The 72,089-nt window shown below is 33.7% G+C and overlaps 1 protein-coding gene across 1 annotated transcript; it reads left to right on the top strand.

Annotated features, from left to right (window-relative positions):
* The first annotated feature begins 14,650 nt into the window (after positions 1 to 14,650).
* On the top strand, positions 14,651 to 37,519 carry LOC137401983 (uncharacterized). The gene is made up of 6 exons (XM_068088452.1): positions 14,651 to 14,840; positions 18,603 to 18,705; positions 28,085 to 28,254; positions 33,833 to 34,006; positions 35,464 to 35,557; positions 36,916 to 37,519. The coding sequence occupies exons 2-6, from the start codon at positions 18,645 to 18,647 to the stop codon at positions 37,194 to 37,196; spliced, it is 780 nt and encodes a 259-aa protein (XP_067944553.1). The 5' UTR covers positions 14,651 to 14,840; positions 18,603 to 18,644; the 3' UTR covers positions 37,197 to 37,519.
* Positions 37,520 to 72,089: the final 34,570 nt, after the last annotated feature.

The raw sequence follows: 72,089 nt of genomic DNA, 5'->3' as shown, positions 1-72,089 counted from the left end.
CCCAGATTACCTTTCAGCCGTAGATGATAGCTTATAAACTTGTTTTAGCTTCTTTGCTTGTGCGGCACTGATGAAGAACTTTTGTAATGACAATTGCAGCATCGGGCTTGTGAAGGAAATATTTGACCTGAGATGGCTCCACAGACGTCATGCCTTTGTCCTCATTTTTTGTTGCTGCCAGTAGGTGGTCAAGCCAACCCCTGACCTTTGTGGCGTGGTGTGTCCGGTCCCAATTGATCCAGAAATATGGCCTGATGTAACACACACCAATAAAATTTAGAGAAAACACCATGTCACAACACCGTACAACCAGATCAGCAGTTTTTGCTCTTTCTTAGTTAGTTTACTGTTTGCCTTCATGCAATCAACACATCAATATTTTGCTTCAATCATATTTCATTACTCTATATTCAGCTTATATTCAACCATGTGCCTGACATTGGAGGCAAAAGGTCAGTCAACCGCATATGCATATTTCTATACTTTCTTGAATATTATTGTTATTATTTGGCTTAAATCATACATTCATTCATATGTTTTATTATTGTGCTCATTATATCATGTAATTGTATTTAATTCTATCAAGGTTAGCTTGTAGTTTTATCTTAGTATCGTCTATTACGGACTTCACGGCAGATGCTGATGTTAGATACATATAGTAATAAAGTTACACAACTAAAGCATCACCAGTAGAAGCCTTATTCTTTTCTAGTCAGCACAGTTGTTGTCGCTTTTTATAAGTGAAGTTTTAAGAACTTCACAGGGCTAGTGTACCTTTTGCTCGGGCTATAGATTAGCGTTTCTCAAGAAAATAAGGCTATTTTATTGCTTTATTTATTTATTTTGCTTTATACATATGATATAATATAGTATACATATATATATGCATGTATATGTACATATGTATACAGATATATACATGTATGTACATTCCTTAAAACCTCGATTTGAACGCTATTTAGCACCCTATTTGTCAACCTTTTCCTTATAGTGGTGGTCAAATAGAGGTGGCATTCAAGAAGAGGTGGCATTCAAATAGAAGCTGGCATTGTATTTTTTAAATAGCTCGCTAGAACTTTGGAGAAAATAAATTGATTTTTTTTATGGGCAAACTTCATGTTGCCCACATTTTGCACTCTCATTCAGGCGGAGCGACATTAACCTTTTTGGATGCAATAAATCTGTTAACTTACCTCTAACTTGTCAAAGCTCTCTACAAAAATATGCAATGGAAAACCAAGAAATACATGTATTTTTACTAGTTGATATCTATCGCTTTCAGTTAACTGTGATGATATTACAGCCTGTACCATGCTTTGCAATTTGTTGGAGCTTTCAATATTTTATTTCATTTTAATTTTGAAAGCATATTTTTCATTTTATAGTTATATTTAACAATGTTGCATAAAAGCTTTCCAGTATCTTACATCCTTGACTTTTAAAATAATCTTCAACTGTAAATGCTAATCTTGGACTTTTAGACAAATCTTTTGTGGATTCGTGTCTGAAAGGAGGTGGTGCTAATTTTGATTCAGCAGGCTTATAGCGTGAAGCCTGCTGTTATGGCATGATTTAATTAACTTCTATTGTTTGGACTTCCATCAACAAGCTTATTAGACAGCAGCATTTAAACTCTGGGTTTACATTATAAGTTGCTTTTGTTCAGATAATGACGGCTATAAGTGGCAATCCAGGTTGTCTTAAAACAGGGTTACCAAATATTTACTCGATCGTCGGCTAAGTTTGTGGGCTGTTCACATTCGAGATTTTTGAATGTCTGTTGGGCAACAGACTTTTCAAGTATGTCTTCTTTGTTAAGAACAAAATCTGTCTTCTACTTCTATAATTGTTATATAATAAATGATTGAATATACCAAGAGAAATAAATCATGACTAGTCTATGAGAAATAGACTAGGTCTAAAGGAAAATAAAGGAGCAAAACCATAATCCATCAGAAGCGAGTCTCGGTGATGAGTTTCTTGTTAAAATGCCAAAACTGACATCAAAAACTCCCAATTAACCCTAAATTGCTAAATCGTTTTTATAATTACAAATTCAACTTTGTTGAAGATGAAACTAGTACTCCACATGTAAGAATGCGGATTTGAATTTCTTAAATAAAAGCAATTCAAATTTGAGAAATTTATTTAAGCATTATTGACTCTGCAGCTGCTTCAGATTCTTCACCACTACCTATCTTTCTATCTATGCTTATTTATTGTAAACTAGTATCGTGGAAGATTGATGTGCCCAAGAGATTTCCAGGTGTGTCATAAAAGCACTGGGACTAAATAGGTGCACAATTATTCTGAAAAAGTAGTATGCACAATTTACGCAGACAGCGTATCTGGCTGCCAAGGTGAATCTTGTGAGTATCATGTATGATGTAATTTTTTTTCTATCCTCTAACCATAGCTTCGGAGGAACACGACTCCTATATACTAAACCTCTTTACGGCTATAATGTAGTGACACCTGTGTGCTGGTGTGGGAGCCCTATGCTGGGCAGACAAGAGGATCATGTTTCCTTAAGACGCTATAGTAGAGCGATGGTTGTGCAATGCCTTTTGTCAGGGCACATGTCTGCATATAGAGCAACAGGAAAGCAAGACCTATGTGCGGCGAACAAGTACGACGCCATTGGTCACTCAGGCCATTTTGATGGCACAAAGATGGTGCATCAAAGAGGTGTCGTTTCTGAACCGTGACAGAGAATGATGACAGAATGAAAGTGACACAGCTGTTTCCATTGGGGAAATTGGAGCGTCATACCAATTGTCACAAGTTTCCCATGTACCACTATGCTGCAAGGAAACTTGGACATTACATCAAGGGAGGTCACCCTAAGCCTAATATCTCAAAGTACATATGGGGTCCACTGAGTTTGAAGGCCATTGAGTGCACAGTGACCGAGAATACCCATACAGCACACTACTTTAAAAAGCGAGATGGAAACAGACCAGTTGGGAATATTTAACCTAACTCTTGAGAAATAACTATAGTGTACATACACTTTAAAGCTGCCTGACTTGAGTACAAAAAAATAATTTGTTTTAGTCAAATATTTCTAGAAGAAAGAGCTCAATTAAATTACGATTCAGTGATTTGCCAATACATGTAATATAATGTGAAAAATTTGTATTCCCAAAGCGTTCACTTTTAGCACCTGACATCTCCTACTGCTGCAGCTAAGAGTAAATCTATTGCCTAAACTACATGATATACAAAGATGTTTTAAGATACAAGACATGATAACTGTACTAGACAATAGAATCATAGTGATTGTATATCAGCCATTGGACATAAGATCTGTTGGTACGCCATAAGATTGACTTATGCAGTGCGTCTTGTTTACCTGAATTCATAAGCGTTCAGTTTGTTGTCATACTTTAAACATTAAAGAAGATGATACATAAAAATTTAATAGATTTTTTAAAAACTATCGTTATTTTTCTAAGATTTGAAATTGTTTTTTATGCTTGCGAGGATCTGACTGATAGGATGCTTTAACCCTTTGACCCGGTATAAGCCCCCCCAAAAACAACCGAGACTCGTGTAATTTATTTTCGAAAATTCAAAAAAATCGATATTTTATGAACATGCATAGCTCAAATCTTAAATTTAGTTCAATGAACAAAATCTTTTGTACATATACATTCATTCACATATCTACTACTCAAAAAAAATTACAACCATGTGCAATTGTCCCTGTATGAAATGCTTGGAAGCATCTTTTTCGGTAGAGTCAAACGCTATAACGTAGCCGTGCGAGCCACCATAACGATCGTTTTCTCTGAATATTCCAAGTATATTAAAAGTCCAAAAAAGTTTACATCACTTTTATCATTTGAATTAATTTTATTCTGATCAGACAAAAAATCACTAACGATCGCAGGATAAAATAATCTTTTATTTTACCGTTTTGAAAGTCGAGCCGATGTTGACTGGTTTTTCCAACTTTTAATCTTTTCCAAGGAATCGCGATTTGTTTAGCTTTTAGCACAAAGCAACGCCTCTCAGATAATCGTTTCATATTGTAAATCATCGACTGATATCTTGTTGATGATATTTAAAACTTACTAGTGTTCATATCCTTTGTTTAACGTTACTAGACGACAGCTTTATAAACGTCTACCGAAATAGACATAAATGTCGTTTCCCCACGCAACCGGTAAACGACATTCTGGTCGTTTCCCCTGTCAAAGGGTTAAGATTAAAATTGACAAAAATTATGCTACTTTCTATGGAAAGTTATAATCGATGTCCTCAATGCTGATGAGCTATGTTAATTGATATTTGTTGTCTAAAACACTCAAATCGCATTTTTAATCAGCTCGACCATCCATTAAATTTCCGTACTTTCCTAAAAAAACTGTAACACCGGATACCGGATACCAACATCTTGCACATCCAGGTCATAGAGCAGCGTTATGCAAAAAGAGCTTTTCCTCCACACCCAAAACTTAATGATTTTTTTTGTGTTATTGTCTAATTGGTTTTGGACGGATGAGAGAAAAAATTTCAAAAACCCTGCCTGTTGATAAGGCATTGCAGAGCTTTGCTGAAAATATGGCTGCTTACATATGACTAATACTCTGTTAGTCTAATGTGCGGTAGACAACCGTAAGGTATAATAACAGTAGTCAATTGTTCTGGGATACTAATGATTGGTTAGTAGGAGAGGGTGGTAGCCTACCAGTCGGTCTTACTGAAATTTACGTGTTCGAACCCTCCCAGATGCAATTTTTTTTCAACCTCCTTCCTTAGGAGAGAAATTCAAAAGGAAGTATGAAGTTCTTTTACTGTGGTAAAGATTATCAGTTGATATGCATTGATCTCCGCATATATATTTGTTTACTAAAGGTGATAATAAAATTTGTATCTGATTATCTATCTGACACAAAATCAAAAAAAGCTCAATCAGTTGCACAAACTTCTATCTATGTCAGTTATTATGCAATATGCCAAGTCAGTGACGTTGCGTGTCATCACGCTTCAGTCAGCACGGCTACCCATGAGATGATGAGTTAAGAGTCTGCCTCACAGATGAATTTCTCAACTGTAAACAACTTTGCTCATTCTACCACAGGTGCATAGATCATATTTCATTATCCTCAGGAGATCCATTGTTTTGAAAGAATACACTTCAATACGTTCAAAATGACGTTTGGTCGCTATCAAATTCACGCTATTTCAAGGTTGAGAGTGTCACATAATTGGGAAACAGATTCGAAAATGAAGAATAACATATGTTAGTTAAACGTTTAAACATTTGCGTACACACTTATGAAGCTTGAGGTCAAGAGGTCAACGAATCTAGAGGTAACTTGGAAGTATTCGCTTAATCATTTAGATTTTGAAATTACCTAAAGCCTTATAAATTAATATCTATTAGTTATGACCCTGTGATATAAGAAGTTATAATTCTACATGTATATTGGGTGTAAGGGTGGCCTAGTGGGTAGTGTCTTTGACATTCAGCTTTGTGGTTGGTAGTTCGAGTACTGCTTAATGCAGATCTTACCAAAAGCTCTCAGCAAGCTTTCTAACCTCAGTTGTCTTTCGAATCTAGACCATAACTTGGAGGTCCGGTGTACCACACTGACAATGTGGGCACGCTAAAGATCCACCTCTTTCTTTTTCACATTAGACAAGGGAAATGGCCACATGGCTCTGTCAGACTTGACGTATTGCAAAATGCATCCATTTGGGTTAATCTGACAGTTCCAGAAGAAGCTCTTAATAAGTCTTAAGACCACCGAAGGTAGCTTATAGGAAAACTAGTCCTGGCAGTGTGTTTCTTTACTAGAGAATGTGACAACACTACCAAGCATTGTCACTACATGACAGAAGCATGCCATTACTTATTAGTTCTATATTGAAAATTATAATTTATTTTATTTTTTATTTATTTTTACTAAATTATATTTTAGTATTAAGCAATTTGTAATCAATGAACTAATGCGTCTTGACATGAATTTGTAAATAAAATCATTTTGGAACATTCTACTGTTTAAAACTAGTGCAAACCCATAGGAGCAATTGTGGCATAGTGGTTAGCACACTGATCTGTAAACCGGCAAATCAGTTGTTCAAGTTCTGCCACAGGATGTGAAAAGGTTATCAGCAACAACCCATAATGGAAATCAAGGAAACCATGTCATTACTGTTTCAATGGAACTCAAATCTTATAAGCAAAAGCTATAAAGAATCTGTATATTCATAACCTTATCAATTGTGTAAAATATGATTGATAAGCATTATGTTATTTATGTATGTCAATAACAATTAATTCTTCAGTTTTTTCCCTTCATGTAGAAGTCTGTATTCTAACTTCCAAGCTTTTCAGCTCTTTTGCTAAAGCTTTGAAAGTAGCACCATAAAAATAGTTATTAACTGTATCAGGCTAATAGTAGTTTTTCGTTTGACAGGGTGTTGATACTTCAAAGTATGTGACAAATGGTTTACATGAATGATGGTCTATGAACGACTAGTTTTAGGCTGATAGTGATTCTTAGCGCACATCCAGCTAAAGGTTTATCACTGTTTGTACAAAAAGCAACACGTAAAAGTTATGCTCTGCTAGAAAAAATTATTTGGGCAGCAATATTGACTAGTTCAGCAGTGCAGAGGAGAAACTGAGGTTGGAACACATTGTAGAAGATATTGGACAACCAGAAAATGTTAGTTACATCAAAAGCACAATCACACCGCAAATGGGCTGAGAAAATGATGCAAATATTTTTGTTTTAAAAAATGTTAATTTTTGTTTTTGCATGTATTATAAGTATAGTTCATTTACGTCACTTGTTTTTGAATATATATTCATAGAATTTGATAAATTATTAATAAATAACTTATAAATCTTCCGATTTATAGTATATTACTTGATAGCACCCTTATGCTTATCTTAACTCGTCTTACAATGAATCGACAATCATAACTTCTTTTCAATTGCACATGAAAAGCAAGTTTTGGCTGCAAACTATAGCAAACATATCAATGAATGCAAATGGGCCTCGTTAGATAAAATTGAAATATGGTTTTCTATGATACTTAAATCACAAAAGAAGTTGACAAGAACTACCTAATGAGCCTGGCCTCAGGAATTTTGTTACAGCATATATCTCTGAGCTCCCGAATCACTTTATTTAGTACTAGCTGTGCCACCCGGCGTTGCCCGTGTAATAGAAGAGTCTTTGGACAGAAAATTGATTTTTATTTAACATATAACAACATTTGCCAGTATAACTTTCAAAGTACATATCATGAGAGAAGTGTGTCGTGTAGTTGAAATAAACTAAGAGAAAAATAAAAACAGCTGTAAAAGTTTTACAACTTTGTCAAACAACTGTACCTTTCAAGCTAGTAGCCTGGCATATTGTCAATGGAAAACTCCACTAAGCTAGTTAATAAAATTAGGCTTCTAATGACGGTACATCATGACTTTGAGTCTATATTGTTGTCTACCTCAGCTATTCTAATAATAGCTATAGCCGGATTTCCAACAGACGGAATTCCAGCACACGGACTTTGAGAAATATATATATAGATTGTTTAGACCTAACATGTAAACATTGAAATGGCAATAATCAAAACAGAAACTATTTACAACAAGTGACTCCAATCGCAAAAACAATTCCAACAATCTTTGAATTAATTAATATAATGAATTTAGTATTGTAGCAAATCTCCACTAGTCCATAGTTTCAGACAGTGAAATGTGATGATGAGATCAAGCTGTGCAAGCATTTCATGGAAGAATCATCTTTGTAGCATCAAAACTCTTAACATCAGAGTGAGGTATTCAAACAGAGAAGCAAAAGCTCAAACTGAATCCTTGAAATGCTAAAACTCAAGCAAAATTAAAAAGTAAAAAAAATGGCAAGTTTGGAGCATACCCAAAGTCAAATCACATTTTTTAAAAGACTCATTAAAACTCAGAGATGAGAGATTCGCAGTTTATATTTTGTTGACAGCGTTTATAATTTCTCCTTTTTTTGAAAAATACTAGTATCCTTATTCTAAGCCAAGTTTTTTTATGCTAGCTTTCCTAATTAAACTCTTTTTCATTTATGTTTCCATCATTTATAGCAATCCAAAATCTTGAAAGTATAGAGTTCTATATGGAGCCAAGTCCAACAGCGATAAAGAGCATTTTGATCATGTTTTCTGTAAGATGAAACGAGTATATCTTCACGGGTCACCAGGTATTCTAAAGATTTAGACATTGTATTTCTTAAAACTGTAATCTTTAATTATGTGCATATCTATCCCTTCAAGGCCCGTGCAGACTATCGCTCAAATCAATGTTTAATTGTGCGATGAACTGCAACAACTAGCTAGTTTTACGTCATCACCAATGCTAAGGTGTACACACTATGAGCGATTAGCGGTAGGTGATCGCTAATCAACAACCAATTAAAAATTTCAAAAATGCATCGGTGATATCGGTCCTTTTGTTATCTTTTAATTATCTGATTATGCAATTCATCATGAGTGTAGTTTTTCACCATTTTTGCGAATATGAATTGACACCAATCATCGCGATTGCTGAAATTGGGCTCAATGCGATCAACAAACAGCCAATCAAGATGCTAACAGTTGCGACCATTAGTGTCAAAGTTCAACACGTTGAAAGTCCATTGTATCGATGCTAGCAACGATTACGTTGTCTGTTCATCGCAAACTGACGCCATTGCAGCCCATCACTGCTGGCAATCGCACAGCTAATCGTCGATGTCAGCGATAGAGTGCACGCGCCTAAATGCTTTTTGATACCTTGGCCCTCAAACCTCGCTCTTGTTAATTTTGATCTTAAAACTATCAACTCAAAAGTTGGTTTACTATTTCCCTCATCCTCTAGTGAACCTTTCCCTTTTCAGGTGTTTAAGGAGGGAAACGGCAATTTTAGAACAGACCAATGGGCAATAATATTGACAGCATTGACCAATAGTATTGAGTGTGACTGCTCAGGTAATTGCTAGTAACATTGTAAAGTCTAGTTCATGAACAGTCTTCAGTTTCTACACATAATACAAATCTATCAGTGCACAACAGGCTCGCCTGTGTATGTTGCTTTCGACATTTGCTGTAAAATAAGCACAATCTGCTTATTTTACATTTGTTTTTTATTTTTGACATTTGTTGCAAAATTTTTAGAATGTTCAAGGGTGCTTAGTCAATGCCCACAGGGTCGTTTGATACTATACCATACTTGCTGAGTAGTTTAGGCTCTTTGTTTGTTTGTTTATTTTCATTTATAATATAACTACAAAAAATAATATGAAGGGTGTTTCTTACAGTATCAAAGAACAAGAGAAGTATAAAAAAAAGAAATGTTACTCCAGGGAAGGTGATGATGAAATCCCTGTGCGCAATAGCATAATCAAAGCGCGGAACCTGCAAGTAGAGTCAGCAGAAATCTGTTTAGTTAGTTTGATGGATCAAAGGCTCTAGATGATAATCTTTTATGAAACTTTTTAAAGTACTTGAAGCAATGGGTGTAAATCCTCTTTATTTTTTTCTTCATGTTTATTTTATTCTTATTTTCATTTTTATGTTCATAAGTTTCCAACTTTAACTCTATTTTTTTAAATATTTGAATAGATTTGCTAAATACCAAATTGTTCATCAATTTAATATAGTCTTTTTAAAATCTAAACTGACTCTTTTCTAAGTTGTGATATATGCCGCCGTCTATACCAATTCTTTCAACTTTAGTATTTTGTTTATTTTTGGCTACTTTTGGAACACAACAGTTAATATCAGCTATATCAATGGTTTCAATTAGTGACGTCATTTCAAACATATTTCTCTTTTGAGCATTTTAGCCGTGATCAAGTTTTTTCGATTTTGATCTAAGCACATTTTGGCCATCAGAATACTTCAAACATTCCAAAAAATGTAAATGATAGAAAATATTGTAACTTTCAAATAAAAACTACTTAAAGTCTTGTGCAAGTTCATATTTAACCCATAAGAACTTTTTACTTTTTTAATTTTTTAGTGAAAAAGTCTATAAAATTCAGTTACCTAAATTTTATTGGGATTTAGGAGGGTTTTTTGCAAAATTTTTTTGTATGATCACATTTTTGTCCAATTTTTTGCCTTCTTTCAAGATTCTTGGAATTAAACGCAAATCACTCTTTTGCCTCAGGATGTATTCATTATTTATGCAAACAAGTAGGAGTGCTTACTTAAAATGGGAGTGGCTATAGGTAAACTCAATAGATGGTGTGTGTGGTAAGGCTTTTGTCTATAAATTTCTGATTTGACACGAAAGGTATTAAATATTTTATGACTAGGGACATAAATGGACCACCAAGTGATGATCAACTTTAATTTAGGATGATGCTGATACAATAAAGGAACAAAAGAACGGATATACCATCAATAAAGTTAATGGTGTTGAATGTCAAGTGCATTGTAGCTGTTTGACCGCATTGTGTTATATGGTTACTCAACAGTCAACTAGAGGCTAGTTGAGACTATACATGTATATACTTCGGTGATTATCGATGATAACAATGTTCACACTATCACAAATCCGTATGGGTTTGCATCAGGAAATACTCCTGGACGTAGTTTTCCCATTTCTATTTTTAAATTTTTGCGAAGAAACCTCTTTGTTTTCGCGGACTGGAATTAAATACTAGTCCCGCAGCAACTAGCATAAGTGGATATGAATGAATCACGCTATCCCCAACCGCAAATCACCATCGACGAAATGGTTCATATTTAAAAGGCGGTGCTCAGTCGGTTCGAAAGGTCGGTGCTTGGAGAAATATCGAGAAAGTCTGACAGCTGCAAACTTTTTCGAAGTGTCTGCGTTGCTTCATTTATGCCATCGGTTTGCGGTTCACATAATCGAAAAGAAAACGCTGACAAACAGTGATGTAGCGTGAACCAGCCTTTGGGCACCTGCCCCACAAGTCACTAGTTGTACCTACGAAAGCATTGATATTGTCAACACTTGCTTTCAATAGTCTTAATTTAACTCTTCGTCGCACTACAATCTGCGTAGTGTGGCTTGACACAGTATTTGCGTATGGCCAGGAGTGGGGTGGTGTGACTTTAGTAAGCTTTGTATACAACGTTTCTGATTAGTGAGTACTTAATTAATTAGCCTATTGTGTCAATTCTTAAACAAAATGAAATAATCACCCGTCTGCAGTGAACTAATAAAAGCTGTTTACAGCCCATCCTGAGCTTAGTTTAGCGTTGCAAAAAACTTTCCGAACTTTGTTTTTAGCAATGACCAGTCATGCCAAACGCGTTACAGCTACGCAGCTTTCACTAATTGTACATCTATAGACTGGATGATTATCTATGAAACACTTGTACTACTGAGAGTGATTAATTTACTTTTAGCTGTAATAATAATGTTGCAAGCTGTAATAATAGTAATATTTGGTCCCACTCGAAAACATGTTGACAGTAGTAGCAAAAAGGGCCAAACATTTTTTCAAGTTTATTCTGTAACAAATTTATTGCGTTTTAAGGCATCAGCTGGTGTAAAATCCTTTACTGATTCCTTTGGTATCAAAATCATTATTATGGGTGGTTCAAAAGTTATGACACTTTATATATGCCCTTGTTAAGTATTAGGTGCTACCGGTACCAAATATCTTATGATTTTCTGGTAAAACATTAATTTGGACACAAAAGAGTCAAAGCATAAAACGTTAATTTTCATTTGGTTAGTTTTTGCATTGATCCCATCGCTGTTAACAAAAAATTTACACTTCAATTTTTTGAAAAACAGAAACCATTAACCAATATTTTTGTAGCTTTGAAAGCTGTATTTTATTGGCTGACACGCAGGCAGTGAAAGAACCATTAGAAATAGCTAGTTTACATAAGGCATGCCAGAAAATATCATCATGCATATTTTCTATTAATAAATCGACTGGCATGATATAAAATTTTGAACGTTCAACAATTAAAGTGCAGGTCTTCAAGAATTGGTGACCTACACTGGTGGTATATAATTGGTGACCTACATAGTTGTAGAAGAGGCATTCAATGAATGTCGTAAAATAGCATGCAAAGATCTATAATGGATTGAAATAAGTTAATGGACTACAGAGAAATGAACCAACCAGCTTCTTTTAGTAGAAGGTTCCACTATACTAACATAAAGAGGTGAGGCCTTCAAAGAACAAATTCAAAAATTAGAAAATACATATAGAAATCTCTTTTATTATTTGAGATTTAGTTTGTTGTTTGATTGAAATGATTGCCGGAATGCGTCAAGAATAAAATCAGTTAAACTTGATAATAGCTAAAAAGCTCAGAAAAGGACTTCTCAAGAATAATGCCACTAGTCGAGCTTCTTGTTTGTCCCTCTTGTTATGACCCTGGCTATTGCATTCAAATTACAGTATTACATCTTTCTATAGACCTGTATCTTAATTTGTATATACTCACGATTGTTAGAATACAACTTCAAGGAATGCCTCAGATACATTGTTATTGACATTTCAAATGATTTTAAGATCAGTTGATAAAAATTTGTCCTATTATTTTCCTTTAAACGCTGTGTAAACATGTGATGTTGACAAAACTGAACATTTATCCATTCTAGACGCTATGCACGATGATAGAAATTTATTTTGGGTAAGTCCAAGCACACCTTTTTTGTCGGAAAGCTTCAACAGCTATCGAGTTTTGTTGATTTTAATCTTGAAACATTCTGGAAGTCAGCAAACAAGCAATAAGCAACAAACAAAATCTCAAATAGGGTAGTATAAAAATATGTACACTTCCTGATAACATCTTTTAACATTTGAGGTGAGGGGCTCGTTAAATCTCATTCCATGTTAATGAGCACTATATAATAGTCTGCCCAATTACACTGACACAGAAGTAAAACTGTCCAACCGAAAAAACTGATTCAAATGAGATAATTCTATTGATTTTATGTTCTCAAATATTTTATCATAATCAATTTCAGGCATCAAATTTTCATAACGAAGGTATGAAGCCATGTTTTTATATTCTTAAATATAAAGTTCAATCGCATTCAAAGACAGAGAGTCAACCAAAAACTATCGGCTGACTGCAAACTTTATACATCTTTGTAAAGCCACACCAACTGTAATTTACCAAAATTTTTGATGCAATAATGTTTCATGATATTTTACCCATGTTCAGTTGAAAGTTGCTAAGAAATCATGGCATTTGTAAAAAACGCTTTTATGAAATGCCCAAGACAAAAAAATTCAGTACTGAAATTAAAAGATTGCTGAAACATTAAACGAACTTACAAAGTTATTCCAAGAAAAATAGTTTTTTTTTAAAGAGTGTTTATCAACATCAAAAACATTAAAAATATTTTTTGATTTTTTATGTATAGTTGTATGCATCCTTACCGAGTAAGAACTTTTTTGTACTACCTCAAAAATAGGCCTACATCTATTGTATTTCCATGAATTTATTTGACTCATTGTTGCTTTTGCTAAAATAGCTTCCAAGTATCAAAGAATTCGATGAAAAGGAATCATCCTTTGACCAGATCAATCTACTGAAAGTAGTTTTTGCGGTTGGTGAGATTTGGCAGTTGGCCAACTAGATCGGTTGGCCAACTCGCTAATTAGTGGAAGCCAAGGGGCATTTGAATTCCTGAAGCAATGGCAAACTACTGTGTAAACTAAAGCAACCGCAGGAACTATGCAGCTTATTCACACTTAACAACTGTTTCCATTTAAAAGTGCCAAAAGGGCTATTATTCTATTTACCAACCTATTGTTACCGTTGAGTTGTAATGAAAGGCGCTGTTATTTATCCTTGTGTATACCTACTGCCATGGCGATAGACCATTTCCAAGAAACTTTTTGTGTTCCGTTATGTTCATACCTACAACAACAACAAATTTCTGTATCTAGCAACATTTAATCTGGTGTATGATTCATTTGTTTGTGCAGCTCTACCTTTAGCAAACAATAAAGCGTGCAGGTTAAAACTTTACGAACAATCGTGAGAGATGGTTACTTTCTGAGGCGAAGCTCATTTATTAAAAAATTTTAAATTTGAACAAAGTAGTCAAAGCATGCTTTTTCTGTGAAATTCACAGCTCGGCATTACACAGCTCGTAATAGAATATGTGCAGTTGAATAGAATGTAACTGAGTCAAAGACTCAGAACTCAGTCTTCCTAGTGATGAGCAAATAAGGGTTGAGCCAAGAACCTTTCTGTAACCTTTTCACCATCATAACGCTGCATCAAATTTACCACTCTATCTCTAGCACAAAAACAGGAAGTTACGCTATGAATCCATGTAAAGTTGTGTAACATATTGTGAGTATATGTAGCTCTAATATGAAAATAATTAATTCGATTTTCAACATTTCCTTGGCAGCTCTTTTGGAAAAGTATCATCTGTGTCGGCAAAAAGTATTAGATAAAAACTTTGTTAAATAATGGTCATAACTTCCCACATTACAGTTAATGAAAACAAATATTAACAACTATTAAAAAGCATTTTATAGAAGAGTTACAGTATTTTTATGCTACAGTAAGCAGGGCAATGAGCAACTAATTGGATATCTACAGTAGAGTTAGTCGTTAGGCGTTAGGTTACGCTGGTTGACCACGCAGTTTACTAAAGCAGCTACGGGTGTCTATAATACTTGGATCGTACGTGGATATCAGTGAAAATCAGCAATGTTTACTCACCTTGATTGACACAGTTAAAAACGTATAGAAACCGGAGGTAGAAAAGGCTTGAAATCTTATTATCACTAACATTTACTGCTTGGCTTTTCGTGAGAGCAATAGTCATCTCCGTAACACAGCGTTACTTTGGATATAAAAAATTCATTGGCTCATAAAAAGAGGTAAGCCATTGTCTATACTTAGCATATTTATAAACTAACAGAAAGAACTTTTGGCTATGATTTTTTGTTTTCCAAAAAGAATGACACCGCTTGATTTTATCATCAAATTTTGAGCAAGTGTTGTTCAATCAGGCAGTCAAAGAAGACATTAGTTCAGAGAAACGGGAAAATTATTGCATCAGACAGAATCTTGCTAGAAATTTTATAATTTGACAGCCTGATGCATCATGTACTCTTCCTTCAGCTAAATGTAGGTGCTTGTTATCTCAAAGCCGTCCAGCAATATCAATGATTTTGCTGGATAATTAGATTATTTCAAGTAATTATCTTGCCAGTATGACTTTTCCACCTGCCTCGCTAGCTTCTCAACAAGTTGCTTTGTATTTTATTCTTATCCTACAATAATAGTACATTGCCATTTTAGCTAAAAACTAACTGAATCAAAGCATCATTGTAAACATTATATATTTAGTTACAATACCAGATATTATAGACAAACTCCTTTATTGAACTTTCTGAAAGAGGTTGTTATCACAAGCCAAGTAGTCTCTTGGTGGTTTTGGGCTGTCTGGTAGTTTTGAGCTGTCTGTCACATTATAAACAAAATCAGATATGGGTGAAGCAACAAGCCACAAAAAGCAGTCACCCCTAAAGTTTTTTCTCACTCTCACTTGTCTTGGTTGGAATTTGAGTTATCCACGAGTGTATAGCGTTTCATGGGAGAAGACCTTCAGCTGCCATAAATCAACAAGTTTCTTTCAGGTGAATGAACACCAAAGTTTTTGATCCTGACTTATGGGATCAAATCTACAGTTTGATGAATGACCTGCTGAGGTGCAATGTTAGTCAACCAAGGATGGTTGAGTTGACCAATTTAATCTTTCTGCACAGAGTTGCTCGTGATCCTAAAATTCTTTGCTAGTTGTTTAAGGAAGAAACACGTGACTTTGGTAATTTTGTTTTTTCAAACTGTTTTATTATATATTTGATCTCGTTTCTGTTTTTTTTTTCTAGTCGATTTTTCCAAGCTCTTTGTAGCGTCATTGATGCTGGCTTAATGTTTAATTAAGAGGCTGGTTGTAAGGAAGAAAAAGGAGCTTGGATATCAGTTGGTTTGGCTGCTTGGCAGGAGGTGTGGAGCACATGCTTGTGAAATTTAGATATAATCACTCAAAACTATCCTAACAGAGTTTACTCGGACACACAGACACGCATGGACAAGCACAAAAAGAGATATATCAGTATAGCCATTAAGAATTTGTTAGTTGACCTCACTTAAATAGCTGAAGTACTATTAGCTGCTGCTTTGAAAGGCAGCTAAAAATCCCCACAGATGACTAAGTGGAGTTCAAGCGGCTTAACTGCTTAACAGCATTTCCTAGATATATATTGTAGATGTAATGTTACTAAAGCACTTTCTATTTTTATAGATCTGTTATACCTATCTACACAAAAACTATTTATCGACTTTCTTTGCTAGCAAAGCTGAAGGTGACAAACTTATTTAGCATTAATCTATCAAATTTAAACCGATGATATTACACTATTCTAGCAACCTGGCAGTTTGGTATGCCATGAGAGACCGTCATGTGTAGTAGCTATGTGCACAATGATTTACAATTGTGGTTAAGTGGTATAAAACAACTTTGAATCCCTTACAATGCAACCCTTTTCAATCGTGGTTTCATATAGACAGACGCGGCATGCACAAACATGGCTCTTGTTATAGTAAACATTTTCAGCACTGTGTTGATTGTCAAATACATAAACTCATGTCGACCATTTATTCCTGTTAATTGAAATCGGAGCTTTCTTATCAATCAGAATAAAAACGCCAAATATAAAAGACTTCTCTAAGCTATCGTTGCATTCTGGGGCTAAAGGTATTTTTCACTCTTTATCTGCGATCACTGAACTAATGTCATGGCTAACTAAAATGTAATTTTACGCTTGTCTGCCTTTTCCTTTCAAAAGGATAGCCATCCATAATCACTGCATTTAGCAATGAATGTCAGATGGCATCACTATGGTGAACGGAAACTTTAAGCGAAGTAGTTAGTTCATTGAAATGGTCAAGTAATATCAGCTATAGAGTATCTTTCAAAATGAAACTCTTGTTTGCTGTTTGGCCGTCTCTAAGGATAAAGGATGTTTACCAAGAAATACGAATGCATGAATAATATATTCATTTTGCAGCTGGATGATCTAGAGATTTGTCATTTGTTCCCTTGGGTTTTAACTAATCTTTTATTAGATATGCTAGGTTTTTGCTAGATCATATGCTTAAGCTTGCATAACCTTTTACCAAATCAGTAAATGGTCAACAAATTATGTTTTTTTTCATTACTTGCCTGAAACAAAAATTGAGAAAACAAATCAAGAATTATTGAGTGAGTAGAGCAAAAGTGTTTTAAAAGGCGGTAATCTAATAGTATTTTAGAGTGAGGATAGTGAATTGAATGTTGTATTGACAGAAAGTCTATAACCTGAAGCATAAGATGGTGAATGTAGATTGTTGTTGTATATTTTATATGTTGGCCGATACATATAAAATACAATCACATAAAATAAGTGTTACAGAAATACTCTTGCTGTTTGGGAGAATAAGGAGACTTTTAGCAGTTGAGACAACGGGTGTATTTAATGGTTAAAAACTAGAAGATGTATCTCAAAATTAAAAAAATTCAAGTATATTCAATGATCAGCGAAACAAATACATGTATTCTGCTTAGGAAATTTAGCTGCATCTAGTGGTTTGGGAGTGTGATTACATCATGTTGTTGAAAGCATTCAATCCATATCATCACTGCAAAATTAAAAGGTAAAGCTGAAAATTAGCCAAAAATGCATATTTGTCGTTAACTAAGTATAGAATCAATCAAAATAACTGCTTCGAATTAACATAATTTTAGCACAGCTTGCCGAAAGAGTGGGCAGATTTGTTGGGTACACTTACCGCATAGTTTCTGAAAAGGTTTTCTAGAACATTCTTGTTAAATTTTGACACTGCTTCAAGGAAAAAGAGTAATATGCACCTTTGCTTTTGAGAATCTTAAACAGCATCTTTGTTTGTTTGTTTTATTTCATCAAAAATATGAAAACAGAAAAACAGAAAAACAACAAAAGAAATAATGATGAGGCCCAAACTGCGCAGTAGCATTGCTAGTCAAGGCGCTGGGCCACAAGTTAACAGCAAGCAGCCAGAAACTATTTAGTCACCGCTCAACAGGTACAGCTTGAGGGCACGTCTAATAGTGGGCCCACTTACAACCCTACACAGTTCATCAGGCAGAGCGTTCTATTGTGCTGACTGCTGGTATGACATTCTGCGATGACCCGAAGCAGATTTAGAGAGATGTAGCTTTAGATTTAAGGAAGAGCAGCGAGTGGGATATTGACAGCCACTTTTTATCTTTTGCACATCGTTGCCTTTAAAAACAAGAGTTCTGGCTGCTGAAACATACAGTGAAATGAAATTTCTAAAAACAGGTTGAGTAGCATCCACCCTCAAGGTCGTACATTTATAAAAGAAATAGCACTAGGTCACTAGTACAAATCATTCAAAAAATATTTTTACTAGAAGCTCACACATAATTTATAATTCTTATTAGCAGTAGCATTTCCAAATATCTATTACTAAGTCCATGCTCACCTTTCAGCAATAATTTAAATTGCTTTGCTATGTGAGTATCAAATTTTTATCTAATTGCTGTTATGCCAGCATTTTGGTGACCTAATTAATAATCTTTCAATATACTGCAGCCTGATTTGAAGGAAAAGAAACTCATCCTGAAAACTGAAGACATGTTATTGAAGATTGGTTTGATGCTCTCTAGTCTGGTTCTGAGTTTATCAGCACCGATTGGTAAGTCAAATAATATAACATTCATTCTGAAATGCATAAAAGCTTTTTTTGTAAAAAGACCGTATGCCTACTCTCTAGAATAATGATTTTAGCGACTGATATTGTGAGATTTTACAAAAATGTTAGAACTTTATATGAGAAATTTCTAAACTCTGTCTTTGGGCACAACAAAAGTTGACGCACTGACAATTCTCATATGAAAATTACAGCGTACAAATGTCAAAGGTGTTTTTATCTATACAGGAGTTTAAAGTATCTGATCTCTTGCCAAATACGTCTGCTAAAAACCTTTCAGGTTTGAATTCATCTGATTAAGAGCGCCGATATGATAGTGGTCTAGCTTGCCTGAACTGGAAACAACTGGTTAGGGTTCAATTTCCTAAAAAAAACGTTTCTGGCGGCTGCAGGAAGGTCATCCAGCATTAAATTTCTCTTTGCAACTAGACATGTCTCCAGTCGTTGAAGCTCTTTTGCTACTGAGCTCAAACTGGCCCAGCCAAAGTCACAGAACCATTGTTAGTGCAAAAGTGCTTTTGGAAAACACGCACAGCTTTTACGTACAGTAAGCTAAACAAAAATATCAGATTGTGAATTAGTCACACATCTGATGAATTTGTGGCTACCTACACTTCCCAGCTATCAATGGCTGGCCAGTCAGTCTAAAATAGCAACAGCATAAAATAATGGGTGTTGCATAGCTAAGGTGTGACACGCTTTGAGAAGTGTGCACAACAACCCTTTTCAGTTTGCTAACTTCAAAATATGAATAGCGAAAACACTTTCTTTGTAACTTGCACATATATATAGTTGATTAGGAAATTCGAGATACCGACAATGCATGAAATGATTAGGAATAAAAGCCAATTTTTTCTGCTATTCAGAATGCTTTGCTAAAGCACTCTATGATCTGTTTGCTTTCTTTTCTAAAATATCGCACCCCCTCTGACACATTTTCTGTGCCCACCTATGCTTGCGCCTTCACCTCTGTTCGATTTAGTCTATAATTAGACTTACGTGTACAAGCAATTCTCAAACCATTTATGGCACTAGCAATAAGTTATTCAATACCATATTTTATGACTGCGTTGTTAGACTTATGGAGTACATGAGTGTCTTACTGAGATGTCTTAGGACACTTATTTAACGATTTGCAAACTGTAGTAGGCATTATGAGCTTTTTTAATAGGTGCTCAGCCACAGATTCTTGAGTACTTAAACACTTGCAGCAAACTTTGAATCCTAGTTACCAGCGTTGAAGTGCTTATACAAGCTAACTTCCTGGTAGCTCTCACAGCTCAAGGATGCTAACACATGCGCATTTAAACGACAGATTCTGCAATATAGTTGTATTCTATTGTATATGCTTACCAAGACAGTTGTTTACAGTTATTTCAAGCTTTTGGGAGCATTCCAACTTGTTTGGTTAATCAACTTGATAAAAACAGTCAGAGTATGTCCTTCCATTCGTAGTTACGTTTAGAAGTTGGCAAAGCAATGCACTATATAGGATTTGAACCCATGGCTTCAAACTTGACGTACCAAAACTATAACAACTGCACCAACCAATCACCCAGTGGCATTACCAATTGTACAACAATTGTATGAATAACTATTACACCAGATGGCTTTTCACGGCACACCAGACTGCCAAGGTCTTTACTCTAAAAAAGCCACAGCAAAAGATTGGGAAAAAAATATGTTCCACATGAAATTCGAACTTGTGACATTCTGCTTAGCAGTCCCATACTTTACCACCTGGGCTAATCACCTGCTTTACAACATATTGGAATGATTATGCGCATACTTATTCTCTGTGCTTTATCCGCTTTATGTGCCTTATGGTCTCTCACAGAACCCTTAGCCCTAGGCTGTCAGTGTACAGACATAGATAATATTTGAAGCAGTAATTTCCTTCTGAAAAACTCTGAGAGGATCTTTTCCAACATATTCATTACAAAACAAATGTTAGCTAAAGATGTACTATATGGGTTTGGAATCCACATTTCCTTCCATGAATGTTTGAATTAGGTAGATAAAATATGATTTCTGTTTGGTGGTAGAATTTACCATTATAATTTTTTTAAAGTGTTTCAATTTACCATTTGAAGCTTCTTGAGCAGACAGTCGTATTTCTAGAATGGTCTGAGCAGCCGTTGACAGAGCACAATATACAGACAGGGTTTACATGTATGTACTACATACAAAAACCTAAATTTTAATTAGATTTAATGGAACAGTAAAAGTGAACAGGATTTATTTGTACATAACCGGCATGTGGAAGCGTTTCTGCCATTGTTATTGTGATAAAAACAAAATGATTTAGTACAAAAAGTGCAACATGATTCACATGTTCATATTTCCAGATTTTTAGGCGTAAGGTAATATTTCTATTAATGGTATGAGTAGATTATTTCCTCATACAGTAAGTGATCAAAATAGTATTCACTGCTTTCTACTGTTGACATTTTCAACCACTATTGCCGTTAGTTCAGTTGTTCCCTGATTAGATCGAAAAAAAATTATAAGTGTGTTCCTCAGATTCCAACAAGCATTTGGTTGTTATCAGGGATGGAGAAGTTGGTGAAAATTAACAGAAATTGGATTAAGGTTTTTCAAAAAGTTGTTTTTATTGGCACAAACATTGCTATGTTGTCTCCACAAGCGAACAAGATTGACTTTTGTGCCAATGAGCAGGGATAGCCTTCGTATTTGGAGTTGTCTCGTTATGTAAAATTTTATTTATGAAATTAATGAATAGGAGTAAAACTGTTTAGATGAACGTAATTTTTTTAAATCTTTATAAGTCAGAAAAGGCCTTGACCTTATTAGATAAAGTTAAAGAACTTCTAGTGAAATAGTTCAGAAATTCAAATGAGTTTTGAAGTTGTTCGCTACTCTAAGATTTCCTAGCCTTAAAACTGTGCTGGAATACCACGTTATGGCCCATCATAAGCATTGATAAGCATTGTTATACTTAATTCGATAAAAGCTCAACTGTTCATCTCAATACTAAAACTAATAATATACAATATAACAAAATATAATGCAACATTATGAAGTCTTTACTACATGTATAATAAAAGCCGTGTTTGTCTGTTTGCTTGTTTGTCTGTCCTAAAGCATCTTAAAAGTGTTAGGAAAAAAATTGCACTGCACAAACCCAGACACCCAGCTGAGCGGTCCTACGTACACACTAGCCTGTGCACCACTGTGGTCACCTTCCTACATTTCGAATTAACTATGCACCTAGCTATTACACATGATGATCTCTCACAGCGCACTGGACTACCAGCGTAATAGTGATAATAACATAACAAGAATTAGTCCGGCTTTCAACAAACCTTTAACAATTAAGTTTATAGTTGCCATTATTGTCATAAAACAAAGTGCAAAATATTCAATTCTTGAACTTTTTAAATAGTAGATAACTTCCAATAGTTTTTAAGAGAGCTATGTGAGTTAAAAATAATGGCCTTGTTGTTAGAAAACATCAACTACTAGTAGCTAACTAACAGAGTTGTGTGTCCAAGATATCATGCATATGACAGGTGAAAAAGCATGAACACTCATTAAACCACAGACTGAAAAACCATTTAGATAATAATCATGATAATACATGTGTCTGTTTTACTGTCTTTGATTTGAACACAACTCACTGCATGGTCAACCAAGCAAAAAAGATAAAACTGAAGTTCTAGAATAACTGGGCAAAATGTGTTTTCGACATATCTGGAAGCGAGATCATTTTCGTCTGTCGGTAAATAGTAAGAGCTCCTACAATGCAAATAATCGATTCCGTGAACGTTTACATTGTTGGAATTTTACAACTATAACTATACAACAATAATTTTACAACAATAAACGTTAAACACAAATACTTTTTAGAGCTGTGATAGATCACTATTTTTACACTTTTAATATACATGTGATGTAAACAGACTAAAACACTATAATTGTTTTTATTAGAAGTCAAAGGAGACATTTCGCGTTTTGATATTGCAGTTCTGGCCTTTTTTAAAATTATTTTCTTCATGTTTGCAAAGCATTTAGTATTTCAAACGCTTCTAAGCATGGTTTCACTAGCGCTGTATAATTTTCCGTTTGCAATTATGTGGATGATCCTTAAAGGTTGACTTGCAACAAAATTCACATTACACTTATTTGGTATCAAAAGATTCAACATGTCTTACTCTGTTTTGTTGTAAGTGCCAATTATGTGGAAATGTGATTACAAGCTCTTAAAAGCTCAAAAACGAAAGACCGCCGTAGATTGGAATCTCTTTATTTCGATGACGTAACCACGAAATTTGGTTATCGTCTTGTCACGTATGTTCTCACGTGAATTGAAAGGCCAATACAAAGCTCAATATAAAACTTATCGTAGTACTAGTTTATGACAAACACTTCGGGTTTTACCAAAGACCCCGTATCGAATGTAGATGCTCGCTACTTTACAGTTTTGTTTCGGCATTATTCAATTGTCAAGTCGTTCTCTGATCATGTGACCCAATACTTTGAAAATAATTTTTGCAGCACTTTTCGATAATCACAGGTGACCAACAGGCTCGTCATGATTATCAGACAATGATATGTACTCCTTCGAGCTAAGGTTAAAAAGTTTAACTGTTTTTTACGGTAAGTTATAAGATATCAGTGCTAAAAGTGACAGCATTACAATGACGATAAAACAGACGCGTAAGAACAATAGATATAGTTTTATTGATGGCGTGAAGTATATTTGTCAAAATATTTCGACGAATAAGGTTGCAAGAAAATGTAAACAGAAACCGTCTCTCACAACTACATCACATTTGAGCCATTTTGGAAAGGGAATCCAAACTACGGCGGTCTCGTGTGGCTACGATTTTCTGTTCGTTTTTGAGCTTTTAAGGGCTTGTAATCACCTTTCCACATATTTTGCACCTACAACGCAACAGAGTAAGACATGGTGAATCTTTTCATATCAAATAACGGTAATGTGAATTTTGTTGCAAGTCAACCTTTAAAGGTCAGGTGAATGTCAAACAATGTTTTACATTCGCCTTTTCATTTAACAAAATACTTCAATAACACTGCAAAATTGTTCTTTGGTTTCTGCATTATTTTAAACTATATAAGTAGGAACAGTTTTACTATCCAATTAAACTATATTATGGACAAATAAAATTTTAATATTTAAATGTATTCAGATACTTTTTACAATAGAAACATTTGTTTAGAATGATATGCATTAGTAAAGATTTTGATACTAGCATTATATATATTTGCTTTGTAAATCAAAAGCTGTAAACTAAACTGAAGGCAAACAGAAATTGATAACAAAAAAAAATTGATAATCGAATCATGTGAAAAAAACAATCTGTGCTTGCATTTTTCTTATTAATCATAAATATGAAACATCAAATTATATTATTGTTAATTCATTTACTACCGCATTAAATTCTCACTGAATTATTATTCTGATCGAATTAATTCAAACGGATTTAAAAACATTAATATATCGCTAGTATTTATGCAAAATCTCGAGAATCAGGTCAGATATTGTTTTACTGTGGACGCATCTTATTTAAAACAAAACCTTCTACAAGGTAAGAACAAAATTGTTTAGTGATTCCCACTCTCGCAAAATTTCTGGCGCTTCCTTTGCATTGAAAGAACGCGGTGAGTTTATTATTGCTATGACAATATCGATTTGGTTTTCTTGTTTTTAAAAATGATTAGAAATGGAATTGCTTAGTAAAAAATTTTTTTTCGATTGGTTGCACATGATTGGTAACAAGGTCGTTTTGTTGGAGACAAAATTTGATTAATCTAGCTAACGTGTAGGCTTCGTATTGAAAAGAAAAGTGAAACCCTATTGATAGGCCGATACATCGAATTACGGCCTGTACTTTTATTACCACGAAAGCCGATGCATCGGCTTACGGTAGCGAAAGAGTTAAACTGATATAAAACTTTGTCAAAAAATGCTTCTTTGAAAACTGCTCAGCATCAATGATAAAACTGAAACATTTTGTAATTCAATTTATTAATAGACCATCCACTCAAGTGGTTGATTTATGTCCGTCATTTCAGCTACTCATTGAGCTGTCAAGTACTAGTTTATGATCACTGCAAATAGCTTTGTGACATTTGGTTGAAAAGACTGTAGCTGGTGACAGCGCCTGTCTGGTGAGCTGATGCACAAAATATATCAATGCGCCTGTCATTTTGGTCTCAAGATGAAAACATTAGCGATCAGACAGAGACCAAAATAAGCATAATGAAATTGATGTCTCCAAACTCAGTTTATCTGTCTCTGCATCGGCTAAAATTACAAGCTACTGTATCACTCAGATAATTCCCAATTCCTAGTAAAAGCATTTGTATCAACAGGTATACTGTAGTTTAACCTGAATAGCCTAGTAGGCAGTGAATATCATTTGAGCTAATTATTGTGTGAGGAAATAATCTACTCTTATCAATAATAGAAATACATTAACAAATGTGGAAATATGAATAAATGAATCATTTTGCATGAAATCGCTTTGTTTGTGTTTTTATTACAATAACAACAGTTGGAATTTTTCCTATGTCTGTTAAACACAAAATTTTTTCCTGCTTGTTATTGTTTTACTGTGCCATTGATTGTAAATAGAATGTAGCTGATTGTACATAAACCGTATACTGTATGTATGGCTGTGGAACACAACTTGCATCTGTATTATATAACACATGTCTGTGGAAACAAAGGCATAATGTGATCTGTCAACAGCAAATATTCAGCTCAGCAAATCTAGACACAGTTGTAAATTCACTGTTGTTCAGCAAATTTAGCATCATGATATACGCATTATATCTCAAGATGAGCTCGTAAGTTTAGAAAATACAAACAGGCGGTTGTAATTATAGGAACGCTAGAAAATTTCTAGTGTTTCTAGAAATACAACTGCTTGTTTGAGAAGCCTGGATAGTGTGTGAGCAAACCCTTGGAGACTAAGTATTATGTCATAGCTGGAGTTTTTAAGAGTACTCTTGTACAAAAAAACGGCTGAGTGGTTTTGGCTGAACAAATCTATGTCCAGTAGAACCTCAAAAATTGGAGACATACCCAGTTGCAGAGAGCAATTTAAGGTCAGATTTTTAATATTAGAGGACTATAAGGTCCTGTCACTGTCACTAGCTTTGATTAGGACTTGAACCCGGAATCTTTTGCTCACAGATTAGACATTTTAAACCACTAGGTTTAAATATGGAGATATAGGTTATGGAGTTAATATGTTTATATGGAGTGCTCTCCATATAATAGATGCTAAGATAGATGTTCAGATCAGTCAATACATATGCAGAGAGTTTAAATAGCGATTTGCCAAGTGAAATAGTAACCTAGATTAGCCAAATACATTCCATAAATTTGGAAGCAGTTGCTTTCTTCTTTATTATATTTCATTAAATAAATCTGGTCGAAAAGAAATAATCTCTTGTTTCCTTGGGTTTTACTATTAGTTTTGTTATTCTCTTATTGAATATGTTAAATTTTTACTAGAATAATTTTAAAAACCAAAATTTTATTAATATTAAAATAGTCTTTGCTCGAGTGTGTACAACTTTTATCAGATTAGTAAATCATCAACAAAAAAGGATGTTTATGTTGACGAATTACCACATCAATCACCCGTTCTTGCCGTGGTGAATCATCAATAACGGGTTTTGATGATTCACGACATCACTATTTTTACAAAAATAGCCATTCTCCTCTAATGACTCAACACTAAAGATAATGTGTATACTCGGATGATAGCACCTTTTAATTTAGTAGAGTTTTATTGAGATCCTCTAGTACAACTATGGTATCATTGTTTTGAGAAAGTCTGTTTTTGTCTGAGTATTTATATTGCAGTCAAGTTGTCATCAATTTTAATCTTAAAAAATTCTGGCAGCCAGACCATGTAAAATGAAAACCAAATCTCAGATGATAGAAAATTGTTTGTAATCTATGATGAACATTTAGTAGAATATGATGCAATCAAGGCTTCAAGTTCCCATGCTACCTACACCATGCTATCTACACTATTTGTGTGTTATAAGCTGGTAGCGCCATTCTTATCATTAGCCTCAGATGCTGATGATTCACGGCTGTAACTATTTATTGGATTTGATTATCATGTAGATAATGCCTCCTTTGTGCAGCCAGTTGTATATAACGCTTATGAAATATTTAAACTCTACCCTCTCACATTTCTGAATAGTTTTATTCAGTGACTTGACACCTACCCACATAAATATTTCACACACTATCTAAATCTCTTCCTGTGATTTCTCAGACTATTCGCCGGTTTAATAAAACTACTGCTGAAACAACAGGGTTATTGCAAAAGTGCTGAAACATTTTTGTGCAATTGCCACGCTTTCTGAACGCATTGATACTTTTTAGAGCATATTCCTATTGCGTCCCCAAAACATTTGACTGATGAAAGGCACAATGAGTCAGGGTGCTTCCGAATTCTCCACAAGTAGGGAGCAAAGGATTAGCATAGATGTTATTAATCGGGCTCAATAAATGCCTTCAATAGTTGTAGGAGAGTTGTTGTCCTTTTGCCCTAATTGGATACACGAGGACAAGTTGTGTAAGATTGGTTGGCAACGAATAGGTGCATAGGCGGCGAGTGTCTTTAGAAGGTTATTCTCGCGACCCAAATAACTTTTTACTTCAAATATAATTAAGTATTTCGCAACGCCTTTTATTTGATAATGTTGCATATAAGTTCTCATAACTTTTGAAACACAAGGTAGGCCTATATAAAAAAGCTATTAATTTCATGTTGATCAGCATCAGCTTTTACATCTGCTGATGCTACAAAAGCACGTCTGCAAATGCGTTCCAGAAAAAGTTTGGACATTTTTTCCACTATCGTGATTAACAATTAGAGCTTATATGTATAAATATGACTTTTTTTGCATTCAAGACAGTTTTGTGCGTTTCTGGCGCACAAAATGATCTGTGCATTATCATCACTGTGTTTCAAGAACAAAATTGTTAAAGTACATGAATTCACAACTAGTTACATATGTTTTCATAAAGACATAGCTTGCAAACTAGTGTCGCTTCTGCGGTTACCTTTGAGAGACGTTCTCCGAACCCCTGAGACTGGCTCATTGAACCCCTAGGGTTCGATCGAACCTGGGATAAGAAGCACTACTACTAAATGAATGTTTATTGCATACCATATTCCAAGATTGCCATTTTCTTGATTTTTTGTGATGAACATCAGTTTAGAACTTGGGTAGGCATTCCAAAAGCACCCTAAATAGTCATCCATTAAAAAAGATTAATTACTCAAAACTGTCATTATCAGCATATATCCGTCCCATTTCTAAAATAAATGAATTTTTTTTGTAGATAAATGCAAAGATGACTTAGAATGCTTGTATAAGCTTCTGGAAGCAGATGCTGATCATACAAAGCTGCCACCATGCAAAAGAATGTTCAATCGCCACGGGAAAAGAAGTATTGATGACCAAGATTGTAAAGAGGATGATGAAGTGACAACAACTCCCACAGAAGATAAGGTAAGAAAACAACAATACTGTCAGTTTAAAGATTGCCTGCCCGGTTGTTTTTGAAATGCTATAAACAACATGAAAGATTTGGATAGCGCCAAAAAAGATCAGACCCCTTTAAAATTGCTCAGGTAAATGAGTTCCTCCAATTTCTGAGGACATGTGTTAAATAAACTATAATTGTAGTCAGAAGTTTACTAGCAAGAGGCCTCATTAAACTCTTATACAAGATAAAAATGATCAGCTAAGAAAAGCTCTGCGGGTTTAGAGTTTCACCATACTTGTTAAAGTCATACTGATAGTTTGAACCCCCCACATTTTTAAATAGTTTTACTACTTGCGGCAAGCGACATTTTCTGTTTTATGATATATCCAAGAGCTGCATGAGACATTTACGTACACTGTTCCGTGTCATGCACTGCCATTAGGTGGCATTTGCTCTGATGTCAACACACATTGACATTACAGGGATAGATTTAGCTCCATGATTTTAAGAGCAGTTTTTCACACTTCTCACACAGCAGGAGAACAGCGTAGATAATAAATATTCATGGTATTGATTATAAGTGTATCATCACCGCTGTCTTGAGTCAAGTTAAAGTGCCATAAAGGTATCATAGCATGATACTTGTGTTGATGCAGTTTGACACAAGACCTTCCTTTTGAGCCTTTCTGGATAACTCTATAGAAAATTTCTAATTTACTATCAGAGACTTGGTTTTGCAAAATATCTTAAATATATTAGTTTCTTTGACACTTATATCTTCTTAATCAGCACAAAAATGGCATCCTTCAATTACGAGTCACCTTGTGAGCCCTTTTTGGATAACTCTATGGAAAATTCTATCCTTTTCAATAAACTTTTAAAATCATGATTTTACATTGCCAAAAAAAATCTTACAGTTGATCGATAGATTGAAATTTAAAATAAAATAGCATCCTTTCGTTTGAAATTGGCAATTCATAGAATATGACAGTTAGCTTAAAATGGGCTATTTTACTGTATCTAGCTGTTGTAATAGAGTTATCACAATAGACAACTTGCTTAACAAAGTAATAACAACTCTAAACTAGTATAAAAGTAGGGCAACGTTTTAACACAATAATTGTGTTAAAACATATAATTATTATATCCTGTTGCTGATAGTCTTAATAGAGTTATTACTCTATTAACACTCACTCTATTAATATTATTTCAGATATTAAATAACTTTACACGTCTCTTCACACAGCATCTCCAGCATTACTCTTTAACATTTTTTCTAATAAATGCCTACAATTTCTAATTATCGTTCCATATTTATATAAATTGATTACATTTAAAAAACATGTTTAAAAAAACTTACATAAAATTTTAGCAGATTTCATCATAGATTATCGGTATTGTTTCATCATTTGCAATTCTTTTTTATGTTTGAGAAGATTTGACAGTCAAGATGTTTAAAGATTAACATCAAAAAAACTTGGTCAAAGTAAAAGCGCTAAGATTAAGAGAAAGTGTGACTATGATTATGATGTCTATAGTTGCAAAGAAACTAGCAGAGTAGACTACTCTGTAGATTAATCTACAGAGTAGATTAATCTACAGAGTAGATACGCGTAATGCTGCAACTTACACGCAATTGACGATATCAACTACCGCAACTATTGGTCCATTTTCAGCGCATACTTTTCTTCTAAAAATTTGAACCAAGATTAAATTTTATTAAATTTAATCTTGGTTCGAATGATTAAATTTTATTAAATTTAATCTTGGAACATGATGGCAGTCAGATCACGTCAAACATCAAAAACAATCTAAAATGATAGAAAAATACCGATAATTTCTAATAAGTTCTATTAAAATTTTGTGTAAAATCATCTTTAAATATTGAAGATTTACTCAAATATGGATTGTCAAAAAATGAAGGACTACTTTATATGCAAGCGCTTGTGTTTTTACCACATTTACAGCTTAGATAGCCTACAGTTTTAGATATTCACTGGATGAAAAAAAGGCAATGCCATATGTGTTCTCTTATCACGTTGCATAACCCGCCAGTCTCCTGATGAATTAACATATACACTGAGTGTTTTGCAATTTCACTGACAGTCCCTAAAGAGCAATAGGTCAAGAGGTGCGACACTAAGCAATGATCACGCGTCATTACGCTGTTTATTGTGAATCAAGTGCGTCCTCTGCTGGTGACAGCGCCTACGGCTATGAGGTAGACAGATTGCACAAGAAAATTGTGCGTCTTTTAAAGAGTCAAAGCTGTTTTGAAAATGAGCACTTTGCAAGATTAGTAGAGCTTCCCTCTGTTCTGATAGCAATGTTACCTTAGTCAGTGGATAAGGTTGTTTAACACGTTTAAGCCTGAATCGGAGATGATTCAGGGAGTTGTTTTCCCACTGATCCTCCTCTCGAGTAAATTTAGTTTTGTTTTGTTTTTACACTTTCAGTTTATATCAAAGAATGACATTTTGGCTGCTTCTTGCGAAATGAATTTTCAGTGCAATTTTGACATTTCAAGTTGTATAGGCTATCAGTTCTTGAAATGTCACCGTAATAAGGAGCCCACCTCAAGGTGAAAATAAAAAATGGTTGCTGGCAGAACACTACTTACTAATGAAAGCTTCTTCTCCTGGTTAACCAGAGGTTTGAAATAAAACTACAGTGAAACATGGATAACTCAAACTTCACGGGACCGAACGAAAGTGTTTGAGTTATCAGAGCGTTCAAGTTATCAGAGCACAGTCACAAGTGAATGTATTTATCAGTAGATACATATACAAACTACATGTATATATAAAACTAAAGTATAGGTTGTTCGTTGTAAGTTGAAGGGCATCTGATGTAGAGTTTTAAAGTATTTATCAGAAAGTATAGATATTTTTATACACTTGAGATTTGTGTGTTGTTTTAGGTGATGTGACCGCCAGAACTTTTTCAGATTAAATTTGGCAAAACCTAATCGCGGTTAAAACGCTCAGAAGAAATTTTTTCTTCTGAGTGTTTTACTCGAGATCAATTTTGCCAATTTTAATCTTAAAACGTCTTGTCAGTCACATCACCTAAAACTGCAAACAAATCTCAGCCCAATAGAAAAATATCTATTCTTTCTGATAATTTTTAAAACTGGACATAAGTAAACATTTATGACCAATGCAAAAAGCATACTTTACATCTGATCAGTTGTTTCATTTAAAAAACTGATCGAGTGTAGTCTGTGACAAGGTCTTTTTTTAACAAAGATCAACAGTGTGACTTATTGTAGAAATAGATTTTAAACAGTTATTATAGTCCTTAAAACTTGTTAACCTTTTCTAACAAAATTGGCCCATCGATAGGTACGCCTTCACTACGCACTTGTCTAAACCAAGTCAATAATACGCCATCCAAATCATTGTGCGACGTTGAACGATCTCTTAGCCTTGATGAATTTTGGTCACATAACGATCTTATTCTTTCTTTTTGTTTAATTCATGTTGACACTGTACTTTTTGGAAGATTTTCTCTTTTTGATAGTGCTGATAGATTTTGTCCTGCTTCGATTTCCTCGAGTACTTTAAGTTTGTCAGAAGGTTTCCACGCTGTTCTTTGCTTGCGTGATGCCATCGTAAAGCCGATGTCTATTGTAGCGGACACCAAGCCACGAGCCTATTTGTGACATTTTATCTTTATGTATCCACATATAATCACTGTTACAATATGTTTTTTGCATGCTGTGTCTATCTTTATTAAACTTTTATCGCTAATACCTTCTAACGTTTATAGCTTGGCCGTAACTAAGCGAACGTCTTAGCGACCCTATTAATCATTTTTATACGATTTCTTTTTCGGCTCCATTATACGGCACGGGGGAAATTATACGTACACTATACGCGTACTAAAAGCGCTTTTGTTAAGAAAGCAGAGTAGTCTCAGCTCCGCAACTAGTGGAAACTCCTTCGAAATAAATTGAACGGAAACCGTTTGTGAATTCGGCAAAAAACTGTTCGAGTTAATGGTGCCGAGTTCGAGTTATATAAATCCATTTATCATTGCGTGGGAACGGACCAAGCAAATCCATTCGAGTTAACCATGTGTTCGCTATATCCGAGGGCGAGTTATCCATGTTTCACTGTATTTGGTTTTTTACGCATACTAAAAATAAACACTCTATCAGACTCAATGTATTGCAACCATTATATCTTTTCAGTTACCTCTGAAACATATCTTCTTCAAAAGAACCTTGCAGCTCGGCGGATGCGTCAATAATTCTTTCTCAGTCTATGAGTCTATATCCTTAACTCATTTTATATCTTAATTAGGTGGTTGAAGCTACTTGAAGTTTTTAGTACTCTCATATCAGTACAGTTATCTATAGTAAATCCCATAGTCCAACAACGGAAAAGCAATTAGCCAGCTTTCTTCAGTACAGCGTCAAAAAATTTTCGTAAAAATAAAAAGCTTTAATAATTTTGTGCGTAATACGTTTTCAGTACGTTTCTAAAGTTTTAAGTCAGCTAGACTCATAGTTCTTGAAATATTGCAAAAACGGTGCGAACACTTCTACCTGATCAAGAAATGATAAATGGCTGCAGACATAACATATGCTTCTTATGACATCCTGATCAACATTTCTAGTTACAGGTAAAATATTAACAAAAATGCTTCTTCTTTTCGGCAAAAAAATATTTACAATAAAACTATCTGTTTTTCTATTTGTAACAAATATGCAAACTATTTTAGGCTCAGTGTACTATAATCATTATGTTTCTGCAATTACCTCTGAAACATCACCCTTTGAGGAGTGTTAAAATTTACTGTTTACGCAGTTTAACTTCTGTTTTTTTCATTGAGTTTCGAAGGTTTGTAGCTTCAATATAGTATTTAGTTAAAAAAATTGTGCTATGTAAGGTGCTTTCACAGTCAATAGAAAGTTGTTAATACGGTCTAAGATCAGGTAACTTGCTTGTATATACAATACTATGCTTGACAGTGTTAAATAGGTGAAACATTGACCCTTGAATGTCAGTTTAAAAGCATCCAACAAAACAACCATGTATCAATTTTTTTCTCATAATTTTTTTGACTTAATAATTTTTTTCGAAAGTATTTTCGAGTGAATGCAGTTGTATAGCTTTGGTGTCCGATTTGAAAGATGGCCCATTTCCTTACAGCTGCTACTAACACTGAAGCCCATGACATAACATACATCAACTCATGAGCGGGAAACGCTATACATAAATTTATTTTGATTTTATAAGCTAATTCATAGCTTTGCTAGACATTATGGGATGGGTAATACTAGAAAACCCTCATTAGAGGTCGCGAATAAAGGCTAAGTCATCAAGGATTTGAACTTGCGGCTTTCAACGTTTTTTTCCTGTCATTTTACCAACTTCACTAACCTACCCTTACCGCTGTTTCAGAATACTTGTATGTATAGTTATTACACTTGATGTTCTCCCAGTGCGCAAAAGATCATCAGAGTGCTAGTAGTTATCATAGACACAGAAAGCTTATGGGTATTTATACTACATCAGACTTAAATTGCTATGACCGACCCATTTTGCAGGCATGACTAATGTACTTTCAAAACAAGAAAACTTTTTGTTATAGAGAGTTTTCTTAGAAAGACTCATAAAAAGGTTAGAGGCTGGTGAAGATGGTTATCCAAAAGTTGCTTCCTCTCTAACACAAGAAACAAGGAAAGAAAACTCTCAAGATAGCATTAGAACAGATGCTCTCTCATCTCAGCTACAGGTGCTGAGACAAAAAATCAATAGACTAGAGGTAAGTTTGCTGCATTCTTACATAACAATTCTTACATAACAATGGAATAAATAATTAATTCTGTGAAAAAATGATTTGTAATAACTTTTGATATTTACCAAACTGTAAAGAGTGAAAAACTACTAGAACACAAATCTTTTATAACATTCTAATAATTAGTAATAAATCTTTTAGATTTGAAAATTTTAAATATCAGTTTTCACTTCTGGGTTATTGTCAATGACCAAAATTGTGGTAAACAATGTAAAAGCGTACATATTCATTGTGCTTCTCACTCTTGAAACTACTAATGTCCTTGATTACAACTCCACTAAACAATATGTGTCATGCTGACTGAAGGTCGTGCTGCCTGTGAAACGGGCAGCCTAACTTTTTCATTTGTTTTTAAACCTGTTTGTTATATTCATTTATATTTTGAGGTAACTTTTTAACTCTTTCACTTTTAGAAAAGAATATTGTTGAATAGTTTTATCACTTTATGGAAACTATCCCACTAAAGATTAGTTTTCAATGTATTTGTTTCAGAGACATTATGAGAATTTTTCTAAGCCGTTAGTTTTCAATAATCAACAGAATTAAGGCTTAAAAAGTGGAATTAGTAATGATTGTCAAACACGCTGATTTTTCCGAAAGTGAGAGATAAAATATTTTACTGATTCGATAACAAAAGACCATCTACATAAATAGGTTTTTGTGTCCGTAATGCTATGGTATAATTTAGTTGCAGAGGTAGGACCGCATGCAACTTCAATGTTTTTCTGATTCTTTTCTAACAAGATTTTTATACATGATTATAAATTCAATGCAAATTAATACTTATTTCAAGGCTAGCAGAGGTTTTTCTCAGCTGGATGCCAGATTTGTAGAAGCAAATCTTTTGATATAGTAACATAATGATCGACCATAATTTTAATGTATTTATTTTAAAACAATGTAATATAAGATAATACACTGTTAAATAATATAATTTGAATTACTATAATATATTAAGACATGACGTAATGTATTGTGACTGTATTGTGCTTTTTCATCAAGAAGAGCTTTGCCGAATCCAGCTGATATTGAATTGGGTCCAGCAGCAAAAATTGCGTTATGATGTTGAATACTACTCGTGCACCGTATGCCTTTGCACAAATTTAGTGAAGCGAAGTTCTAACAACTAATAATTTACTAATTCTATGATTTAGAGTGAAAGTAAATCCAGACTGATTCAAAGCGTAAAAACACAGTGAATAAAATATAATATAATGTAATGCATTATAACATAAAACATAATTATGCATTAAAATTTTTTTTAAATATAATATTAAGAGTTGCATATATATTATGACATAGTATAAGCTATTAAATTTAATTACATTATAATAAGTGATGATCCAATATAGGAACATTTGAAAAGCATTTTTAATTTTCAAACAAATTACTTGCATATAACCTTCATGTACATAAACTTACAGGGGTTCGAGGATCAGCGCAGAATGACCACTGTGAAACAATTTGAACATATTGAGATTTCTGATGATGTAAGATACAGGCTGACAAAGATACAAGGTAGGTTTTTTCGGTTTAATAACCTTAAGAATACTTCACAGTAGGCTGCATGCACTGGTACTACTTTGTCTATAAAGTATTCAAATACTTACTATAATAAGTTTTGTATCTGCTCATCCAACTGTTCAAAGTCGCGGATGAGGCGTTAGGAAACCTTGCACTATTTGGGAATTGAACTTACATGGTCAGCTTATCAGGCGAGTACATTTCTAACTGCACCACTCAACTTGCCACATATACTAATCTTTAAATAATAATGATAATAATAATAGGAGTAATAACGATAAACGAAGCAACAAATATTAAGCATGATTTTAGGTTAGCATTTTATTATTTAAATATGATGAACAAGCTATGTGAATAATGTAATTAAATACTTAAAACCAACAAAATTGTCTTCACTTGGTACACTGGGCCAAATATCACTAGTGATCAAAGCTTGTGGTTTGAAAATATGATGAAAGAATCTTTGCTTTAAATCAAGCATGCGATGTTTCCACTTTTATTACAGAGAGTTTAAATTCAGTATGATGCAATCTTTTTCCCAACAAACCTTTTTAACCACCGCTTTAGAATAACATATTGGCAGTCCTAAATGCAGTGAGAGATCGTCATGTGTGCCGGTAAAACACATAGATTAAATATGTGCACAATTACTCAACATGATAACTAATTGGTTGCTTTGATGGCACATTGCACAAAGCCTAGTGTCAAGTGTTCGAACCCCACATAATGCATTATTTTTTTCAACTAAACCAAGGCTTTAAACAGATAAATAGATTGTTGATTGTAATAAGTATGTGCACAATTATTCTAAGATATGGCAAGGTGGTTGAGTGAAACATTGATAGAGAGCTTGGCTTTGTATCTGAATATCTGAATTCGATTCTTGCGCAGTGCAATGCTTTTTCCTAATCTCTTAGCGTAGTCTCGGGTAGAGGAGTTGACACTGCTTTTATTATAGTAATGATTGGCAGCTTCCGACATCATCGGATTAATAAAGTCAGCTACGATTTTACGTAGAATCACATAATAAGTTGCCCAAAAACACAAAATCAAAAATAAATTGCTTACAGAACGCAAATAAATCCTTCAAGAACCTATTTTCATCATATTTTCTACAATTTATTTGCATAAGTGTTTGATAGCCCTTTTTGCACGAGAACATGTTGCAGTAATCAGAAGTAAAGCTTCACAAATTAAGTTAATAACTACAACTGTTTATTGAAGAAAAACTTCTTTTTGCAGGCGTATCTGAGATAGTGTTACAGAGGTTGCGACATGAACATTATTCAACTTTCTAGTAAACCTGAAAACGCTCTGCTAGCTTCTACTAATGCATTTTAACACTTTTGTAGAAGATCTCGATGCTCTGCTGCCTTTAATCCCACAAGATGAATCTGTCTCCAATCTCGAAGACCTCGATTCATTATCTCAACAGCTCGCAGTTCATGATAATGAAGACAGTTTGCCTAGAGAATCCTATATAAGCACAACATCGTCATCCAAAATAGCTGAAATTTTGGAGTCAAGACTCGAAAATTTAGAAGAGACTGTTGAAAGGTTAATAGAAGTTGATTTAAAAGCTTACAGAGATTTAGAAAACAAGATAGAATCCCTCAAACCAGATAAAATGTAGCTGAGAGGAAAACTCCAAATTAGAGATTATATAAGTTTTATATATAGCTAACGATTTAGCTTAAAGTATATTTATTTTAAAAAAACATCTGTGTGACATTATTCTACGCATTCAGCACGAATATATTTTTGAGAACACCTTTGTAGTTATTATTTCTGATTTTCGAATCAATGTTATATCCTAGTAACTGTTCATATATGTCACTCCTTGTACTGACGGGCACTAAAATGATATTTCTTCCCTACATAAAGGATCTGATATACATGTATTGTTAAATATAAACCTTGCTATGGCAGGTAAACTGCCCATTTTTTCTATATATACAATGACTTGTGCATAAAAGTTAATTAAATAAATATTATTAGTTTTGGTACTCCTCAATCGACTTAAGATTCATGCTAGTAAAAGCTGCGCATATTAATCACTGCTTCTCTGTGTTTCAACTGGGTTCACAGTTTCAATTGTTTCAACGAATCAGAGTTGTCCTCGTAAACCGTTTCAAAAATGGTGGGGTATCCCTCAAAACAAAATCCGCTAAAACAGACTTGCTTTCGAGTTATTGGAATATTTTAACTCGATTGTTTATTTAAAATATTGATTATTTTGATTATATTATTGATTATATTAAAATATAATCAATATATTTCAATATTGATTATATTTTAATATTGGAATATAATCAACCGCCAACTAGTTTCACTAGTTTTATCACAATGCTGAAATATTTTTACCTCCAAAGAAAAGAGCTTTGCTAAATTTTGCCAATTCAAATCTATCAGCTGTAAGAATTTTATGACGACTCTCATAGTAAATGCTTTCTCACAAACTTCTCCCAAGCGAAATTGCGTCGAATGCGTTTGGATTTTACCGGCTTTATGATTTGGAGTAAAAAGGAATCGAAATAAATTAAAAGCATGAGAATTTAATGAACAAAACTATAAAATTTCGCTACTTTAAAATAAACTTTCCATGAGTCTAATTTGCTTGCAAACACTCTGTTGAAAAAACTAAGAGTTATCTTCTCACAAATTTTGAAAGAACAATTCTACTAGCACACTTGCTGGCATTGTGACTGGCATAAGCTCAGTCACAATTTTATGTACCTCAAACCAGCTCAAACACCATACACACACTCTAATATCATGAAAAACTATTTGTGCAGACTTACTGGAATCAGCCAGAGAGAATGAACATCCAAAGAGTGGACAACTCCATTTATTGGTCAATATGTTTGTAATACCTAATCATTAATGATTACAAACAACTAGTAAGGTAACTTTATAAACAAATGATTATTTATTTATAAGTATGAATAAATAAATATAAAGACCTTATAAATTAAATGACGTTGGAGAATATTTAAAAAATGGTTTATGAAATATATTTTGTTACAGCAAGGTAGTAAAACAAAACATAAGCTGACTGCTGCTGATATCATTACTACAAACCGTAGTGCTGATTGTTTCCTAAACAAACGCTTCATTTTAACTTTTAAATAAAGGTTTTTCTTTCTGCTTGTGTCTGCCCAATGCAGAATTCAAGTATTTAAAAGTTTGAAGCAAATCTGAAACAAATTATTGAAAAACATTTCTTACTTCTTATGCTACACATTCGCTCAAGAACTGAAACAGCCTATAAACAACGACAAGTAATGTAGTTGTCATTGGCTAAATATTGTTACCCAAAAAATTTGAGTAGCTTAAGCTAGTCTAAACAAATATAATAAAGTGTTTGTCATTTAAAGCTTTTAATTTATGTATTTCATTTTTATAAACATTGTTAAGTTTATTTAGGTATATGTTCTTTTGACACAGTAATTATGAGCTTCCAGCAGTTTTTTTCACTTTGGGCCATACTTTATATTTCAAAATGATGGTCTGATAATTAGTCCTAATATTTAGCCACGCATGCAAAAATTATGATTCCACTAACAAGCACGATGGCATTCATAAACAGAGTGTAAACGTATCAGCGTTTTAATTACATCATTTTGTTTCTAATAGCAACTAAAATTATCAGTTATGACAGCAACTACTAGAAGTAATCAACCATTATTATCAAAAAGTTTAGGAATACAAAAGGTGAGTCTTGTTCAATACAGCTAGTTCTGCTTCAAATTATTAATTGGGTAACGACCAAGTTGTCTTACAATTTAAAATTGCACCTTTTTACAAATAATGCAGTCTATTTACCTTGCAATGATTTGGGCTATCATTTTGGCTATTCAATTAAATTATATGTACTTTGAGTTAAAAAGCTATTAAAACCGCAACTTATTTTTTTGTTAGTTGTATCTAGTGTAAAAATGTAGAAGGTTTTAAATAAGTTATTAATAAATAATAATAAATACGTGTTTTTAGACATTGAATGGACATAATTGAAAAAGTGAAAATGATTTTCTATCAACATAAGATTGTATTGTGATATATTACAATTATATTTTAATATTAATTACAATATTCAAAATTTGGGAAGGTTTACATATGGTTCTTGATTTCCAATTTTTTTATTTTAACTCGCAAAATAATTTTGGAAGGTTGAGACAAAGTAGCCTTTTTTAAAGTGCTGTAATTTTAAAGCAAAACTTTTCTTAATTTTTTTATAACTTTAGCAGTTTATTATCAAACAGTAAGCTCGTAAGGATTTTAATAATAAAGATGGCACCGAGAGTAGTTACCTATTGAGCTGGGTAAGTACTATTATTCTTGCTGATGATGCACACATGTTAGAGAGGAAAATAGTTCCTAATTAGTAAAGATGCCTTTAGCCCTTTAGCCCTAAATTAATATAGAGACACTGTCAGAAATATAAAAGCATTGCGGTATGTTCTTTTTTGCTTCTATTTAGTTTTTATTAATTTTTTCATATAATTTTTCTGAACTTATCAAATGATAGAACAAACAGCTTCTTGTTGTCCAATACCTTCCACAATGTCTTTTGACTTCAAATTTTTTTCAGCTGAATTAAACGATATTAGCGTCCAGACAATTTTTTACCAGAGCAAAACTTTGACCCGGTGCATTCAGCCCAAATGCAAAGCGTGAGAGCTTTGCTCGCTAAAGCCTGTTTCCCATATAAGTCGCAAAGAACCGGCAACAGCACTGCAGGCTATTAGCGGTGAAATGGGAACCTATGTACCGAGTACTGCCGAGGACCACCGGTAGTTACTGGCGGCAACGCAAGAGTTTAGCGCTGTTCAAAGTTTGTGAGGAGTCGCAAGCAAAACCTTCCCGAAGTGCACTCTACAGGTGAAAGTCAGCATTATCAAAACGTCATGGCGAGCAAACATTTTTATGCTGTTATCAGCGATGCAGCTTTATGTGAACATAAGCCGCCGAGCCTAGCGCCGCAAGCGTTTTGCTGCGCAATATTACCGCCTGAGTCTCACAATCGATATGGGAACATGGCTTAAGCGTAACCTTTGACCTGAAACTAGTCATTTATCTACCATCATAAATGTAAGCCATACTTTATGTACATATACTTTACATTATTAAGGCCATGTTAAGCAAGGAACTATTACTAGTCTGAGACAGTTGTTTATTATTTCTATGGTGTTGCTTTCAAAGTTTTAATGAAAAAATACCGAAAAGCTTTGGAGTTGGACCAGAGATTTGATTGTTATTAATGTAAACGATTCATTATTAATACAATTTTGTGGACAGTTTTTTACTGTTAACTTGATATTATGAGTTCATAAAAATCATGAATTGTTAAAGTGATGGTCACATAGAAATGGCATTCAAATAGAGGGTGGCTCTATATTTTCTGATTCTTCTTTCATAGTGGCAGTCAAATAGAGGTGTCATTCAATTAGAGGTTTTATGGCATTTACATTTCATTGTGAATTATTATTACTTTTTGTGTATGTTCTTTTTTAAAATTAAGAGTCATTTTGAAATCTATAATTTTTGCTAACTTCTTTTATTTTCAGTTGCATCATTTGTATTTCAATTGTTCTGCTAAATGCAATTGTAGCAGCACATTTTCAATCTTTGATTTCACTAAAAAGTTCCCATGGTCATTTTCGAACAGGAATTACCTCTACATTCTCTCTCCATTCAATCAGACAAATTACCAATGTTTGCTTCACTGAAGTATTTAATTTCATTATTTTATTTTTACGTTTGTGTCAGTATTGACAATCAACAGGTACCAGTATGGTTGTATTCGAAATTTGGATGGATAGCTTCTGCAGCAGCAGTAACTTTATTTATACACACACTTCTATGCAAGAATTGTTATTATAAACTCAACATATTTATCATTTTTATTATTATGTTTTATCAGCTTCTTTTAACTGTATCATTATCAATTCACTTTTTCTTGTAATCGTTGTAACAAAACATGCTTTATTTAGCCATTACCTGGTGATTATTCCACATTTATGAATCTTTACAATTGTTTTAGTTTTTTAATTAATTTATTTGAATTGAACAAAACTCTTTTCTCATATTAGGAAATTTAAAAGTTATGATGGTAAATGTTGTACAAGCTAAATAGAAATAAATTTGTGCGCGAAAGATTTTTTGTTACCGAGCACTCAGTAGTATATTTACATGTGTATATATAAATGTTGAATATGATGGTGCCTTCTGATGCTAATATTAACGTGTAGCAGCGAGTCACTGAGATACTTTGTCTGACCAAATATGGAGAGAATTTAGGTGCAATTCATACTTCAGATAATACAATTTTCCATGTGAAAGGTGTTTATTCTTCACAGATTTATAGATGGAAAAACTGAAAACAGGATGTAATGACACATTTAAAACATTACAAAAAATAAGTAATGTGTAATAGTAGAGAAAAGCTTTTAAAAAATTGTGAAAAAAGAATACACAAAAGATAATATTAACAAATAATTAAAAGCACATGATTAGCATGTGCAATCGCGATAAGGATAGATTAAAAATGCAAAATATTAAGAATAGCTTAGCCTAGTGGTTTTGAATAAACTAATAAAAAAATAAACAACTGTGAATGTGTTTAAATGGGAAATAATTAGCAAGTAATGGCTAGATAATCTGTTTTGCTACAATAAAAAATGATTTAATACTGATAAAATTAATACAAACTGAGAAAACAAAATAAAAAGCATGAATATATTGATTTAATAGAAAAATGACTAAATCGAAGTGTGTGCATATAATGTTACCGTTGCAACAGAAGCTGCAATGATGACTCGATGTAGAAGCTCGTTGTATTCAATACTCGATATAGACTCAAAGGAGGTCAAAGTATTCAAAGTTTGAGGACATTTTTCTACTAACCACTTGCTATTATATATATATATATATATATATATATATATATGTATATATATATATTACACAAAGTTTTTCTGCGTCGGTGTTTGTCTAGTTATAGCTATTAAATTCTTGGAATAAAGAATTGGTCTCGCAGAAGAGTTGATCTCAAACCCACCCTTTTGCCAGTCTGATACTTTACCAATTAGGCCACATTAGCTTAATATACTCATTAGGTGATATATGTTGTTATATGGTTGCAAATACACTCCCGCTCTCTATGATGTTGTGCCATAACAACATGAAGAGCAGTTAGTTAATTAGTTGGCTCTTATTAGTAAGCTTACTTATATTAGCCATTGGTGATGTGTCACATTAATAGCAAGTTGCAGGCAACTACATTACCTCTCATTGCTCATAAGCTGATTTTTGATGTCAGACAATGCCGAGCTTTTCGCTAGTCGTTTTATTAAGCTCAAACCATGTGAAAGTGGGAGTCAAATGGAAGTGGGGTTCAAATAAAGATGGCATTCAATTAAATGTTTTACAGTATGCATATGTGCGTGTTTGTGTGCAGATGTGTGCGCATGTGCGCGCGTGCATGCATGTGTGCGTGTGTGCGTGTTTGCGTGTGCATGTGCATTTGTGTGTGTGTGCACACGTGCGTATTTGTGTCTGTGTGTGCATGTGTGTGTGCGTGTATATGTGTGTGGGTGCGTGTGTGTTTGCGTGCCTGTGTGTGTGTGCGTGCGTGCATGCGTGTGTGTGTGCGTGTGTAAAAATGCTTGAGTTTATGTTTTATGTGCATCTCAATGGTCATAATATTAAAAAAAATCTGCAGTACAGGATCGTGATGTGCCTACGTTTACCCTACACCTCTTTCACTTCTCGGGTTGTAGATTATAATTAGCTAAAGGACTTTGGGAACTTTTAACGCTTGCTTCCATGTTGGTGACAGACTTTAGCACTCAAAGCTTCAGCCTAACTGAGAACTCTAAAATAAGACTTTGTAGGCAAAGGTTCAAAGTAATTTTTAAGTCTCCACAAATATGGCTATGAGATGATTAGGAGAGGGACGCTTACCACGAAGGTATATTTACATAGGTAATATTATCAGATCATATTTTAGAATGTCTCATTGATACTAGGTGAATGCAACTAGTTAGCTGAGAACATTTGTTGGCTTTACTCTTGAGAAATATTTTAAGTAGCCCATCAAAGGTTTTGTAAACAGAAAAAGCAATCAAAGAAATTCCTTGAAACTAAAAACAAAAGCAATTTTTGTTTCATCCACATTTATTTCTTTCCTTCTCTCAGAAAGGGAGAAAATGGGAGCTCAGGAAAACTTCCTCGTTTTTTATGTGACAACAATAAAATACAATATACAAGAACAAAACAAAAACAACAACAATATTAAAAAATTATATCAATTATACATAACACAAGAAAGAAAAACTGCCCTTTATTGAGGGAAGTAATAGTTCATTGCCGTAACATTACCGTGAAGTAAGAATAAGTAAGTTTAGGAAAACATCCTCATTTGATATGTGACAACACTCGAAGACAATATAAAAAAATCCTTTAACAAACAAAGACCATTTAACAAACAACAATAATAATAATACATACTAAATATCAATTATATTCAACACAAGGAAGGAAAACTGCCTTTTTGTTGAATGAAGTGATAGTTCATTGGCGTAAAATTAACTAATAAATGTCTATTACAAATAGTTGATGGTAGCAGCTGACGCCCAACTCATACTTGCCCCGGATGTCTTCTTGTGTGACACAAACTGAAAAAATGGCTTCATTTACGTTATATGAAAAAAGAAAGACATTGATCTTTAACACACAAATAAATACATGCGTCTAAGTTTTGTACAGCAGCTTGTTTACTCGCATTCTCACAGCATCCGTTGTTTTCTGAGAGTTTTTGAAATGAATGCTTTGCTGAAATCTGGGTGTTTGCTTGATAATTTGACTCCATCAAATAAAATGCTTTGTTAGTCATGCTGTATATCCAAATGCCTCTACAATTGTTTTTCGGTACAGTAGAAAGTTTGATATTTGAGTGTTCACCATGAAAGTTCAGTTGGAAAGTTTTGGTCAAAACCGTGCATCGATCCGTCAGTTTCAATGTTTGTAGTGAGTTGTTAAAATTCATTAGCAAATTAACGCCCATCTGTTGAACTTGAAAAGAATGATAGCTGGCTGATGAGCAAGGATAGCTATATTCTTGCTCATCAGACTTCTCAAACCAGCTTACTACACAATGGTCATTTGTTCAATCTAGTCACATTATACCATAGGGTGCTGTCCCTGACAGCATCATCATTTTAGAGTTGGGAAAGTAGGCGTATCCAAAAGAGTCTGTTGAATAAAAGCTGACAACCACGAGGTAGGGATCTGAGACTCTACAGTTTATGAAAAGTTGAACTGAGTTATCATAATAGGCAGCGCTAACTCGGTTTGGTTTTGTGAGTTGAATCTGATTTAGAAGGTATTTTTTATTTTCGTTCATTACTGTTTGACCGAAACAATTTCCTAACTCTGAACTTGCCTCAAACTTGAGACTGTTCACAAACAATTCAAGAATTATTATGCAGTCTTTTTCAGTGTCAGCCACTAATATGGTGACTGCTGACCCTTTTACCTTATCAAAGTTTGCGCTCAAGACATTTGATATTTTATGAAATCTGAACACATTTGGAAAAATGTCACAACCAGGAACTGCGTTACCAGCTATAACCAAGCATTCACCATTTTCATCAATTTTCATCAACTGATTTTGTGTGGCTACTAGTAGTTTGTTTTGTAAAAATGGATGTTCTATCATAGAGAAAATGTCACCAGCAAACTCAGCTATCTTGATAGTTGTGGTAACTGCAAAGCCATCTTTCCAGTACATCTCCTCTTTAACTTCCAATGCTGGAAATAAAACAAATATTATTATTTTATGAATGTAATTTTTTTGAGAAAATCATTACTTATTAATTATTTAATAATATCTATCTTGCGCAAAACACAATTTCTTTAATCTTAAATCATTTACTTCACTTTTTTATTTTTGCCCTTAAAGAATAGAGAAAGCATAATATTATTATGCTTTATTAGTTATCTTGAGGTGTTGACTGATGTTCTAAAAAAAGAATCAAGGAGATTGACCTCCTAGAAGCTGAGATATAGACAGCCAAACACAGGTCTACCTAATAAAGAATCAGAGGAAAACCCTTCAAAAATCCCGAAAACTATGACGTATAAAATCGACTTAATGGTCATGTGCCGGAGTTGCGCACCCTTACCGCCGTTACTTATAATGATTGTTTTGGCTACGAGATGTGAAACGCTTCTCGCGATAGTAAATAATTTACATACTAGCTCTGGTTTCTCAGGAAAATCATCCAAACATTGTGTGGTAAAGGCATTTGCCCACAACCCCTCGCCATGATTTTTTAAAGCAGAAGAGCAGATTTTGACTATTGCGCTTCAAATTTTAACTCGATCTCCACGGATATGCTTCGAAGATCATCTGTTCAACGAACGGCGCGTGTATAGTCTATATGCGATATCCGCGATTGCAGTTTGTTTAGAATACGAAATAGGAATGGGACTTTTTGTTCCTTCATCATTTTTCTACTGTGTATCTACTGCAGCATTCAGTTGATTTTCATGATTATCGTCACTATTAACAGACTGGAAGTTCACTACAGCCATAATCTTAAAAAGACTAACTTGACCGTGCTGCTCTTGCTATAAGAAAAGAAAACGATAACTTTTGCTTTGATTTTTCTATTGATCTATTATCTTATCTATGATTATTTTTTATGATTTATATAATATTCATAATGCATATTATACAAAATAATAATATAACTGCGTATAGAATAAATGATGTAACTAATATAATTTGTAGAAAATTCCAAATGATAACCGAGATTGATGATTGATTTAATTGATTCTATTTATTAGCTATAGTTAAAAAATCTGAACAACGCTAAAAATGAGTCTGAATAGGCAAGCTAAGTAGGAGAACAACAAAACTGAGCTGAACTAGCAAGATAGCGAAATGTTGCGAAATAATAGATGCGTGTAATTATTTTATGCTAAAACTAATCTACACGTCAGAGGGACTGGTTCGGAATTCTAGGAGCGATGATTGTTAGGCCCAATTTGATTGTTCTATACTTCTAGGGATTAAACCAATTAAAACGCTGTGATTGTTATAGGAGAGCGCATTAGTTGGCTTAATTGACCAATGGCACACAAGTCGATTTCATACGTCATATATTGATGATTACCAAAACACTTTTGTTTTTTGGTAGACCTGTGTTTGGCTGGCTATATCTCAGCTTCTGGTTGGTCAATCTCCTTGATTCTTTTTTTAGAACATCAGTCAACACCTCAAGATGAATAATAAACCATAATAATATTATGCTTTCTCTATTCTTTAAGAATGTGAATTTGGTGAAATATGAACAAAACTAACTTGACTGGTAATACTAAATGTCTCTACCAACCTGGAAATGTTCGGTAGACACTGTTGAACCCGTTGCCAACAGAAATCTGATTCAAAATTAACATGCAAAGCGCAAAACAAAGTTTTTCATTTACCTTGCCATAACTGTTGTAATTCTCACCACAAAAGCACTTTTTTTGCCATTGTAACCCGGTATAATTGTGGCCTGAAATATAAGTCATTGTTTTCGTAAGCTCAGTCATACTTTGACAACACAATTTCCTGCACAAAACAGTGTTCTTTTTGAAATTTCATAAAAACTTGTCACCACATTCAGATTCTAGGTCACCTACTGTAGTATTTAATATGTAGACCTAAAATTAAAGCATTTTTATTAACATTTTTGTCAATGAAAATATTTTTTTATGTTACATTAACCCTTTAATCTAGTCAGTTTTGTGAGATTAGGTTAAAGAACTGTACATTTCAATACAAAAAAATTATTAAATAAATGACAATAACAAACTTAATCTTACCTTCAGTTCACAGAGCTAAAAATTTATATCTAAATTTTGTTTATAAATGTTATTAAATTAATAAAGAAACTATGTTTTAACAGAAGGTACTGAATATATTTATTTGCTTACACCAAAATATACTTACCTAAAAATACGCAAAACCCAATACACAGTTCTATGGTCATTTCATCAAGGCTTATTGGGTGGCTCATTGCTGGTACATCTGCGTTATTTTCATAGCATCCTAAGTTCCGATGGCAGTTTGAGAATAAGATACAACCTTGAATAAAAACAGTTTTTTGCATTAAAGAGCATGGATAGCCTTTGTGTTAGTATTTGTCCCAATACGTAACAGGTCAGTTTGTCTGAACACAAGTCAATTATTGGTGATTATGTAAAAGGCCAACTGTTAGCTACTAGCATGTATTTTTTTCTTTATTAAGCTACGCTCACACCAGTCAATTTTGCGCTGATTTTCTGGACGCTCTAGACCACCGACCGGCAATTGCTCTGTGAGTTCTTGATAAAAAAAATCAACTGACCCTGAGACTGATTTTGTCCAGGACAAGTTTTGTCGGGCTGTGACTAATTAGTAGATAATTCTAAAATGATTTTCACTTTAAAGAGCCAATGAAACAACTTCCACAGCAATTTACAGATTGTCATTTAAAGAAAACTCCATATTTGTTGTCCATATTTGTGCACATTTTTTTATAACTTTAAACTGCCTTAAAATAGTTCAGGTATCAGCCACAAAAACTATGTTTGCAAATCGGCTGGTGTGAACACAGTTTTACGTTATTCAGTTTTGAATGATAGCTGGTGCGATCTATTAAATTCAAATAAAAATATTCAGATAAGGTTAAAAGTTATGCAGATAATGACAGCAGCTACTTTAGTGTCCGAGTGGATAAACTCAAGCTGGTCGTTAAACTAAAACATATAAACTGTTTACCAAGTTTCCTACCACTTCTGGAACAGCATTTGCATAAACCGGTTAGGAGGATAAAGAGAAAAACTGCAAAGCTGAAAACATCATTGTAGACTGCATTCAGCGAGAATAACTTTATCACCTATGAACGGTTGAGATCATCTTTTTCTGTGTTTTAGTAAAACTGAAAAACCAATAGCATTTTTCTGTTGCGGCTGGACTCGCTGAACTGAAAAAAATATTAAACAAGATTTTCTTGTAAACTGAGTTAATTCTTGTCGACCAAAACAGTTCGGAATGCATTCAATCTGTTAGAACAAAAAAATTAATTTGAATCAAAAGACTTGAACCAGCGCCTTCTGACTTAGCAGCCACCAGAACAACCGATGTTGTTAGCCAGATTTTTCTAACTACCTCTTTCGCTGCCATGATGCTTTTCTGTGAACTAAAAGCTCTGAGTTTTTACACCCATTGTTTTATAAAGATGTCATTACTTTAAACCTAGATATTAAAGGCTTCAGTAAAAGCATGGTCTCTCAGATCTCAGATCTCAGATCACTCACCTAAAGGGAGCTCTTTAGCTAATGAAGTTTTGCCTGAATCTCTCAGTCAAACAACACTTGTAGAAAGTCATATCATTAAATATCATTAGTGAAAATGCGTTTCTCTAGACTTCTCTTTACTTGTCTGTCTACCAGACATTTCATAATTGTTAATGCATTTTAAGAAACATGCTACATTGTATCGCTTTTGCTTTAATCATTTCTAATGGGTGCCGATGGCTGCTTTTATTTTGGTCTAACGTAGTATCTCTAGTCTGCAGGATATCTTGCCGTTCTTTGCTATTTGTTAAAATCCATATATATGTTCTTCATTATCCTTTCGACCGTGTTTTCATTTCAGTTTACGTTTGGCTTCTTTTGCTTTTTTCTTTTTTTAAATAGAGACACCCGATGAAAGTCACCTGATGAGAGACACCTGATGAGAAACACCAGATGAAAGTCACCTGATGAGAGACACCTGACAAAAGACCCCTGATAAGAGATACCTGACGAAAGACACTTGATGAGAGACACCTGATGAAAGACACCTGATCAGAGACACCTGATGAAAGGCACTTGATGACAGACACATGATGAGAGCCACCTGGCAAGAGACACCGGACAAGAGACAATTGATGAGAGACACCTGTCAAGAGACACCTGACGAGAACACTTGATGAGAGACACCTGACAAGAGGATCCAGACGAGAGACACTTGATAAGAGATACCTGACGAAATACACTTGATGAGAGAAACTTGATGTGAGACGTCTGATTAGTGAAACCTGATGAGAGACACCATTATATAGAAAATTATGTTTGATGTATATATCTGTTGAAAAGAAAAATTCAATGTTTCAAATAAGTTTTGGTTTCTGCATATGTATGTAAAATGGTTGTTTCTTTATCGCAAGTGAGTGGTAACTTCTACTCAGGTTCAGGTCAGCTACTAAAGGTTTTGGAGTTTGAGCACGAGTCTCAAGATCTTAGCAATTCCCAAAAATAACTTTCTTGCAAATGATTTGCGTTATCATTTTGACTGTTCAACTAAATTATTTGAACTTTGAGTTAAAAATTATTAAAACAGTGCAACTTATTTCCTTTTCAATTTTATCCAGTGGGAAAATGTAGAACTTTTTAAATAAGTTATCAACATAGTGTTTTTAGACGTTGAATGGACATAACTGAAAAGGTAAAAATGATCTCGTGTTACAATATATTTCAATTATTATTACAATTGTATTTCAATACAAATTATGATATGCAAAAATTGTGAAGGTTTACATATGGTTCTTTATTTCTGAGTTTCCTTAATTTAATGTGTAAACTAATTCCTGAAGCTTGAGGCAAAGTAACCTTATAAGATTGCTGTATCTTTAATGCAAAACTTTTGACGTTCAATTAGAGTTTTTACAGTATGCGTATGAGTATGCGTGCTCATGTGTGTGTGTATGTGTGTGTGCGTTTGTGTGTATGTGTCTGTGAAAATGCTTGAGTTGGTGTTTTGTGTGCATCTCAATGCTCATAATGTTACAAAAAGTCTGAATTACAGGATTGTGAGGTGCCTACATTTACCCTGCACCTCTTTAACCTTTTTGGTTGTAAATTGTAAGTGGGGAAATAACTTAGTGCACTTTTAATGCTTGCTTCTATGTTGATGACAGACTTTAGCACTCAAAGCTTCAGCCTAAAAGGGTGGTCACACAAGAGCCGAAAGGAACTAAACCACGCAAAACAACGTCGCTGTCAGTTGTAAACTGTTCGGCCAAAGACAGTTTTGGCCGAGACGAACCATTTCGGTCATGCTCGGAATTTTGTGGCTAAACCTTTGCTTATATTGGCTAGTTAATTTTCTATCAAGCACGCGTCACATTTCTCCTTAGATGCGTGTAAAAGAAAATGGGACGATCCTTTTATTTTGTAAAATAAACAACATGAAGCAATTTACGACAAGGCTCACCTGGACTTGTGATTGTGTTGCATAAATGTAAGATGTTGCACTTAAGTTTTGCATAAGTGTAAGAGAATGGTTGTGGTTTTCTTTCGTATAGAATAGAAGTAATGTGTCATACTCATCCTGATGAAGTATTGTTGACTGACTTATTTATGTAAAACCACAGTACTATGATAAAGACTGTTTTTGTTTGTTATGTACTCAGCATAGAAAAGCATTCATTTGTTAACAAAAAAATTTTTGTTGATTGGAAGGGTTGGCAAAATCCTTGTATTGAGTGATTTATTTTGAGCAGCTGAACGATCTTCTGAGAAATCTGCTGCCTAATTAAAATTAATAATTGTTCCTCAAAATTTTTTGTTTACAATAGCAATGTTTAGCTCAAACACATAAAAACTACCAATGAAACAGTGTCCTGTCTCCATGCTTATATAGTATATGCTTAGTGACTTCGGATGCCGTGTGACATGTGCCTTAGCCGAAACGGAGTGAAACAACCTCCGAACCAAACCAAACGTAAGTCGGTTCAGCCATCGTGTGACCACCTCTTAAATGATAACTCTCAAATTAGACGTTGCAGGAAAAAGTTCAAGTTTATTTTTAAGTCTCTACAAATATTGATATGAAATGATTATGAGAGGCAAACTTACCATTAAGATATATTTACATAGGAAGTATTTTTATCAAGTCATATTTTACGACGTCTCATTGATACAATGTGAATGCAGCTAGTTAGCTAAAGAAATTTGTTGGTTTAATTCTTAAGAAATGTTAAACGTAGCCCATCAAAGCTTTTGTCAATAAAAAAAGTAATCAAACAAGCCCCTCAAAATTAAGCAGAAAAGTATTTTTTGTTTTATCCTCATGTATCTTTTTCCTTCTCTCAGGAAAGAAATAAGGAAAAGGGAGCTCAATAAAACATCATCAGTTAAAATGTGACAACAATCAAATACAATATAAAAAGATCATTTAACAAAAAACAATAATACGGATATTTTATACCAATTATATTTAGCACAAGGAAAACTGCTGCCCTTCAGTTGAGGGAAGTGATAGTTCATTGGGGTAGAATTAATTAGTAAGTGTCTATAACAGATAGTCGATGGTAGCAGCTGATGCTTGACTCATACTCGCCACTGTTGTTTTCTTGTGTGGCACAAACTGAACAAATGGCTTCATTTACGTTGTATGAAAAATAAATGCATTTTTCTTTAACACACAAATAAATACATGCGTCTAAGTTTTGTACAGCAGCTTGTTTACTCGCATTCTCACAGCATCCATCGTTTTCTGAGAGTTTTTGAAATGAATGCTTTGCTGAAATCTGGGTGTTTGCTTGATAATTTGACTCCATCAAATAAAATGCTTTGTTAGTCATGCTGTATATCCAAATGCCTCTAACATTATTTTTCGATATAGCAAAAAGGTGGACATTTGAGTTTTCATCAGGAAAGTTCAGTTGGAAAGTTTTGGTCAAAACCGTGCATCGATCCGTCAGTTTCAATGTTTGTAGTGAGTTGTTAAAATTCATTAGCAAAAAAACGCCAATCTGTTGAACTTGAAAAGAATCATAGCTGGCTGATGAGCAAGGATAGCTATAGTCCTGCTCATCAGATTTTTTAAACCAGCGTACTACACAAAGGTCATTTTGTGGATCTAGTCGTATTATACCAAAAGGTGCTGTCCCTGACAGCATCATCATTTTAGAGTTAGGAAAGTAGGCGTATCCAAAAGAGTCTGTTGAATAAAAGCTGACAACCACGAGGTAGGGATCTGCGACTCTACAGTTTATGAAAATTTGAACCGAGTTATCATAGTAGGCAACGCTAATTCGGTTTGGTTTGGTGAGTTGAATCTGGTTTAAAAGGTATTTTTCATTTTCGTTCATTACTGTTTGACCGAAACAATTTCCGAACTCTGAACTTGCCTCAAACTTGAGACTGTTCACGAACCATTCAAAACTTACTACGCAGTCTTTTTCAGTGTCAGCCACTAATATTGTGACTGCTGGCCCTTTTACCTTCTCAAAGTTTGCGTTCAAAACATTTGATATTTTATGAAATCTGAACACATTTGGAAAAATGTCACAACCTAGAATTGCTTTACCGGCTATAACCAAGCATTCGCCATCTTCATCAAATTCCATCAACTGATTTTGTGTAGCTACTAATATTTTGCTTTGAGAAAATGGATGCTCTATCATAGAGACAATGTCACCATTAAAGTCAGCTATCTCGATGGTTGTAGTAACTGCATAGCCATATTTCCAGTACATCTCTCTTTTAGATTCCAAATCTAAAAATAAAAAACATATCACTACTTTTCAAATGTAGCTTTTATCATCCAATAATCACTTATTGAACATTTAATCATGTTTATCTTTTGCAAAAACACAATTTCTTAACCTTAAATCATTTACATCACTCTTTAATTTTCGCCCTTAAGGATGTGAATTTAGTGAAATATGAACAAAAGTAACATGACTGGTAATACTACATGTCTTTATCAACCTGGAAATGTTTGGTAGACACCGTTGTGCCAGTAGCCACCACAAATCTGATCCAAGTTACCACCGCAAAGTGCGGAACAAAATTCTTCATCTTTCTTGCCATACTCGTTGTAATTCCCCCCACAAAAGCATTTTGTTTTCCATTGTAACCCGGCATAGTTGTGACCTACAATACAAGCCATTGTTTCTGTAGACCCAGAACACTATAACAACACAACTTCCTGAACAAAACAAAGTGTTTCTTAGTAATATTGTGATAAATTCTGTTACTTCTTTCAAATTCTGAGTCTCACAATATTAAGTTTCTAAACTTAAAAATAAAACATTCTCTAAAATCTTTTTGTTTAATAAAAATAAAATTATTTTTTCAGCCGACCAATTAATCTTGTTTAGTTGTACGAGATCAGGTTAGAAAACTGCACCTCTTAACATAGAAGAATTATTAAATGAACAAGGTTAACAAACTTAATTTTAACTTCAATTTACAGAGCTAAAAATTGCTGAAATATTTTTGGCTACTATAAAAATATATAACTTTGCTTATAAACCTCATCAAGTTCATAAAGAAACTAAAGCTCAAAAGAAAGTATTGAACATATTGACTGGCAATCGCAAAAAATACATACTTACCTAAAGATATGCAAAACCCAATACATAGTTCTATGGTCATTTCATCAAGGCTTATTGGGTGGCTCATTGCTGGTACATCTGCGTTATCTTCATAGCATCCTAAGTACCGATGGCAGTTTGAGAATAGGACACAACCTTGAATAAAAACAGTTTTGCATTGAAGAGCATGGATAGCCTTTGTGTTAGTATTTGTCCCAATATGTAATAGGTCAGTTTGTCTGAACACAAGTCAATTATTGGTGATTATGTAAAAGGCCAACTGTTAGCTACTAGAGTGTATTTATTTTTGTTAAAGGTTGACTTGCAACAAAATTCACATTACAGTTATTTGGTATCAAAAGATTCGCCATGTCTTACTCTGTTGTGTAGTAGGTGCCAAATATGTGGAAATGTGATTAAAAGCTCAAAAACAAAAAGCCGCCGTAGATTGGAATCTCTTGATTTCGGTGACGTATCCGCGCTGTATGGTTATTGTCTTGTCACGTGATGTTCTCGCGTGAATTGAAAGGCCAATAAAAAACTCAATGTCAAACTTATCGTAGCAATAGTTTATGATAAACACTTCGGGTTTTACCTAAGACCCCGTATCAAATATAGATGCTCGCTACTTTACAGTTTCGGCTTGGCCGTTCCGTTCGACTATTCATGTCCGAGTTGCGATCATAAAAAATGTCAAATTCTGAAAAGTTAAGACCCTGGCGTTTCGAGCCTGACGCTCTATCTGAAGAAGATCTTCAACAGAATCAAACCTCCCAGCAAGTAAGCATCGCCACTAGCCAGCTCTTATGTGCCAAGCTAGCTAGTAGTAATAGTTTTAGCTTGAGAGTGATAGAACGAATATTATTATATATGATTTTAATGATGATAATTATCGCTTCAATATTGCGAAAAAATAATTACAGATTTTTCTCGAATGACAACATTAACAGTTTTAATATTTAAATCTAGCGCTGCACTGATATACTGTTGGATAACATCGACCTGATGTATTAGCTATGGTTGCATAGACATATCTGTTCATTTCTTTAGGAGCTAATACCAACGGCTACAGAGTGGTGTGCCTGCAAGCGTTGTCAAGACATGCCATCTCTTCCTGAATGTTTGTGCTGCCATTATGCTGAGTTTGCGCATTGTCTCCTTGACCGAGGGGAGCATGAATGCCTGTGTATGCATCCTGGTGTAAACGAATTTGTGGCGTCTGCACCCCTTGAGTTGAGGTGGAATAATTACCTACGATATCATAGTGAGTTGGGTATTCATTTAATGCCAACAACACCAAGGCTATGCTAATGTGTCAAGCATTATCTAAAATTCTTGTGTTACACATTTAATGCATCAGTTGAACACACATATTCTGAACTCGTGGAACACAAGGAGAACTGGTATATTTGGCTTGTACACTTACTACAGTAGAGAGTGTATTAGTTTTATGATTTTATTATATAAAGATCGAGATTATTTTGATGATCAGCAATTATTGTTTTTCAATAATTGTTTTGGTAGATAATCTATTCCCATTTGGAGAGCCATCGCCAAATGCTTGGAAAAGGTTGTGTGCATACATAAGGTTGTGTGGGTCCTATAGATCTTATAGCTGTATCAATCAAGATACTTTTCTGTTTAAAATTTATTGTCACTATTTTAATCTTGTGTTTTGGTTTATGCCGCAAATCTTGTTTGCAAGTCTGCAAACTCTTCTTCATCATCCGTTGGTGGGAAAAGAGCCCGAATCTTAGACACCAAGCAGGCAGGTAGAGGCCGTCGCTCACGGCGACAAATTTGCGGCATAAGCCAAAACACAAGCTTGCAGTATGCACACAACCTTTGTAACAACATCCGTTGTAATGGACCTCACTCTCAGGCCGTGGGAAATTAGATCAGACTAGCATCGCTTGAAGCCTTCCAGCTCCATGGTGTTAGAGCTGGTGGTCTCTGTTGACTGCAAAGTAAAGAAAGTTACGACCAACAATTACTTTCACATTATTTGAATGAACTATTTAGCTAGATGAGCAACTTCATGTTTATGTATTGATAACTACTAAAAAATTTGGGTTTTTTTCAGGCTGTGAAGTAAAAACTGTCAAAGTTTTACCTTGACAAGATGGCTGCTGACTATTAAACCGCAGCTCTGATCCATCATAGTGTAGGCTCTGTATAGTGCGCAATGCCCCGGACTATCGCATCTACCGTCACCTGCCAAATCAAGCTCCCAATCGATTGCTGCCATCAATCCCTCGTTATGCAGGGTGTACTGCTCAGCAATACACTGTAAAATATTGTAAAACTTCATTATACAAGATTAATTTGTATCATTATCATTAGTCTAAGAATGTAGAATCCTCTTCCCCCTTTTTGTGCTATATTATGATGAAAAATCAGAATTTTGAATTATAATATATTTTGCTTGAAGGATGACATATTTTCATTTCAAGAAAAAAATTGTTTCTAAATGTCGTTATTCAATTAGTGTGCCTAGTTTTTACTCACATTTTCCAAGTTTATGAGTAAATATTAACACTCACACCATGTAAGTATTCTCTTTGTTGGTAGAGGCAAACGCTGTGGCTTAGTATCGCGATGTTCAGGAGCGACAGAAAACGGAGGTTCTGCGTAAGGCATCCGCCAGAAAAGAGTGATGTAGCTGCCAGCAGGGGGTTGATGACGTGAGCTCTGTTCACCCTGGCAGTTGTTTCCCAAGTGTACGATCGGTGACAGGAGGCACATGTAACCTTGAACTCTACCCATCCGCCTTCTCGCACCATCGTGAATGAGCAGGGGAGGGCGCAGGTGTGACAGTGAAATAGTCGCTGGAGTGCTGTCACACTTACTATTATTTTCTCCTCTTTGAAGGAGGATTCGGGTCTGAAATCACAACACAATAGTTGACTTGCAATAAGATTTGTACAACATCATTTCCTGTTATTATATCATATTTGCTTGATCAGAAAAAGAATAAATATATAGCCATGCAATCATGACACAGATTTTACAAAACCTTATCAGAATCCATGATATTGTAAACATAAAATGTGAGTAATAACTCTATGGATATTTTTTATATTTTGTCAAGTTTGGTTTAGTTCAGCTCTATCTTACATGTAATTGGAGAGCGTTTGACGCTGGCCAACATAGCGCTCAAACTCTTCCCAGTCTTCAGTGGTTGGCACAAATTCTTCATCTAATACTAATAATAATCAACTAATAATATTAATATGCTATTAACGATGATACCAGAAAATGACAATAACTATTTTATATAACATATCTATAAGTGAGTGGGGTTAAGAAATTTGGCGAAATTAATCGTGAAACAACATTATTTTATCAATTATATATTAATATATTACGTTTTACAGATAGATATGCAGTATGAACTAGTTTTGTTATTATAATAAGAACAATACACGTAATTAAAAAGATAAAATACTAATAATATAATATTACAATTAAATGACATTAATATTGTTATATTAAATAGAGATTAATACAGTACTATTAGGAGAATACTAGAAAATAACCCGAGTTACAACTACTAATACAAGTAGTTCATAAATTAAATTACTCACGTGCTTTGGTGACATGTGGAGTATGCAAACAGGTTAGAAAACATGTCGTCTTTGAACTGGCGAAAACAAAGGTAAGAGTAAGCAGGCGAATAAATAAAGTTTGTCACATCCAGCTTCACCCAGTTGCTCCACGCCCGGTGGAGGTCTGGTCTTTTCTCAGCTCTTGGCCAAAAAAAAGGTGCTTCTCAGCTTGGCAGCTACACAAACACTATGTGGCGCGTTAGACATTATGACAAATTGAAATAAACAAGTTGAATATGAGAAAGCGTGTTTGCTATTTGCGATAGATCAATTTTGAACTGAAACTAACATTATCTGGTCACGTGACTTACAATTCCCGCTATATGGCGCGAAAAATTTCTACAGCATTTTTCAACCATCATAGCGGACCAAAAGGCTCATCATTTTTATCAGAGGATGATATGCAATCGTTCAAACTAAGCTTAAAAAATTAAACATATTTTTATGCTATGTTTTGAGATATCAGTGCTCAAAGTTGCAGCATTACGATGCCGATAAAATAGACGCGTAAGAACAATAGACATGGTTTTTATCGCAAGCGTGAAGTATATTTGTGAAAATAGTTCGACGAATAAGGATGCATGAAAGTGTAAACATAAACTATCTCGCACACATTTTAGCCGTTTTAGCACACATACGTCACATTTTAGCCGTTTTGGAAAACGAATCCAAACTAGGGCGGTCTCGTGTGGCTGCAATTTTTTGTTCGTTTTTTAGCTTTTACGAGCTTTTAATCACATTCCCACATATTTGGCACCTACAACACAATAGAGTAAAACATGGCGAATCTTTTGATACCAAATAACTGTAATGTGAATTTTGTTGCAAGTCAACCTTTAAGCAGCTTTCACACCAGTCAGTTTTATGTGATGTTTGGGTAATCCACTGTCCGATAATTGCCTTGTGTAAAGAATCACATGATCCTGATGTCCTCGGTTTTTGTCCTAGCTTCAAACCAGAGTAATAATGCTGTTGATGCACCAATGAAGGTTGTTAGCACCAATGAAGGTTGCTATCAACAGCATTATTTCTCATGTTAAATTATTATAACAACGATATAATAATTGAAGGATCTGTTTCAATTACTATGTCTTTTAAAAAAAATTGAGGCAGAGGATATTAGCAAAATATCATCTTTCCTATAGCTATCTATTATTTGTGATGACCTGGTCAGTGCCAAATAATTGGTAAATTTGCTAAAAACCTCCATAATAAACTTTGTAAAAAAGTATATTTTGAATCAATAAAACATATCAGTTAAAGTTATATTTTCAGGCAAATAAACATTGGCAGAATCACTTACTTTCAGTCCAAACTTGTCCAGGTTTTGTATAAGTGTTTTAACTAAACGACCAAGTGTTTTACCACTTTTCGAACAGCATTTGCCATGTATAAACAGGTAATGAGGAAAGAAAGTAAGAAAGCTGCAGACTTAAAGACATCATTATTGATCCCTTTTAGCATGAAGAACTTTATCTCCTATGAATGGCCGTGATCATCTATTTAGCAGACTTAAAAAGGTTAACAGTTTTAATAGGTTAATCAAATGCTGAGCCCCTGCTGAGTTGTGTATTCATGGCTGACTCATCCAGTGATGTAGTTCCTGAACTTAAATATACAATGTATCACAGCTGTTAATAAAATGGAGCTCATAGAATTAGTAACCAGAGCCCGAATGATGCTTGAAACAGCAGACTCTAAAAGCATTATATATATATAAATATATATATATATATATATTTTATATATATATATATATATATATGTATATATATGTATATATATATAATGCTTTTAGAGTCCGCTGTTGCAAGCATCATTCGGGCTCTGGTTACTAATTCTATGAGCTCCATTTTATTAACAGCTTTATACAATTTATATATATACAATATATATATATATGTATATATATGTATATATATGTATATATATATAATGCTTTTAGAGTCCGCTGTTGCAAGCATCATTCGGGCTCTGGTTACTAATTCTATGAGCTCCATTTTATTAACAGCTTTATACAATTTATATATATACAATATATATATATATATATATATATATATATATATATATATATATATATATATATATATATATATATATATATATATATATATATATACATGTATATATATATGTATATATATATATATACATGTTTAGGCACTATACACAGTATACATTATTTTGTATAATATTGTTTAGGTATCCGAATATTCTAATGTTCAGTGTATGATGGATAAAAAGACACATTGTAAACCGCAGCCAAAATATTTCTGTTTGTAAGACTTTTCAACATTAGGCCTCAGCTATTTGTGATAACTGTATTTTTATGTTAAAGAATGATAGTTTGTATTTTAGTCAAACTGCAAAAAATGATAATCGTTTCCTTTTGCAGCTGCATTCATTTAATTGAAAAAATACTAAAGTATTAAACTGCATTGATTGTTGTCACTCAAAATCTCTTAGCATAAACTCGTTCTGTTAGAACAAACAAAGTAATTTGTATCAAAAGACTTGAACCACTATCTCCTGACTTACCAGCCACCAGAATAACGGTTGTTATTAGCCAGATCTTTCTAACCACCTCTCTTGCTTCCATGATGCCTTTCTGTGTGAAAGCTACAAGCTTTAGGTTTTTATACTCATCGGTTTATAGAGTTGTTATTATTGTAATGCTAGTTATTAAAGACTTTAGTAAAAGGATAGTCTTTCAAATCTCAGTTCACCCACCTGAAGGGAGCTCCTTAGCTAATGAAGTTTTGCTTGAATCTTTTGGTTGAACAACACTTGTGGAAAGTCAATACAGTAAATATCATTAGTGAAAATGCTTTTCTGTAGATGTCTCATTACTTCTGCGTTTGCCGACGCTATCTAATACGCATTTCATAATTGCTGGTGCATTTTAGGAAACATACTACATTGTATCGCTTTTACTTTAATCATTCCCGATGGGTGCCGACGACTTTTTATTTTGTTCTAACATACATAGCATCTCTGATCTGAGCAATTTCTTGCCATTTTTTCCTACTGTATTTGTTAAAACTTATATTTACGCTTTTTATATTTCTTTCGACCGTGTCTTCATTTAGATTTACGCTTTCCTTTTTTTTCAGTTTTTTTTCAAATAGACGAGAGACCTGACGAGAGACTTGACAAGAGACTTAACAAGAGATATCTGGTGCTATGTCGCTAGTTCTGATTTTGTTGAAATTGAAGTTAAAATTGTAATAAAAAATTGTCTGGTTTTAATATGCTCAACTTGCAGAGTTCAGAGTTTTATTTTCAAACTTAATACTTTATGAAACCATGTACATATATAAAAATATCTTACCTAAATGAACGAGGCCAATTTTTATTTAAAACTATCTATTACTAAATAGTTTCATGCTTGTTTGCACTCTTTGGATAAATTAGCTAAAACAAAATATTCATATATATACGTAATGCGAGTGGTTATATGTAGCCCTTTTGCTGTTCAACATCTTTTTTACAATATGTGTTTGGAGTACACAATAATATAGTCCTTCAGGGTGGGTTCAGCATGTATTTACGACTAAAGATGGCATGTACATGTATTTATGAGCTTGTTTTCTTATTTAATCCGGTCATGTAAATCTAGTAGTAAATTATATAAAGACTTTTCCACAAACTGAGATTGCATTTCATGGAACTAATTCTACATGATGATAATTTGTTTTTGTTAGTTTCTACTTAATAGAGTACGAGAGATTTTTATCCCATAGCTGCCAGATGTAACTATTCAAGGTTGACTTGCAACAAAATTCACATTACAGTTATTTAGTATCAAAAGATTCACCATGTCTTACTCTGCTGTGTTATAGGTGCCAAATATGTGGAAATGTATTTACAAACTCTTAAAAGCTAAAAAACGAAAAGCCGCCATAGATTGGAATCAGTTTATTTCTCTGATGTTGTCAATACATTTGGTTATTGTTTTGTCACGGGATGTTCTCACGTAAATTGAAAGACCAGTAAAAGGCTCCGTATAAAACTTTTTGTAGCACTAGTTTATGACAAACATTTCACATTTTACCAAAGACCCCCGTATCAAATATAGATGCTCACTACTTTACAGTTTTGTTTCGGTTTGATCTAATCGTCAAGTCTTAATCTGATCATGTAACCCAATACTTCGCAAATAATTTTTGCAGTGATTTTCAATTATCACAGGCGACCAACAGGCTTGTCATGATTATCCGACAATGGTATGTACTCGTTCAAGCTATGGTTAAAAAATTAAACGGATTTTTACGGTAAGTTATAAAATATCAGTGCTAAAAGTAACAGCATTACAATGACGATAAAATAGACGCGTAAGAAGAACAGACATGGTTTTAGCGAATGCGTGAAGATTGTTTGTGAAAATATTTTGACAAATGAGGTTGTGTGAAAGTGTAAACAAAAACCATATTGTACAACTACGCCCCATTTGAGCCGTTTTGGAAAGAGATTCTAATCTACAGCAGTTTTGCGATGGTGGCGATTAACTGTTTGTTTTTGAGCTTTCAGGAGCTTGTAATCACATTTCCATATATTTTGCACCTACAACACAGCAGAGTAAGACATCGTGAATCTTTTGATACCAAATAACTGTAATGTAAGATTTGTTGCAAGTCAACCTTTATGTTCTGTTGTTGATCTTTTGTTGGAGTATGTCTAAGTGTAGATATGATAATGTAAGTTTGGTCTAGCTTGCAATCTTTTCACTAATTCTTTGAGCTAATTTTTAATTATGTAATGTTGAATAGCTTGTCCACCTTTCAGAAAAGAATGAAATTATTTAGAAGGCGGAGTTTGGATAATAATGGGTTTTAAGACACCCATCTCTATCATTCTAAATCGGACTAAACATCTCTAACTTTCGTTCCTAAAAAGCTAGGCTATGTCACATATTTATGGGTGGAGCTTGTTGTGCCTATCATGTTGTTTTCGAAACCGATATTAAAACGCTGTAAAAAGCCTTCATGACTTTGAAAGTTAGTCGACCAATCATCATTTTGAATACAAAATTGGAATCAGCGTGTCTGATTTACCTAGTAAACACAATAAAAGTTGTACGTGACAGTTATGGTTTAAGTAACAATAGTTACCTACAGTAAATTTAGTGCAGTCAGTGGTTATGATCTGCAAGAGAATGTAACATTACAATGTACTGCGTGCAGTACAGACCGTGAAGGGTTTTTACTTTCCAAAATGAGGTATAACGCAAACGTTAGATTTACCTTACTAAATACATATTTCTTTAAGCTTAGTTTTAGTTTTTATTTTACTAAACTCAAGTTGAACCTTTTTGGAGACTAAAAATTTATCACTCATTGGTTCTCGGTTTCATTTTCATTATAACTTATAATGAATAGTGCTGAAGTGACACAGAGAACATTGTACCTCTTTCAGGCATTGTAAGAAAGATTTGGGCGAATAGCGTGAGGCATTTCTGTTATTCCATCGTAAACATTATACCAACTGCCAAATTTTTAACTTCGAGAGAGATTTTTGTTGATGTATTGCAAAAAAAAGTCGACAAAAATTTAATCCTTGTATAACGAGGATGAAAAAACATTATGTTCTATATTGTAAGACAAAAAATCCTATAACAGGAGCATGGCACCTCGAGGGCGTACTGCATTAATTAAAAATTTAGCTTGTGCAATCACAAGAAAGTATATACAGTATATGGTAAGAGTGACTGGAGTGATAAAAGCGACTTAGATTTCTGGTTACAAGCGCTGGAAAGTAGGCTTGCGATTTAAATGCTGCAAGTTCAAATCCAGGACGAAGGTGATTTTCATTGGTAAAACTTTATCGCTAGAACTCAACAGAAAAATATTGATTTTTATATATGTACATGTATATACTCATAAGAGTATATACATGTATACATTGTATATATATATGTATATATACTCTTATGAGTGGATATGTATATATATATATATATATATATATATATATATATATATATATATATATATATATATATATATATATATATATACTCTTATGAGTGGATATGTATATATATACATGTATACTCTTAAGAGTATTTATATATATCAAAGAGACTTATGGATTTAACTCTAAGAAAGCACCGCCACCGATACCTCAACTAGCAAACTCTGAGAAAGAGCTCATACATATAACAAGACACATCAAATTTAGAACAGCCACCTCTAAGTTCCAAAAACGGCTCTCAGCAGATGTAAACAACAAAGTTAAAAGTTCACAATACCTATTTGTACGTGCTGATAAAGCCTCCAACTTCTACCAACTAAGTTAGGACAACTACAAAACGATAGTACACAACAACATCACTAAAAGTTATAAGAAGATCCCACATGGTACTTGTAAACAACTGAATAAACCCAACTAAACCTGAAATTGGTAAAATAACCAAACACATATTAGATTGCATCAACACAAAAATACTCAGCGCTAACCCATTCAACCAATGAAAGAACACAACAGCATTCCTAAGATGGTTCAACAACATCAAGCACAAACCACAATGTTCATTCATTGAGTTTGACATGGTTGAGTTTTATCTATCAATAAAAGTGAAATTGCTAAAAGCTGCACTAGAATTCGCCACTATGTTTGCTATTGTCACCGAGGAGGAGAGAAACATCATCACACACTCCAAAGGATCAATCATATGTAGTGAAGGAAAATACTGGGAAAAAACATCAGCCGATAAACTATTTGACGTAACAATGAGAAGTTCCGACGGCGCCGAGACTTGGGAGCTGGTCTGTAAATTTCTATTTCACCATATCACAACAAAGTATGGTAACAAATTTGGATTGTACGGAGATGATGGGCTAGGCATGGTAGAAGGTTCAGCACGCAATGCAGGTTCTATGAAAAAAGATCTCTGTGCTATATTCAGCTCATATATACTAAAGATTACAACGAATGCTAATAAAAGTATGTAAACTTTGTTGATGTCACCCTCAACCTAGACAATGATAAACACATACGTCAAACCCAACGAAAGACCAGTGTATGTCTACAAGAGTCCAACCCCCCCCCCCCTCGCACAATCAGAAACATCTCAGCAAGCATAAAAAGAGACTCTCTACAATTTCATCTGATGTGTGTTTCAATAAAACAGCAAATATCTACCAAGAAGCGCTAACTAAGAGTGGATATAACCACCAACTAAAATATCAACGAAAGCAATCAACATCTGAAAACAGAAAACGCAAACGAAGCAGAACAATTACATGGTACAACCCACCTTACAGCAATAATGTCTCTACTAACATTGGGAAACTTTTCATCAAACTAGTCAAGAAGGAATTTACAACAGGGCACCCACTACATAAAATATTCAACAGCAACACTATGAAAATTATCTATAGTTGTATGAAGAATATAAGAGATTCCATCAATGGTCAAAACAAATATATACTGACTACAAAAACCGCAAATGAAACCAGAACATGCTACTGTAGAAAAAGAGAAGAGTGCCCAATGAATAGGGAATGCGTGAAAACAATTGATATACCAGGCTACTGTAAAAACCAACACCGATTCACCAGACCATGCATACATATACATGTATACATATACATGTATACATTCATGTATACATATACATGTATACATGTATATGTATACATGTATACATGTATACATATACATGTATATGTATACAAACATGTATGTATACATGAGTACATGTATGTATACATGTGTACATGTATGTATACATGTAAGTATACATGTTTGCATGCATGTTTATGTATACATGTTTGTATACATGTTTATGTATACATGTTTGTATGCATGTTCATGTATACATGTATGTGTATACATGTATACATGTATGTGTATACATGTATATGTATAAATACATGTATACATGTATGTGTATACATGTATATGTATAAATACATGTATACATGTATGTGTACATGTATGTATACATGAATGTATACATGTATGTGTACATGTATGTATACATGTATGTATTCATACATGTATACAGGTATGTATACAAACACGTATGCATGTATACATATACATGTATACACATACTTGTATACATATACATGTATACATAAACATGTATACATATATATGTATACATAAACACGTATACATATACATGTATATCTGCACAGATGTATACACATTTGTGCAAATAGAAAATCTTACCTTTTTTATTCAAAAAGTAAATATCAGTTTTACTGCAAAATATGTATAGATTTGTATGGTGGGAAGATAATTAATACAGAGGAATTTTATACTCAGGTCTATAGTAATGGTAAGTGTCAAGAAAAAAAAGTGACAATTCAAGTTTTAGTCAATTTCCAGGCTAATTTAAGCCAAAGCATCGTGGGAAATATTTGTCCAGGTAACTATTTGAGCATTATTTTTAAATAGAATGTGCTTCTAAACAGCGTCGAAAGCATAAAAGTTATTAAAACATCACCTATGAATTGTAAATTTTATAATGGGATATCACAAAACCAAGTGTGAGTTAAGATTTGTCTTCTCATAGAATATTAAACATATTGCCTATTTCTAAGACTCATTTATGATGGTGCAGATTAAAGTAAAGTAAGCCACAAATGAGTCATAGCTTTGTGGTAATGTCATCAGCATCTTGCTCAAGTAAGGATGACAGAAAAAATCAGCAGAAAGTCATTGTTTGATGAACCAATCAGGACAAACAACAGTTTACAGATCAGCATAAAATTTCCTCGTTTAGCAGAATGCGACCGCTAGCGAGATATTTTAGCCAAATACTTTTTTGTCAAAGTACCCAACAATATCAAAATAGTCTATTTGGAAGATTTATATATAATTTAATGCTAATGTAATAACTTCTTACTAATTAAAGAGTCACTAAACTTAAATTTCAAAAGATGTTATCACAAAGTTTAAATATATTTCAATCATTTAAAATGTTGTTTGCTGTTTTAGAGGATCTGACTGCCAAGTTATTTTAAGATTAAAATCTACAAAACCTCAATGTCATTAAAATACCCAGACAAAAAAGGATTCCTAAAATAACATCACCACTCATACTTCCTGTTTGTCACTCTCGTTACAACTTCAGCTATTGAGTTCAAAAGTGAGTGCAAAAGTACGTTTATTTTTATTATGTATTTGCTCATGATTGTTGGCATAAAACTGGAAATATAGACTTATAGACATAATTATAGATGTTTTGAATGATTTATAGATAGGTTGGTTAAAAGGTATCCTGTTGTTTTTTCTAAATGCTGCCTAAACATATGAGTACTCAATTTTGATGAGATCATATATTTATTATTTACAGACAATATGCACGACTATAGCGGCAAAAAGACTGACAGAATAGAGACCACCAACACTTGAACACAAATGCTTTGAAAATATCTTGTTCATAATCTACATATATATTTCTCAGGGTCTGTCTTCTGTTCAGTAATAGCGATAACGTTTTAATAATGAAAAATTCATTTTGTAGTGGGTTTGAACCAGGGACCTCTAGTTTTAAGGCGTCGAGCTTTACCATTAGGCTACGTATTCAACTGAGCATAGGGAACAATTATAGTAAAGATACTCATTACTTTCATAATGCAGAGCATTCATCAAATCATCTGTTAAAATGAAAGGTTGTGCATGCTACGCTACTTTTTTTGTTTACAATGCAATTATAACAAGTATGTTGAGAATAAAAACCAATTCAATTTTATAGTGATACCTTATGAGAAGTTATCTTCCTTTTCTTTTTTAAAATAATGCAACATATACATAAATTAAACAAACGAAACTAACAAAAGATGGCTTATAGTGACGATAATATGGCACTGTTTTGGAGCAATAGAATGTGGTAAATAAATATAGCTTTCAAATCCAGCCTATAGCCCGACATATCTAGTTCAAATTTCCATTTTTTTAAATTGCCCTACTGATTGCCTTTGTAACAGCCAAAGATATTTATCATTCTAGCAAAGGGTAAATAAGTTGTTGTGCCATTTGACAGACCTGCTCATTAAAGCTGGGTTTGTTTCACATGGTACTTTAACAGTTCAACGGTTGTTTAAGCAATCGCTTTTTTAGTTTTCATAATATTTTATTTAGTTGAATCTAATTAAGTTTAACTTGATGCAATAGTATTTAATTTAATATAATAGATAGTAACATTTGCTAAAGTTGCCTAGAGAGTAAAAAATTGAACAAATGATTCCTTAGCTAAAATATTACATTACTGTGCTATGTAATCCAAACTAATATTTTAAGGTTGTCAATTATACTGCTATGTTCCAATTTTTGACTTACTATGATAGCTTTACCAGTTTTGCTCACATGATTGTAAGTTATGTGATACACTGTTACTTTAGCTACCTACACATAATCTAAATAGACCAATTAGATTAGAGATGGATAGAAAGTTGTTTTCTTTGGCAACAAGCTGATCTATTGGATGAGATAAAGTACATTTAGTGACTTCTGTGGTTAAAGCTGATAAGGGAATCATAGCTGGCAGCATGCCAAAGTTTAGCCATTCTCATTAGCAACACAGGATGCATCACTAGTAGCACAGTAATGTTAGTATATTAAACAGGTCTACTGCGGTCTGGTGGCCTCGAATCGTTGACTTACAAGCTCAGGCCAGGGTTCAATTCCCATTAGAGGCATCTGGTGTTGGGGACTTGATTTACATCCAACCTTAAACCATAATTGTCATGTAGAACTTTTATCATATTTGTTTAGGTAAATCAGACACACTAATTCCGATTTTGTACTCAAAATAAAGATTGATCCACTAACTTTCAAAGTAATGAAGGCTTTTTGACAGCGTTTCAATATCCGTCTCAAAAACAACACAATCGGCACAACAAGCTCCGCCCATAAACATTTGACGTAGCTTAGCTTTGTAGGAATGGAAGTTAGGGGTGTTTAGTCCGATTTAGAATCTTAGAGATGGGTGTCTTAAAATCCATCATTATCTAAATTCACCATTCAAAATCTTCTCAGTCTTTTATGACAGGTAAATAAACTATTTAAAATGACTCATAGCTTGTTACATGATGTTTAATAGTCTGAAAGCCAAGAATATGAGCTCAGCGTTGCATTATTATTGCGATTTTTTGAGCTCATTTTTTATATATACAATGTTAAGTAGCTAATCTACCTTTCAGAGAAGACTGAGATTATATTGAAAGCTGAATTTATACAATAATGGGTTTTAAGACACCCATCTCTATCATTCTAAATCGGACTAAACTTCCTTAACCTCCAGTCCTAAAGAGCTAGCGTACGTCACATATTTATGGGTGGAGCTTGTTATGCCGATTGTGTTGTTTTTGAGACGAATAACGAAACGCTTTAAAAAAGCATTCATGAAATTGAAAGCTGGTGGACCAATATTATTTTGAGTAACAAATCGCAATCAGCGTGTCTGATTTACGTAGAAAATTTAATAAAAGTTGTACGTGGTAGTTATGGTTTAGATGGTTCTCTGCAACTGAGCATGTCTCTAGTTGTCACAGAACTCAGACCTGTTCAGCCCAGGTTACAGAGACATTGTTTGTTCTCTTTGAAGTATGCACAGCTTCTACAGCCTCTGCAGACATCACACTAATCTTTTGAGAGCTTATGTAACATCTCATAAAAAAAGATGAAAGAGAAAAAATCCATTGCAGCTTGAAGGTTCAACAACCAGATTTAAAAAGGTTTTTCTAACAACCAATAAAGATGAGAACAGCGAGGATGAATATTGAACAAAAGCCAACTTGAAACCATTTCTCCCTAATTACCTATTTGTGCAGATAAAGAATCTTACCTTTTTTATTCAAAAAGTAAATATCAGTTTTACTGCAAGAGTTGTGTAGATTTGTATGTTGGGAGAAAAACCAAAACAGAGGAATTTTATACTAAAGTCTAAAGTAATGGTGAGCGTCAAAACAAAAAAGTGACAATTTAAGATGAAGCCAACTTCCACGCCAATTTAAGCCAAAGCATTGCTGGAAATATTTGTCCAGGTAGCTATTTAAGCAATATTTTAAATAGAATGTGCTTCTAAACAGCGCCAAAGGCTTAAAAGTCAATAAAACATCAACTATGAATTGTAATTTTTATAACGGGATATCACCAAACCAAGTGTGAGTTAAGATTTGTCTTCTCATAGAATATTACATACAATGCCTATTTCTAAGACTCGTTTATGATGGTGCAGATTAAAGTAAAGTAAGCCACAAATGAGTCATAACTTCGTGGTAATGTCATCAGCATCTTGCTCAAGTAAGGATGACAGAAAAGATCAGCAGAACGCACTTGTTTGTTGGACCAATCAGGACAAACAACAGTTTATAGGTCAGCATAAAATTTCCTCGTTTAGCTGAAAGCGACTGCTAGCAAGATATTTGAGCCAAATAATATTTTGCCAAAGTACCCAACCATATCAAAATAGTCTATTTTGACGATTTAGAGGAAAAATCAGTGAAATATAAGATTCATTCTAACGTTATAACTTCTTACTGGTTAAAGGGTGACTAACATAAAATTTTAACAGATGTTACCATAAAGTTTAAATACAGTCAAACATGGATAACTCGCCCACGGATAGCTCAAACACATGGTTAACTCGAACGGTTTCTTTGGTCCGTTCCCACGTAAGGATAAATTGCTATAGATAACTCGAACTCAACACTGTTAACTCGAACTATTTTTTGCCCAACGGCTACCGAAACGGTTGTTATCGCTTTAGAAAATCACTTTATTTCAAGCCATAGAGGTAAACTTCAACTTTTCGTAATTCATAAGCGTCGTTATTACCACCATCGGCAAAATATTTTTGTCAACGACTTTTCTAAAGGTTTGGTGAAGTGTGAAGGAAGCAAGGTAAAATGAGGTAATCTTTGCATAAACTTCAAGAACAATTGGCTAAATTTATCGTGGGTAAAACGCTCAAAAGACAAAAATGTCTTTTCTTTTGAGCATTTCAACAATGATCAAGTTTTGCCAATGTCAATCTAAAAATGTCCTGGCAATAACATTACCTCAAACAACAAACCAATCTCAACTGATAGAAAAATCTCTATACTTTTTGATAAAAACGTTTTAAACTTTACATTAGAAGCATTTAATTTGAAACAAGCCATTTGTGCTTTTGATTTATATTATAGTTTGTATATGTACATGTATCTACTAATAAGTAAGTAAATACATGGACTTGTGACAGTGCTCTGATAACTTGAATGCTCTGATAATTCGAACACTTTCGCTCGGCCCCGTGAAGTTCGAGTTATCCATGTTTGACTGTATGTTTCAATCATTTGAAATGTTGTTTGTTGTTTTAAGTTATCTGTCTGCCAAGATATTGAAAGATTAAAATCCACAAAACTTGATTGTCGTTAAAATGCACAGACAAAAACGGGCTTCCCAAAATTACATCACTAGTTACCATTTTTGGTTTGCCATCTTATTATGACTTTAGCAATAGAGTTCAAGTGGCAGAAGTATGCTTTCCTGTTGACATATATTTTTACTTTGTATTTGCTTACGATTGTTGGGACAAAACTGGAAATATTGACTTAGAGATATAGTTATAGATGCTTTTAATAATTTATAGATAGATTGGTTAAAAAGTATCCTGTTGTTTTTTTCTAAATGCTGTCTAAACATATAAGTACTCAATCTTGATGAGATCATACATATATTATTTATAGACAATATGCACGCCTATAGCTGCAAAAAAGACTGATAGACTGTTAATCATTAATAAACCCTTCATCACTACCTTGCTCGATAAATAATCAAATAAAAACGTGTTACGTAATAATGACTAACTAGTTCATAGACTATCTACTTCCTACAAATGTTCCAAAACTCAGCACGATTTTTAAAAAATCAAAAAATACAAAGAAACTATTTAAAAAAATATGACAAAAAATTATCTCAGCCGCTATATTGTTAGAAAAAAAGATATATGTCTTTCATTAGAATAATGTAGCAAACTTGACATTTACTCGCTCTAAAAGAATGTATGTATATTCTATGACCGACTTAAAAATATTGATAACAGTTTAGTAAAAGGAGCTGCCTCATACCTAAATCAATCAACCATTGTTAGGCTGTTACGTTACAGCATCATAGAGTTAAGCATATATTTATCTACAGACTGACTGTCAGAGATCTGCTATGTCCTAAAAATATGTACCAACCAATGTTTTACCCAATATGGCATATCATAAAAATAGGAACATCTGCCATGGCAAGCAAGCCCTAAAAATAGAAATCAAATCTCTTAAAAGTTTCATTTTTCTTACAAAATGAACAACTGATTTTCCAATCTTCAGCAACTGACAATTTGTTGGCATAATTAATCGGTATTTTAGTTTTGTAAAACTTGATATATAATGTTGTCTTTATCTTTAATTTTAGCACCAAAACTTTGTTCAATAACTTTTCTAATAATAGGCTAGTGTAAAGAAAGGTTAAAATACACTTTTAGTGCATCACAGGGACCTCAAAATACCTCAAAATGGTAGC

Source organism: Watersipora subatra, chromosome 8 (genome assembly GCF_963576615.1).
Source record: "Watersipora subatra chromosome 8, tzWatSuba1.1, whole genome shotgun sequence".
NCBI classification, from domain to species: Eukaryota; Metazoa; Bryozoa; class Gymnolaemata; order Cheilostomatida; family Watersiporidae; genus Watersipora; species Watersipora subatra.
The sequence above is the reverse complement of the archived record's forward strand: the minus strand, read 5'-3'. Positions and strand labels throughout refer to the sequence as shown.

What these genes read in the sequence shown, in the direction of transcription:
- LOC137401983 (XM_068088452.1), top strand. Translation starts at nt 18,645, where the DNA reads ATGTTATTGAAGATTGGTTTGATGCTCTCTAGTCTGGTTCTGAGTTTA. An exon ending in AAAAAATCAATAGACTAGAG is followed by an intron (nt 34,007 to 35,463) that starts GTAAGTTTGCTG and finishes ATAAACTTACAG; the next exon opens with GGGTTCGAGGATCAGCGCAG. An exon ending in CAGGCTGACAAAGATACAAG is followed by an intron (nt 35,558 to 36,915) that starts GTAGGTTTTTTC and finishes ACACTTTTGTAG; the next exon opens with AAGATCTCGATGCTCTGCTG.